Genomic DNA, 72,089 nt, shown 5'->3' on the forward strand with positions numbered 1-72,089 from the left:
CCCTTCTTTATTCACTAAAATGCAATTTAAAGCAGTACAATTTCCAAAGCTTACTAGCAATACTCTTAGTGAATTTACCATCTGTAAGCAAAATATATAGAATTGTTTTTCTTTAAATTACTAACCTTACATTTTCTCTAAATTAACGAGCATAAGTTTGGCAATCCTATAGGATGTACAGACGCAAAAAAAGTACGAGACATGCTGCTAGCTTTCCAGTAGCTTAACAATTTTTTCATCTTTCACTTCTACTTTTGTCCAAGAGGCGTATTAATATTTTAAGAAGAGCTACAAGAAGCAATAGGGCATTCTATTAAAGCACCTTTGGGATTCTTACCTTTGGAATTCAAAGAGAATTTTCACAAAAGTGGGTAATGATAACTTTGAGATTAGCGAATGTGAAAAACTAGGGAAAGGAGACACATTGTGCTACTCTTTTAGAAGTATTAAAATATAGCAACACGTTTTTCATCCCCTTTTAGATGAAATGCCCTTCCATTAAGATTTTTTAATAATAATAACCCTAAATCTGTGACTTTTATTTCTACAAGGAGAAACTTGGGCTCAGAGAATTTCACCAATTGCCTGAGATACACACTGGGCCAGGCGCTCAGGGAGGTAGTCCTAGTTCCTTCCACTAGCTCGAGTTGCCTTCCTGTTTTCTCTGGTTATGATTTTAATCCTATTTCTGTAGTAATTGAGTTCTATATCACTTCTCATTGGATCTATAACACTTTTTACTTCTAATTTTATGTTAAAATTTATCTTAGCCTGTAATACTCTATCTGATATGAAAATCTTTATCTTCTTAAATGACAAGGACAATTTGAGCCAGATAGGTGGAAGTTACTAATACCAAGTAGCTGTCAAAGAACTGTGATCTCCCAAAGCACCTCTGAGGTACTGCATTATGGTGGCATGTACACCACTGTTAAAGAGAACATAGAAATTCCAGTAGGAATAGGATAGGAGGAGAAAACCCATGAATTATCCTCTTTAAAGATCAGAAGCTAAACAAACCATACTCTACTTCAAGCAAGTGGGCATGCAGGAAACAGATACATAGAAATATTTTTAAAATTATTTGGAGAGTCGCAGAAAGCATGATATAACTTACTAAACACAAATTTTCTCTAAGACCAGATTATTTTTCCCGCTTCTCTCTGAGGTATGAGATAACATCCATTGTTGGGTGGAGACAGTCTCTGTGGAAGAACTTTCTTTCAGACTGATATATATTCAGCACTGGAAAGATCCCCTTGGGTGAAATTTTTCTATTCTATGTTCTGGGCAGAACAAGAATCATGAAAATTGTTTACACTGGACATCTCTTGGGGACTTTTTTGTCAAGGGTGATAACTTTTGCACATTTCAGAAATAAGAACAGGGAGACAAGAAAAATCACATATACAGCAGCTATGGATTACACATTAGTGAAGTTTTAAATTATTTTTCATTTAACCTGTAAGTAGTAAGTAGATGTCTTACGCAATCTTTTTTGTTTTTGTTTTTGAGGAAGATTAGCCCTGAGCTAACTACTGCCAGTCCTCCTCTTTTTGCTAAGGAAGCCTGGCCCTGAGCTAACATCCAGGCCCATCTTCCTCTACTTTATACGTGGGACACCTTCCACAACATGGCTTTTGCCAAGTGGTGCCATGTCCGCATCCAGGATCCGAACCGGTGAACCCCGGGCCGCCAAGAAGCGGAACGCGCGAACTTAACCGCTGCACCACCTGGCCAGCCCTGTCTTATGCAATCTTAATCTATAACTAGCTATATATCCTCAAATTCAATTAGATTTTATTTTCAGTTGCATGAGAAATCATATCCTGACCCATGTGATACAGGACGACCAACAGAAAACTCTGATATGGATGGAGTGCCCTACTGCATGCCTAATGCTATCTAAATAGCTAGGTAATCTTGGTCGCCTGACTGATCTGTTTCAGTGTTATCTATGATTACTCTGAGTTCCTGACAGTTCTGAACTGGCTGTCAAATTATTAAGATATCTTCAGTTTTTTTAAAAAAAGATATCGATGTTAGTTTAAAATACATTTATTTTGACATTTTAGATTTTCAAAATAATTTTCCTGTGGTGTAATTAACATACAACAAACTGCACATATTTAAAGTGTAGAATTTGATAAATTTTTACATATGTATTCAACCATGAAAACATCATCACAATAAAAATAGTGAACTTATCTGTTATCCATTAGTCCCCAAAAGATCCCTTGTGTTCCTCGATAATCCTCCTTTCCCTTCCCTCCACACATCCTCCCTCCCCAGATGTCTGCTAATCTGCTTTCTGTCTCTATACAATAGTTTGCATTTTTTAGAGTTTTGTATAAGTTGAATCATGTAGTATCTGGTCTTTTTTTGTCTGATTTCCTTCACTCAGCATACTTACTTTGATAGTTATAATTTTGTGTCAATAGTGCATTCCTTCTTATTGCTGAATTGTATTTCATTGACGTGTATGCCACGATTTATTAATCAATTCATCTGCTGAGGGGCATGTGAGCTGTTTCCAGTTTTGGGCTATCATAAATAAAGCTGTTATGACCATTTGTGTAGAAATCTCTGTATGGCGTGAACCCTTTAAAATTTATTAGGACTTATTTTATGGCTCAGAATATGGCCTAACTTAGTAAACGTTCTGTGTGCATTTCAAAAGAATGAGTATGCTGATGTTTTTGGTCAAAATGGTCTGTAAATGTCAGTTATGGCAAATTGGTCCACCGCGTTCTTCAGTACATCTCTGGTGAATTTTTGTCTACGTGTTCTATCAATTATCGAAAGAGAGGCATTTAAGTCTCTAATTATAATTTTTGTTTATTTCTTCTAGCAGCTCTATCAATTTTTGCTTCATATATTTTAAACCTCTGTTATTAGGGACGTAAGTACTTAAATTTCTATGTTCTGATAATTGACGTCGTTCTCAACATGAAACGGTATTCTATTTTTTTTTTTTAAATATTGGCACCTGAACTAGCATCTGTTGCCAATCTTCTTTTTTTCTTCTTCTTCTTCTCCTCGAAGCCACCCAGTACATAGTTGTATATTCTAGTTGTAGATCCTTCTGTTGTGCAATGTGAGCCTCAGCATGGCCTGATGAGCAGTGCCATGTTTGCGCCCAGGATCGCGGACTGGTGAAACCCCGGACCACTGAAGCGGAGCCTGCAAACTTAACCACTTGGCCTTGAGGCTGGGCCCTGAAATGGCATTCTTTATCCCTGGTAAGATTCTTTGCTCTGAAATATATTTCATCTGATATTAAAATAGCCACTGAAGATTTCTTTCTGATTTATGTTAGTATGGTATATATTTTCCATTCTTCTATTTGTTTAATTAAAAAAAGAGACTTTATTTTTAGAGTAGTTTTAGGTTCACAGTAAAACTGATTGGAATGTATGGAGAGTTCCCGTTTACCTCCTGCTGCCCACTACACACAACTTCCTCCACAATCCACATCTCACACAGCAGAGGAGGATTTCTTACCATCAGTGAACCTGCATTGGCACATCATTATAATTCAAAGTCCATAGTTTACATTAGGGTTCTCTCTTGGTGTTGTACATTCTATGGCTTTAGATAAATATATGATAACATTATAGTAACATACAGAGACACTGCCCTAATACCGTCTCTGCTCCACATGTGCATCCCTCCCATGCCCCTAGCCCCTAGCAATCACTGATCTTTTTACTGTCTCCATAGTTTTGCCTTTTCCAGAATGTTGGATAGTTGGAATCATACAGTTTGCAGCCTTATCAGATTGGCCTCTTTCACTTATTAATATGCATTTGTTTTCTCCATGCCTTTTCATGGCTTGAAAGCTTATTCCTTTCTAACACTGAATAATATTTCATTTTCTGGATGTACCACAGTTTATTTATCCTCTACTGAAGGTCATCTTAGTTGCTGCCAAGTTTTGGCAGTTACGAATAAAATTACTGTAAAACATCTGTGTGCAGGTTTTTGTGTGAACATAGGTTTTCAATGCATTTGAGTAAATATCAAGGAACATAGTTGCTGGATTATATGATAAGAGTTTGTTTAGTTTTGTAAGAAAATGCCAAACTGTCTTCCAAAGTGTCTGTACCATTTTGCATTCCCGTCAGCAATGAACCAGAGTTCCCATTGCTCCACATCTTTGTCAGCATTTGATGTTGTCAATGTTCTAGATTTAGTCACTCTAATAGGTGTATAATGATATCTCATTGTTTTAATTTTAATTCCCTATTGATGTATGATGTTAAACATCTTTCAATTTTAATTCCCTATTGATGTATGATGTTAAACATCTTTCATAAGCTTATTTGCCATCTGTACATATTTTTAGTGAGGTTTTTGTTCTGGTCCTTTTGCCTGTTTTTTAATCAGGTTGTTTGTTTTCTTTGTGTTGAATTTTAAGAGTTCTTTGTGTTTATTGGATAGCAGTCCTTTATTGGATATGTCTTTTGCAAATATTTTCTCCAAGTGTGGCTAGTCTTCTTATTCTCTTGCCTTTGTCTTTCACAGAGCAAAGGTTTTTAATTTTCATGAATTCTAGCTTATCAATAATTTCTTTCATGGATTGTGCCTTTGGAGTTGTATCTAAAAAGTCATTGCCATATTAAGATCATCTAGACTTTCTCCTACACTGTATTCAAGGATATTTATAGTTTTGTAATTTACATTAAGTCTATGATACATTTTGAGTTGGTTTTGAGAAAGGTGTAAGTTCTATGTATAAATTCATTTTTTTTTGCATATGGATGTCCAGTTGTTCCAGCACCACTTGTTAAAAAGCCTATTTTTATTCTATTGTATTGTCTTTGCTCCTTTTTCAAAGATCATTTACCTATACTTATGTCAGTCTATTTTTGGATTTTCTATTCTGTTCCACTGATATTTGCCTATTCTTTTGCTGGTATCACACTGTCGATTATTGTAGCTTTATAATGTCTTAAAATTAAGTAACGTCAATCATCCAAATTTATTCTTCTCCTTCATCCTTTCATTTTTAAACAATCTATGTCTTTATATTTAAAGTGAGTTTCTGGTAGGTAGTATATAGTTGGGTCCGTATCCACAAGTAATATTTGTTTGTAGTTTTCTTATTTTGTGCTGTGTTTTTCTGGCTTTGGCATCACAGTAAAATTGCACCCATAGAATGAGTTGTGAAGTGTTCCCTACTCCTCTATTTTCTGGAAGAGTTTGTGAAGAATTGGTGTTATTTCTTCTTAAATATTTGATAGAATCCGCCAGTGAAGCCATCAAGGCCTGGACTTTCTTCTTCTTCTTCTTTCTTCTTTTCCTTCTTCTCCCCAAGTCACCCCCAGTACATACATAGTTGTATACCCTAGCTGTGGATCCCTCCAATTGTGCTATGTGGGATGTCGCCTCAGCACGGCCTGACGAGTGGTGCCATGTCCACGCCCAGGATCCAAACCAGTGAAACCCTGGGCTGCTGAAGTGCAACATGTGAACTTAACCACTCGGCCACAGCACCGGCCCTGACTTTTTTTTTCGAGAAGTTTTAAAATTACTAATTTAATATCTTTATTTCTTATATGTCTGTTGAGATTTTCTGTTTCTTCTTGTATGTTTTTAGGTATTTGTCCATTCTGTGTAAGTTATCTGATTTGTTGACATATAGTTTGTCATAGTATTCTTTTATAATACTTATTTTTTTAGGGTTGTCATTGATGCTCCCAGGATAATCTCAATTGGTTTAAACAATAGGCCCTGGACATGGACTTTCCATGTTGTTCTCCAAATAAAGTGAGTTTCCTCAGTCAGGACCGTAGAGCTTCTAAGCACTCCTGTCTCCATACTCACCCTGGGAGCACCTCCATAACATGGAGCTAGAGCCAAGAGGGGAGATTGTAGTCACCGGTTATTAAGGCCTGCCTTGGTCCACCTGGAATAGAATCTCTTTGTCTCGGGTCTTGAGATTTGAGGGACAATGGGAGTTGCCTGTCCCTGTAAAATGTCCCACCTGCGCAGTACAGAACTTTCACAACACAGAGCTGGGAGAAATAGGAGCAGACTCTAGCTTAAATGTCACAGACTCCTCTTGTTCTTATCAAGATCCAGTAGATTTTCTTGAATAAATATTTCTTAATTTGTCCTACTCTGGTCATTTTCCAGAGAATTTAAAGGGCTTATTTTTTTATTTGAAAATTTTGTCCAGTTTTATTGCTGTTTTTCTGAGAAGATAATTTTTCCAAACTGTTCGCACAGCCATTCTGGACGTCCTGGTTTATTCCTTTTTATTGCTTAACGTATAGATAGATCACAATTTGCTTATCCATTTAGATTGTTTCAAGTGTTGGTGATTATGAATTGGACTGCTATGAACGTTTTCAAAGTCTTTGTGTGGAATGGAGGTAATAATTGGTTCCTTTCAGAATGTGGATAGCAGTGCCTAAAGATCCTGGCACTCCAGCTAGAACCCAAAATCTCCAGGTGCAGTGTCTTATAATTAGAACTATTTACCCGTTACACAAATGGAACTTTGTTCAAAGTTGTTCTCTCCTGTTGACCAATGCTCTGAAATCTCATTACGGTATGATCAAAGTATGTCTAAAAAAATTACACAATGTGTACCTTTTATGAGTCTCTCGGGCCATTTCTCTGTCCTTTTCCACTTTTATCTTTATCTATTCCTGGTCTCAATACCCATCAGGACATCATGTCCCCAGGGCTCTGAACTCAGTGGGTTGTCATAGAAGACGGGAGTTAATAAATCACTCATAGTCTGATACACATAACTGAAAACAAGCAAATATGTTACTGTTTGTATTTTTCTATATTTAAATAATGCATTTTTTAAAAGGAAATGGTTTTATCACTAAAAGAATGACAAAAAGTAGTGGAATTTCAGGTCATGTGGCAAACTATACTGAGTGAAGATTTTGGGGAAGGGACTCTTCTGGGCACTATTGAACATCACCAACTATGTGTACATTTGTATGTGGTCTATGTATAAAGCTATCCCTGTGCTTCCTCTTTTGGCAGTGGGTAAGAATATATGTCACAGACATGTCAAATAGAACTCTGACCATTCTGGGACACAAAGGAATTCTCCAAATGCCATGGCTTCTTTCCTACTCTCTAGTAGTTGTTGTGGCTGACTCAGAAAATCCATTACAGTTACCTAGCTACTCTTCAGTATATTAATCTTTTGACTTGGAAGATAGTAGCCAAGGAATGGAGGTGTGTGCATTTATTGTAGAATAAATGTGTGTGTTTGTCTCTTATGCTGCTTCTGTTTTCATTATTATTCATATTCCAAAACTTTTGATTTGCTTTGTAGATTGGGAACATTATTTTCTTCAATGGAACATAGGAAAATAATTCCTAAGAAATTTGGAGTCTATCAGAAATGCATTCTGAGATAGCTTGATCATGGGATAAGAGACTTACCTGCTATAAAAGTTGAGTTTAGTTCTCAGCTTTTGCCATTCATTTTCACGTATTGTTGTGTAATTCAGATTATTTTCTTTCATTGAGTGCATACACAGGATTATTTTCCTACCACCTTTTGTATCTGTAACTATAGTTGTTGCCACTACCTGAAATTTCTTCCCTAAAATTTCAAGTTCTTCGATTATTATTAAATTCTAGTTTCATAACTGTGGTCAAATGATATGTAAAAGTAGAGAAAATAACCTACCAAAAATGTGTATTAATCATCTTTTGCTATCAGGACTCCATTTTGCCTACAATTAGACTCATTAAACAGATAAAATACAACTTGTAAAGCTACTGATTTTTATCTCATCTATCAATGCCATGTATTATAGAGAGGGATAGATAAGTTGTGAATGAATTTATTCAAGTTCACAGCTATAGAAAGACCACTGAATTTTGTTTTACTAATGGGAATTAGTAGCGATGTGATGGTATCCAAATGTCATTACATTAATTCCCTAGAAAAGAATAATATGTATAATGGAATTGATTACCAAACATCATATTTTAAATTCAAACTACTCAAGCTAAAAATCAGTGTCTTTCTGAATTTTATAATTTAGAGTCAGGATCATAGTTTCTGAAATTGAGATATGTAGGGGTATAAAGATGGGACTAAGATTTGATAATATTAGCAGCCTTAAAGTCTTTTTGGAGGCAACAAGAAAAATGTGTGTACTTTGATAGTGTAGGTAGATACTGAAACTCAGAATTACTGTTTTCTTAGGAGGCACCACATGTGAGTGCTGACTCAGACATTAATATTGTTGAGAAGACAGAGCCAAGTCTGAGCCCATAATAAGCAACAAATCATTCTCACTACAGAAAAATGTGATAGATTTTCGGAGGATTCACTTTATTTTCCCTTTCAACCAACAACATTTTGATACCCAGTAAAGCATATATTTACCAACTCTTCTTAAATATGGGTGAGGTTTTTTGTGGGGTTTTTTGAGGAAGACTAGCCCTGAGCTAACATCTGTACCAATCTTCCTATATTTTGTAGGTGGCTCACTGCCACAACAACGGCCTCTGATAAGTGGTGTATTTCCACACCCAGGAACTGAACCCAGGCCACCAAGCGGATCACACTGAACTTAACCACTAGGGTTAACCACTAGGGAACTTAACCATGGGGCCAACTCCTACAAGTGAGTTTTTTTACTTGACAGTTTTTATAGTTCAGTCAGCATTGTTTAAAAAAATAAAACCATTTTTTTGTTGTTGGCACTATATTCAAAATACCATTGAATGTCTGATTTTTATAATTTTGCTGTTTTACTTGACTTTGTAATTTGTAATAACAATTTTTAAAAGAAAACCTTAAAAACCTTTAAAAATACCCTATTTCTATCTAAATTATATCTTTAATCTAAGTATCCTCTCTAGAACTTAGAAAAGCACCCCACAGTGTCTTCACGGCTGTCTTCATTTCTTTGTTTCGCAGAGTATAGATAATTGGGTTCAAGATAGGAGTGACAATGGTGTAAAATACAGCAAGGAACTTATCCACAGAGTGGTTGCTGAAGGGCCAGATGTAGATGAAGATGCATGGGCCAAAGAAGAGAATCACCACCGTGATGTGAGCAGTCAAGGTGGCCCGGGCTTTGGACTGCCCAGTAGAAGAGTGGTTCCTAACGGTTAGGAGGATCAGACTGTAGGAGATAAGCAAAATTACAAAACAGCTCAGAGAGATCATCCCACTGTTGGCAACAATGACTATCTGCACAATGTAGGTATGTACACAGGCAAGCTTAGCAACCAGAGGCAGATCACAGAAAATGCTGTCCACTACATTGGGACCACAGAATGGCAGATTCACAACAAAGGGTATCTGAAGTCCTGAATGAAGGAGACCTAAGAACCATGAGGTCACGACCAGCAAAACACACACCTTCTTGTTCATGATGGTCGTGTAATGTAGTGGCTTACAAATAGCCACATATCTATCGTATGCCATAGAGACCAAAAGTACCATTTCAACTCCACCCAATAAGTGAAGGAGAAAGATCTGTGTGAAGCATCCAGCAAAGGAAATGGTCTTCTGCTTTTTTATCAAGTTCACAATCACCTTAGGGGTGATAAAGGAAGCAAGGATCATATCCACAAAGGAGAGATTCCCAAGGAGAAAGTACATGGGAGTGTACAAGTTTGGGATGTAAAACACTGTGACCACAATGAGAAGGTTACCAGAAACTGTGGCCACATAGATAACTGAGAAGAGTGCAAAGAGAAGAAACTGTATATCCTGGGAGTTGGTCAGTCCCAGCAAAATGAATTCTGACACTTGGGACTGATTTAGTTGTTGCATGGACTCCATTGTATGGTTTGGTCTGGGATGACCTGTAGAGAGAAAGAAGAAAGCACTAATACTATGGAGGTTGCCAAGCTTTTTCATTCCTTTAAGTCCTTTAATAATCTCATTTGACTTTGAAATTTACTGTTATGCCCTGTTCCTCTAAGAAGGAGGACATATAGTCTAAACTGTCTACTTCTAACCCTAGCTTATAAGCAGTATCCTATTCATTTCTCTTGGTTCCTGTAAGCAATCCATGAGTTCAGAGGCATGTGCTTTGTCTTCATAGGTCAAAGGAGATACTACCATCTTCTGAAGCTTTGTGTCTTTGTAGGAGATGAGATACCTTAGACTGAATTCTTGGGAGGATAGAGGAGCTCAGCACAACCTTTTTAAAGTTCAAATTTCAAGTGAATCTGAGAGTTATTTTCCTCCCACAACCACCTTAAGAAGTTCTTGTTTAGTTCTGAATCAGCCCTAGAGTTTTGAAGGGCCTGTGATCCAGCAGATATAAAGCTGCTCTGAATAAATGAGTTAGTGAGGTTTGGAGTGAACCAGATGCCTGTCTTTCCCACCAACCTATAAGTGGGTCCTCATCTCTTCACACTTTTAGAAAGCCTTTCTTATAGAGACTATTTTTTCCTAATGTGACTGTCACTACTTATGTGCTGCTATTGCTAAAACCATTCCTAGAGAGGTCTTATAGAGTCCATAAATTGCAAGCACCTATGGTTAGTCAGCAGGAATGAATATTTTGAGTCTCTGAGTTGCCCAGCAGCATTTTAAGAAGCGCCACATATTACAGAGGGAGCAAGAAAGACACTAAGAGAACAAGTGACATTACTTGTGACATCTAAATGTCTTGCTTCCTACTTCTAACTCTCATGCCATATCCCACCTGACTTTATAAAATTGCATACTTTTAGTGAACCAAGTTTTACAATTCATATATTAGCTTTTTTCACTAGACCTCCATTCACATCCATGCAAAGCAATACTGACCTGGTGATGGGTGGGGCACAGCCGCCATACTAAAGCCTCAGTCTGGGGATGTCACTGCAATTACTGAATACAAATAAAATTGATAGACCATTATGGCTCAATCTGGAGGTGGAGGCTGCTGCTCCTGCTGCTGTGGTGTGTGTGTTTATGTCTGTGATATTGCAAAAAACTCTGCCTGAGTAAAAAGTGGAACAATTAATTACACAGAAGAGAGGCATAAGATTGAAAGCTGTGGTTTCTGTGCTTTCATAAATTAAGATGTGAGAAGAATAAGTATGATTTTTGGCAAGGACACTGAAATAAAGACAGAAGACTGGGACAGAGAACCAGCTGTGCCTCCAACAGCTGGATTACCGTTCTCTCTGGGTCTGTTTTCCAATCAATAAAACAATGTGGTTCAGCTCAGTCTCTGACTTCCTTTCAGGCCCAAAACTTAATGTGTCTACTATTAATGCATCTATTACTATCCTTATGGATCTCTTATTCTAGCCCCATTTCAGACTTTTATTACTTAGTAGCTAACTTGACTTTTGATGAACTCAAATATAAATATCAGATTGTTTGTCTAGCAGTTTCTCTGTGACAGATCTTTTATCTCTTCTCAGGTAGTATTTTCCTTGATTGTGACATTTTCTTTACTCTAGGTGCATATTGCACTGTTTTGCTCCAAAATGCTCATGCTTCTGGTCATCTCTCTGTGGTTATCCCCCTCTAAAAGTATCTTAGGGTCCAAAACATTTGTCCATTGTCTATATTTCAAAACTTTAATATGTGCAGAACCTTTGAGACAGATCTTCCACTTCTAAGATCTATCATAAGGCAGTGATTATGTGTATGTGAAAAATCTTCATGGTAACATTATTGTATAAGAAAAGAAAATTGGAGCAATCTAAATGTCTTGCAATTGGGGCTTGTTTCTTAAATGAAATATAAAACTGTTAGGATACAATGTTATGCTAATAATGAAATAATGTTTTAGAAAACTGTTAAAGAACATGGAAAATATTCACGATTTGAGTGAAAAAAGGAAAGTTACGATACACTTTGTATACTATGATCTCATTTTATAAACATTAACTGTGTATATAAACATACACATATAAAATTTATATATTTTATACAATATTGAACAATGCAACAACTATTTACAAGGAGATATTTTGGTTGTTGTGATGTGAACAGAAACTAAAGAAGTTCAAGACCTAAATATCCCTTCGTAGGATTCCCATGAGCTGAAAACGTTTGTGCTCAGGTTGATGTCTTTGGAATAAAAGAGCGTTCAGTAGAGATCTAGAAATGAAGGATAATGAAACAGAATAGGGAGGTTTGTGGGGGTTTTTTCCTTAGCGTAGTTCAGTTCCAAGTTGTTGTAATCACTTATCATTTTTAACGTGCCTGAGGGTTTCCAAGGAAGTCTGCAAGCAGTCACTTGTTTGGCTAAAGAAATATAAGATTGAGACCTTGGAACTTCTTGTCAAAGTTTGACAGTGACTTGCTTAGGAAGATTAATTTAAGAAAAAGTTTTTTTTTAGTCCTACCCTATTCTATCCTCAAAGATCAAATATATCTTTTATGTGTAAACATATAAAGTAACTTATAATTAGATATTGTATTTTAATAGAAAGATAGACAAGATGTTACTTAAAGATGGTTGTGACAGGTGTGGGCAGTGGAAACAGCTCTCTCTAGCATTAAGGTGGGGTCATACCTTGGACTTTATCACTAACTCACACTTTGCCCTTAGGCAGATCACTTCACCTTGAAAACTTGAGAAACTAATATAAAAATTCAATGACCAGGAAATGAGATAAAGTATGAATATGTTTTGTGAGATTAAAATCCTATACGAATCAGAGGCAAGATTACTATTTAGTGTATTTCTCGTGGTAATTTCTGTACATGTAGGTTATAGCTTATTCTATGACTTGAAGGCAGGAAAGTGATTGAAGAGTGATCACAAAAAGTAACAGCACAGAGAGGGGGACAGTGACACATGGATTTTAGTACTTTGATAGCAGTATTAGTAACCACAGTAGGACCAGGGGATGCACAGTAGAAATAGTGTGAGAGATTGTTGCAGCTAAGGATCAATCCCAGAGACACAGATGGTGGGTGGTAGTCAGGGGGACTGTGGGAATGTGAGAGGGAGGTATAGGATGCTTTTGTAGAAACAGAAGATTACATTACCAGAATGCAGAGTCTGCACCTGGAAAGAGGACATGCAGCGCACACATAACCGTTACAACACTACAGCAGCTTTAGAACATGCAAAGCCTCCCTCCCGGTAAAGCGTTATTTGTTTAAGCAGCAAAATAATCAACTATTTTTTGTGTTTTTTCTGCCAGGAGACCAAAGGCTCAGAAGATCAGGAGCAATTGAATGCCTTCCTGCCTTTGCTTCCAAAGTGGAGATGCCGTAACTACCAAATACTTTTAAATGTTCCACATTTTGTTTGTACTCAAAATTTCTTGACTCTTGGCTGAAATGTAGTATAATTCCACAGTTAAAATATTTCTAAGAATTAAATGATTTGGCGAACAAGGACACAGGGGGACTATGCTGAGAATACAAACCTCCAGGTTAGCAAGAGATAGAAGGAGTGAAAAAGAAGTGTCTACTACACCTGTCTGGTTGTAGTAACACAATCATTGCCTGCTGTTCAAGGAAAGGGAAGCTCTATTTTAGAAGAGATATGGAAGCTGTTGATTCAAAGAACTTTCTTTACACTATGTGAGAGAGTGGGAGAGTGTGGTGAATGAAAAAATGGGTTACAATCTTCAGCCCTAATCAGCACAACAGACTGACTGAGGAAATATAGCTTGTACTTAATGACCAATCATAGAGCAACTGCAGAAAGTGTCCAGTCCTATAGACTACAGTTCAGAGAAGGGATGTATCCTCCTCACTGATAAAGTCTCATTCTGACAACTTAGTTTTACTGGCCAGAAACCCGTAAACTGATGGAAATAAAACGTTTATAAGATTGAAAATAAAGTACATATTTGATAAAAAGTTACAGTGTACTAGTCCTTTGTTAAAATGTTAGCTATGATAGAGCTTTAAGAGATGTGCATGTCTGATTGCCTGCCTCCTGACAGGTTCCCCCGCAAACCCTTCTTCCTTTCCCCTGCCACTTCTTCCCCAGCTTCAGTTCATATCTCCTAGTTGACTTACATGATCCCCAGACTTCTGATTGTCAGACCCATAGTCACTCCCATTATTCAAGTCTTCGGATTAAAGCATTCCTTGAATATGAGTTTCTATGGTCAAGGTTATGGTATCTAAACTATTGCTTCCTGACATTGGATTAGGAAAACCCTGACTTAAATTTTAATTTACATTCCACCTAGAACATCTCGATATACTGAAATTTTTATGACTCACTATTACATTTCTTTACTGCAGCGTTTCTCAGCACCATTAACATTTTGGGCTGCATAATTCTCGGTTTCAGGGGCTGTCCTATGCATTGTAGGATATTTAGTAGCATCCCTTGTCTCTACTTGCTAGTTGTCAGTAGCATCTCTTCAGTTGTGACAACCAAAAATATCTCCAGATGTTGCCAAATGCCCCAAGGGGGACAAAATCATCCCTGGTTGAAAACCACTGCTTTATCCTTTTCACCCTCCATAGTAATTCTAGTACTATTGATATTGGTCACATTTCTACATCTAGAATCTGTATCATTTATAGGTTCTTATGAAATGAAAAAATGTGACAAACACATTGAGCATCAAAATATTCTCCGTATCATCCTCAGGCCTTTCACTTACCTTTTTCAGATTATTCAGCACAGAATCCAGGAGAGGACTGAGGGAATGGTGAATTAGGTTTGGGAATGTCAATCTTTTCAGGATTGTCAGAGGTTCCGGGCACATAGATTTATTTATAAGCTTCTGCCAGAGATTTTATTTCCTAAAATTCTTTGACTATACTCTTATATCTTATGGGAAATTTTGGTGACCTGATGTTGAGATTCTTTCTGGGAATCTTGTCACTAAATTATATTGTAGCTTTGGAAAGTATTTTCTGCCATATTTATCTTAGTAAACACAATCACAGCTCAATTGTGACAGAAGAAGCTGTTTACCTGGATGAAAACAAAGTTTCTCCTTACTTCACTCTACATGAAAAAAATTCCAAGTAGACTAAATATAAAAATAAAAAAGTATAATTATTATCAGTCAAGAAGAAAATTTAGAAAAAAATATTTAGGGTTTGGAAGATTTTAAAAAGGAAAATAGAAAACCTAGAAACTATAAAAGAAAATGTGGATATACTTGGCAATCTACTTAAAAGTGGTAAATGATATAATAGTAAGAAGGCAAAAACTTGAATGAGTAAATGATTTCAAAATATACACGAGATAAAATATTAATATCCACAATCTGGAAAGAATTCCTCTTAATTGTTTTTTTTAAAAGTAACCATCAAAAATTTAGAAAAACAATATGAATAGGAATTTCATGGAACAGTTATTCTAAATAACCAATGGACCTGTGGGTAAAACGCATGATCTCATTAGCAGTGACAAAAAAAATGTAAAATAAAATAACAAGATATCATTTCTCTTCTAAGTGATAAACACTGAAAGAGATGTAACACTCACATTTGATGAGGATGTGATGAAAAAGACATTCATGTTACTACAGATTTTTTTCTTCTTTTGGAAATAAATTTGGTACACTTCATTAAAGGGAGAAACACACTTTCACTACTTTTTGGTAGTCTAGCCCGTGGAAATAAAAGTAACAGCATATAAAGATATGTCTGTGGACACTCATTTTACCACTCTTTAGGTGTCAATAAAGAGTAAGAGGGGAAAAGTAAAGGCTCCTCTATAAGGGAATAGTTGAATATGTATTCAACTATTTGGAACCAAAAGACCACAAATAACCAAAATGATCTTGAGAAAAAAGAAGAAAACTGGAGGTACCATGCTCCCTGATTTCAAACTATACTACAAGGTTATAGTAATCAAAACAGAATGGTATTGGCATTAAAAGCAGACACATAGATCAATGGAACAAAATATAGAGCCCAGAACTAAACCCACACATATATAGTCAAGTAATTTACGACAAAGGAGCCAAGAATATAAAATGGGGAAAAGACAATCTCTTTAATCAGTGGTGTTGGGAAAACTAGATAGCTACATGCAAAAGAATGAAACCAGACCACTGTCTTACACCATACACAAAAATTAACTCAAAATGGATTAAAGACTTGAACATAAGGCCTAAAACCATAAAATTCCTAGAAGAAAATATAGGTAGTAAGCTCCTTGACATTAGCTTTTTTGGATCTGACTCCAAAGTCAAGAGAAACAAAGGCAAAAATAAACAAATGGAACCACATCAAACTAAAAAGCTTCTGCCCAACAAAGGAAACTATGAGCAAAACAAAAAGACAACCTAACAATTGGGAAAAGATATTTGCAAGTCACATATCTGATAAAAAGTTAATATCTAAAATATATATAGAACTCACACAAGTCGTCAACAAAAAACGTCTTATTAAAAAATGGACGGGGCGGGGGGAGCTGGCCCCTTGGCCGAGTGGTGAAGTTTGCGCACTCCGTTGCAGGCGGCCCAGTGTTTCGTTGGTTCGAATCCTGGGTGCGGACATGGCACTGCTCATCAAACTGTGCTGAGGCAGCGTCCCACATGCCACAACTACAAGGACCCACAACGAAGAATATACAACTATGTACCAGGGGGCTTTGGGTAGAAAAAGGAAAAAGAAAATAGACAGAGGATCTAAATAGATATTTTTCCAAAGACAAATAGATGGCAAACAGGCGTGTGAAAAGATGTTTAACAATACTAATTATGAGGAAAACATAAATCAAAACCACAATGAGATATCATCTCACACCTATTAGAATGGCTATTATCTAAAAAATAAGAAATAACAAGTGTTGGAAAAGATGTAGAGTAAAGGGAACCCCTGTACACTGTTGGTGGGAATGTAAATTGGTGCAGCCACTACAGAAAACAGTATAGAGTTGCCTCAGAAAATTAAAAGTAGAAATACCATATGTCTCAGCTCTTCCACTTCTGAGTATTTATCCAAAGAATACAAAAACACTAATTCAAAAAGACATGTGCACTCCCACGTTCATTGCAGCATTGTTTACAATAGCCAAGATATGGAAACAACCTAAGTGTCCGTTGATAGATGGATGGATAAAGAAGATGTTATATATACACAAAAGATGTAATATATCTATACATATACACAATGGAATACTACTCAGCCATAAAATAGAATGAAATCTTACCATTTGTGACAACATGGATAGACCTTGAGGATATTATGCTAAGTGAAATAAATGGATGGAAAAAGACAAATACTGCATGATTTCACTTGTATATGGAATCTAAAAAGGAAAACAAATGAACAAAGAAAACAAAACAAAAGTGAACCTATAGTTAGAGAGAACAGATTGGTGGTTATCAGAGGGGAAGTTGTTGGGGGGGGTAAAATGAATGAAGGGGCTCAGTTGCATGGTGATGGATGATAACTAGACTTATGGTAATAATCACTTTGTAGAGTATACAAATATCGAATTATAATGTTGTACACTTGAAACTTACACTGGCATGGAATTAATATTATGCCATGATTCTCTTCCCCTTACTCACAACAACTTATATTGTACTCTAAGGCATAGTACCTTAGACTTCACGAAGACAGTGTATCAATAGTGACAAAAAATAAACTTTTAACATTTATCTGAATTTGATGGTTTACCAGAGTGCCATTGGACAACAACTGAAAATCCCTGCATGCTTAGAGCAATTTTGCATAACAGAAACTTAAGAATTTTTTCATCATTATATCATAGGATTCATATTTTCAGACATGAAGTTGGAAGTTTTCATACATTTGTTTCTTATCTGAAAAACTTTGAAACTAAGGGAAAACACTAATAAATCTTCCCTCTCACTTTCCCCATACTTCCCACGTCAGAACAACAAACTCACCTACTCCAGCCTGCTGTGTCTTGCCACAGCAGAAATATTTTATAAATATTCTCTAGGGAAATATATTATTTCAAATTGAATGACTGATGCTCCGATCTTCTCTGAATTTAGAAGACCAGTTTACTTCAGTTGCTGGTCTGGGTGCTAAAGCTTCAGTTAACTAGCTGGTCTTACTTTAGGATACTGGTGCTTTCTTGGTTTCTGACCCGATGGGCTCCCCCATGACTCTGAACACAATGCTTGGGCTGATCAGTAACATGTGTGGAGCCCTGGCTCCATTCTACTCACCTGCCTTTTGAATGTGGTTCAGTCCTCTGTAAACTCTGGGACAGAAACTACAGATTTCCAGAGCAGAGAGCCTAACAGATGTGTGCTTTCCTGCTTTCCTTGTTAAAAAGGAGTCTACTTTCCTGAGCAAACATCCTTCCTGGATAGCTTTATGAAGTGAGGGCATTGACTCTGTCACTTGATTCTGGTCAATTTATGTGACCCTGCTCAGTCCCTCAAGTGTATGTGTTCTATAATGTATTAAAAAAAAAAAAAAAAAGGCAGGAACTAACACTTGATTTCTGAAGTCATAATTGCATAAGAAGGAACTAACACTTGTCAGCTTTCAGGATTCCTCAATCCCTTTCCTCCCTATAGCTTCTCCACTCCGGATAACGGCCCCCCACCTCCTACCGCCCACTACAAACATTGTGGCACTGTTTTGTTGACTCCTTACCTCGCATTGTTTTCCTCATTCCTGTGATAAACGGTAAAATTATTTTCCTTACTTTGACTTAGCCAGTCTTTCCAGAGTTCCATTTCTTTCCAGCCTGATTTACAGTGAAAAGAAAGTGGGTATTGAATTTTGGCTCTTCCCACTGGGGAGAGGAATTGGACAGGGCTGCGGAGCAGATCACACAGTAAAAGGGAGCCTAGGCACGGGGAAGCAGAGGTAATTATAGGTGGGGTCACTGGAGCACAGCTGAACCCAAGTGATCTCATTTCTGAGGTTTATGCAGGATGTAAGAGTAGTGCAGGACAGGTCTATATTTTTTGTCTAACACACACTTATATTTTCTAAGTTATTTTTTATGCTTCCCAGCCTCCCAAACAGAGCTCAAAGATGAGCAACTCCAGTAACGTATTTCCTGGAACTGATTGGAGCCCAAGAAACAACACCAAAACCAAACTCCAAATACAGTTACCTGTTTAGGCATAAACATGCTTGGATTTTCTTAAATTAGCATGGGTTATTGAGAGCTGGCAGTTTGTTTTAACGATTTTAATTTAGCAGCAGCCTCGCTTCTTTACAAAGTCTTCTAGAAAGGATGGTTTCAGGAAATGTAACTCTCTGCTAAGAAGAAATGCAAACATCTACATAAATGAATCCTCTTGACTTTCTAACTCCTTCTGTTCACCCTTATTGCCTAAATCAAGAAATTCATTCTCGGTGGATCTTCTCCTAAAAACTGCATCAGAATTGGTGCTTCTCTTTTCCTGTGCCCCCACTATACTGCCCTTGTAACTTGTGTTATTTGTGTGTACTTCTGTCTTCTTTCCAAGATTATGCATTCTTTGATTTATTCATTGTAATCTTAGCACCTACCAGTACGTGGCATACAATGGAGGCTCAAAATTTTTTCCTCAATGACAATAAATGTAATCATTCATTGAGGTTCTGCTTATTTTCCAGATTCTGTATTAGGAGCTTCACATAAATCATCTTACTTAATTTTCATAATTCTGAGTTTAATTCTCTTCCTGGCCCATTTTCCAGAACGTCTGACACAATTTCTCAAACCTGAGATTGTGCCTTTTCAGGACAGATTATAACAAATTTAGTTAACATTTGCTACTTTGTGTGAGCTCTACAGGCAAATACATTGACTTTATTATGTTTGCAATGTCTCTTTTGCTTACCAGTTCAGAAGCAGTTATAGGCAATGAGTTCAGATGGGAAAATATCTAGACGGCCAGGAGCCTTCTGAATTTATAGTTCCTTAAGAAGGAACAGGTCACTAAGACATATATACTCCAATCTTGGGACTTCCTAATATAGTTTCTGTTAAGATTAGGTAGTGGCCAATAAGTGCTGAAAAATTCTGGGAATCCCCACTAGGTGATTCTAATGAGTATTCTATCTTTTGAGGGAACAATGCTTCACACAAAAAGTGTTTTGTGACGTTTTGGTATTTTAGAAACAATAATAGTTTGAACAGGACAAATGAAGTTAGACCTACTAGGGAAGTTAGATTTTTAGAGCTTTTTTCTCTTGTCTCCAGCTGGCTGTGAGGCCATTAATTTTTTTTTTCTGGTTGTGAAATAATCAGATTAAGCAAACTTTGTTGCTACTGGTACCAGCAAAATGAATTATCATTTCCAGTCTTATTATTTATTTGACTCATTTTCAAATAAAAGTCTCCCACAGATAGATATATATCAGACAGGTGGAAGCTAAGTCATATACCTGCATCTTCTCTGTGAGAGTGGTTGGGAAATGCAGTCCTTTCAAAAAAATTATTCAGTGGTGAGGTCTGGTTACTGTAATAGGAGTATCAAAATGTGAAGGTGTTCAAAGCTTTTAAAGAGCTACAAAACATAGAGGTTTGTACATGTATAATAATTTCCAATGACCTCGGATAAAAAATCACAAACATGTTACCTCTTACCCAACATTTCCCCCCAGGAGGAAATGATCAGATTATGTCCAAAGAATTTAAATGTGCCTCAATTCCTCTTTGTCTGATCATCCTAAAAGTGAATGGGAAAGGTGGGGAGCAGATTTTAGTGTTTATATTTTGAATTAATTACGGAATAAAACCTCACCAGCAGAAGAATGAGGATTTAACTCATATAAAATTTTTAATTCATAAAGTTTAATTCATAAATAAAGTTAGGTCCCTACCTTCCATATATACAAAGGTAGACTCCAGAAATATTTAACAGCAAAATGTGAAACATATGATATGATAGTAATGAAGAAAATGTGAGGAATATCTTTGCACCTTATGTTTGAAGAAAGATATCTTATAAACAAACTTTTTTATTTATTTTTATTTATTTATTTTTTGTTGAGGAAGATTCACCCTGAGCTAACATCTGTGCCAATCTTCCTCTATTTTTTATATGTGGGACACCACCACAGCATGGCTGGTGAGTGGAGTAGGTCTACACCTGGGATCCGAACCTGCGAACTCGGACTGCTAAAGCAGAGTGAGTGGAACTGTAAACCACTAGGCTGCTGGGCCAAGTCAAGAACAAACCTCTTAAAAATGAATGAAAAGGGAGGCCTGGATAGCAGGACTTCAGCTACCCAGGGTTCACCGGTTCAGATCCTGGGTGCAAACATATGCACTGCTTGTCAAGCCATGCTGTGGCAGGCATCCCACATATAGAGTAGAGGAAGATGGGCACAGATGTTAACTCAGGGCCAGTCTTCTTCAGCAAAAAGAGGAAGATTAGCAGCAGATGTTAGCTCAGGGCTAATCTTCCTCAAAAAGAAAAAATGAATGAAAAGGCAACCTTTTAATAAATACCAGAATACAAATAGTAAAAATTTTGTCCAGTGAAGGAAACTAGAAACAAAGTAACAAATGATGAATTCAAACGAAATATTTGTAGTATATTAAATTGACAAGGATTAATGTCTAGATCACTACTGTCCAATAGAACTTTCTATGATGATAGAAATGTTTTATATCTGCCTTTTCCCATATAGTAGCCACTATTTATGTATAGCTATTGAACATGTGAAATAAGGCTAATGTGACTGAAGAGCTAAAATTTCAATTTTATTTATTTTGGTTCATTTAAATATGCATGTATGGTAATAGCTACTGTACTAGATAGTGCAAATCAACAAGAAAAAAAGCAAATTAAAGCAACAAGTATTATTTTATATGAAAACAAAAATTTAGAAAGGCTAATAATGCTAAATTCTGTAGCAGGGACATGAGTGATGAGAATTCTTGCTCTGCAGGTGGAATTAGACAGGTAAAGTCATTCTAGAAAGCAATCTGTAATATTTAGTGAAATTAAGTGAGTAAATACTTTAGTATTCAGTTATTTCCTCTTCTGGAGTTTATATTATAGAAATTCTCACACAGGTCTACATAGGGCTATTGGACAAAGATAATCATGAAATTGTTTATGGTAAGAAGAAATTGGAAGCAGTTTAGCTATCCATCATTTGGGGGAATAGGTAGTAAAGTGAATTTGTTCATTCTACGGAATAATAGCAGCACTTTTAAGTAATGAACTCTCTCTAAGTAAAACAATATGAATTATATTCAGAGGAAAAGAAAATAGAATGGCATTTATGTAAATTAAATCACATACATTCATAAAACTAAAATTCATATTGTATAAGGAAATTGGCATTTTTTAAGGGAAAATAAACACATTTACAGTGAGTGACTATTTAAAGGCAATTGCAATTAACAATTGATTTAGGAACACACAAAAAAATAAATAGACATCCTAAAATCATTTGGAAGAATTAATTGACAAGAACTGAGATATACTTAAAGTAGAATATTTTGAGAGTGCAGATTCGCTATGCTAAATAGTAACTACATTTAAGATTGTGTAGTGTTGTGACTGAGAGACAAAATGACCAATAGAAGGGATGGGGGGCCAGAAGCAAACCCAAGCATACATGGATACTTGATAAATATATGGCAAAGGTGATGTTACAATCACAGGGAAAAGCTACTCAGTAAATATTATTTGGATGATAATTTGTATCTATATAAAAATAAGTTAGATTCCTGTCAGAATATAAAATTTAAGTTCCAGTTGGATTAAATAACTAAATGTGAAAAAGAGATGTTTAAAGCTATAAAAAAGGAAAAAACTGAATTTTGTACACTATCATTCATAAAGGAGGCAAAAATCACAAGCCTAAAGGAATTACATAAGAGACAAAATCACAAGCATAAAGGAAAAGATTGATAAATGTAACTATATTAAATTCTGTGTGTTTATAAACACCAGAAAATGTTAATATAATCAACAGGAGCGAAGATATTTTCAATTCCTATAACTTGTGTGTGTATACATATAGATAGATAGATAGATATAATTATAAAAATCAACTTAAAAAGATAGCAACTCAAAAGAGAAATCAGCAAAAGTATGCACTGGAAAGACAAAAGAGAATGTTTTACTTAATGCCCAAATTTATTATTAACAAAGTAAATGCAGTAAAAATATTTCTATACACATCTAAATGGTAAAAAACAAAAAAAGCTCACAAAATCCTGTGTTGACAAAGTCATGAAGAAAATAGAATTCATCATAGAGTATAAATATCTACAACTTTGGAAGAAATTTGATAATTTCTAGTAAAGTTAGAATGTTTATACCCTACAACTCAGCATTTTCAGTTCTAAGTACACATCCTAGACAAATTATTACATGTGCACAGAGAAACATATATACGTATGTTCAATTGAGCCATTATTTATAACAGTAAATAAGTTGAAAATCCTAAATGTCTCCCAAGAAGAAAAGACTTGAATAAATTTCAGTATATCCATTAAATAAAAGATGCTGTAGCCATTAAAATGAATGAACCAGATTCAACAAATGGTGTTTGGAAAGCTAGATATCCACATGTAAAAGATGATGTTGGGGGGCTGGCCCCGTGGCCGAGTGGTTAAGTTCGCGCGCTCCACTGCAGGCGGCCCAGTGTTTCGTTGGTTCGAATCCTGGGCGCGGACACGGCACTGCTCATTAAACCACGCTGAGGCAGCGTCCCACATGCCACAACTAGAAGAACCCACAACGAAGAATACACAACTATGTACCGGGGGGCTTTGGGGAGAAAAAGGAAAAAATAAAATCTTTAAAAAAAAAAAAAAAGATGATGTTGGATACTTACCTTACATCATATACACAAATTAACTCAAAATGAATTAAATACCTAAATGTAAGACCTGGTACTATAAAGCTCCTAGAAGAAAACATGGGCAAAATTCTTCAAGACATTGGATTTGACAGTTATTTGTTGGATATGTTACCAAAAGCACAGGCATCAAAAGCCAAAACAGACAAATAGGAAAACATCAAACTTTAAAACTTCTGTGTAGTATAAGTGAGCAGAATTTGCCACTCCAAAATGTGTCTCTTTTGCTTGATTATTTTTAAGAACGGAAGACTCAGAAAGAGACTTTCACCTTTCCCCTAACTGCCTAAAAAAATTCAAGATGGAAGATCTAATTCAAGAAGGAGCTAACACCATAGATAACCATAGTATAATATGAACTGGGTGTGGTAGACAGGGAGGAACCTAGCAAGACCCATGCAATGGAAGTCTTCTCCATGTCTCATTGCCTTCGCAAGACATGGCAAACATTTGTTTACCAAACATTTTCTTTCCCATCTCTATGTGAATTGCCTTCCTCCCTTTTGAAGTCCCAAAGCACTACACCCAACATCCTCTTTTGCTTTGGCTGAAAATAGTGCTGAAGGTGGCAGCTTCAGCCATTTTACCATTACTCAGTTTTCCTGTGTTTCTCACAGGTATACATGTTCTTAAACTTGTTTGATTTTCTCCTGTTATTCTGTCTCATGTCAACTTAATCCTTAGACCAGGCAGAAGAACTTAGAACCTAGAAGGGTAGAGAACTATTTCTTCCTCCCTTACAGCAGCAAAGGAAATAATCAACACAGTGAAAAGTCAACATACAGAATGGGAGAAAATATTTGCAAGTCATCTGGTAAAATATCTGATAAGGAGTTAATATCCTGAATATCTTACAACTTAGCAACAGCAAAAACAAATAACTCAATGAAAAAATGGGCAAAGGATGTGAATAGATTGTTATCCAAAGAAAATATACAAATAGCCAACAAGCATATGAAAAAATGCTCAATATCATTAATCATCAGGGAAATGCAAATCAAAACCACGATGAGATATGACCTCATACTTGTTAGGATGGCCACTATCAAAACAAAAACACAGGTAATAACAAGTTCTGGTGAGGAAGCGGAGATGTGGAGAAATTGGAAAACTTTGCACTGTTAGTGGGAGTGTAAAATGGTGCCCTGGAAAACAGCATGGAGTTTCCTAAAAAATTAAAAACAGAATTACCATGTTATAGTGGCCAGCACAGTGGTGCAGAGTTTAGTTTCACAAGTTCCACTTCAGCAGCCCGGAATTCACTGGTTCAGATCCTGGGTGCAGATCTATGCACCTATTGTCAAGCTATGCTTTAGGGGGGTGTCCCACATATAAGGTAGCGGAAGATGGGCATGAATGTTAGCTCAGGGCCAGTCTTCCTCAGCAAAAAGAGGATGATTGGTGGCAGATGTCATCTCAGGGGTAATCTCCCTCAAAAAAAATGAAAAAGAATTGCCATATTCTACAACAGTCTGACTTTTGGGTAAACTGAAAACAGGATGTCGAAGAGATATTTACACATACCTGTTCCTTGCAGCATTATTCATAATAGCCAAGGAGTGGAAGCAACCTCAATGGATGAGTGGATAAAAAAAAATGTGGCATATACATACAATTAAATAGTACTGCTTTAAAAAAGAAGGAAATCCTGCCATATGTTACAACATGGTTGAACTTTGAGGACATTATGCTAAGTGCAATAAGCCCATCACAAAAAAAAAGACAAATACTGCATGATCTATTCATACAAAGTAACTAAAGCAGTCAAACCTTTAGAAATATAAAGTAGAATGGTGATTGCTAGGGACTAGGAAGAGACAGAAAAGGGAGTTGTACAAGGAGTAAAATGTTTCACTTCTGCAAGATGAAAAAGTTCTAGACATCTGTTGCACAACAAGTGCATCTCGTTAACACTACTGCACTCTTAAAAATGGTTATGATGTCATGTTTTTTTACCACAATCAAAAAAAGAATGGGGGCCAGCCCTCTGGCGTACTACTTAAGTTTGGTACACTCCATTTCAGTGGCTCAGGCTTGTGGGTTCAGATCTTGGGCAGGGATCTAAGCCTCTCATCAAGCCATGCTGTGGCTGTGACCCACATACAAAATAGAGGAAGACTGGGACAGATGTTAGCTCAGGGCTAATCTTCAAGCAAAAAAAGAGGAAGATTGGCAACGGATGTTTTCACAAAGTGAATCTTCCACAACAAATAATAATAATAATATTAATAATGATAATATTAAAATATTATATTATATATATTATACTATGTATTATTAAAATATTATAAAATAATAATAATAATGAACTATAGCAGCACATATTTGAACAGGTAGATCATTAAAGTATTAAACTGAGTGCAAAACAAATTTTAGAATAATAGCATTTAAAAAGAACAAAGCTGGAGGTATCACACTCCCTGATTTCAAATTATACTACAAAGCCATAGTAACCAAAACAGCATGGTACTGGCACAAAAACAGACACATAGATCAATGGAATAGAATTGAGAGCCCAGAAATAAACCCACACATTTATGGACAGCTAATATTTGACAAGGGAGCCAAGAGCATACGATGGAGAAAGGAGAGTCTCTTCAATAAATGGGGTTGGGAAAACTGGACAGCCACAAGCAAAAGAATGAAAGTAGACCATTCCCTTACACCATGCACAAAAATCAACTCAAAATGGATTAAAGACTTGAATGGAAGACCCGAAACCATGAAACTTCCAGAAGAAAACATAGGCTGTATGCTCTTTGACATCGGTCTTAGCAGAATATTTTCAAGTACAATGTCTGACCGGGCAAGGGAAACAGAAGAAAAAATGAACAAACGGGACTGCATCAAACTGAAAAGCTTCTGCACAGCAAAAGAAACCATCAACAAAACAAAAAGACAACCTAACAATTGGGAGAAGTTATTTGCAAACCATATATCAGATAAGATCCAAAATATACAAAGAACTAATACAGCTCAACAACAAAAAAACCAACAGCCCAATTAAAAAATGGGCAGAGGATCTGAACAGAGATTTCTCCAAAGAAGATATACGGATGGCCAACAGGCACATGAAAAGATGTTCAACATCATTAGCTATCAGGGAAATGCAAATCAAAACTGCAATGAGGTATCACCTCACTCCGGTCAGAATGGCTATAATTAACAAGACAGGAAACAACAAATGTTGGAGAGGATGTGGAGAGAAGGAAACCCTTGTACACTGCTGGTAGGAGTGCAAACTGGTGCAGCCACTATGGAAAGCAGTATGGAGTATCCTCAGAAAATTAAGAATAGATCTACCATATGATCCAGCTATCCCACTGCTGGGTATTTATCCAAAGAACTTGAATACGCAAAGGCATAAAGATGCTTGCACCCCTATGTTCATTGTGGCATTATACACAACAGCCAAGACTTGGAAGCAACCTAGGTGCCCATCAAGGGATGAATGGATAAAGAAGATGTGGTATTTATACACAGTGGAATAGTACTCAGTCCTCAGAAATGATGAAATCTGGCCATTTGTGACAACATGGAGGGTCCTTGAGGGTATTATGCTCAGTGAAATAAGTCAGAGGGAGAAAGTCAGATACCGTATGATCTCACTCATAAGTAGAATATAAAAACAAGGATAAACAAACACATAACAATGGAGACTGGATTGGTGGTTACCATAGGGAAACGAGGGAGGAGTGCAAAAGGGGTGATTAGGCTCAGATGTGAGGGGATGGACTATAATTAGTTTTTGGGTGGTGAACATGATGTAATCTACACAGAATTCGAAATATATTATGATGTACACCTGAAAGCTATATAATGTTATAATCCAATGTTACTGCAATTAAAAAAATAAAAAAACATAAAATAAAAAAAAAAAACTCATCAAAAGATCAAAAGTCGATCTACACAGAAAGTACATTGGTAGTTACCAGGGGCTGGGGAGTGAGGAAAATGGATCATTGTTGGTCAAAGAGTACAAACTTTCATTTATAAGATGAACAAGTTCTGGGGATCTTATATACAGCATGGTGGCTATAGTTAACAATACTGTGTTGCATTGAAATTTGCTAAGACAGCAGATCTTATATGTTCTCACTACACCAAAATAGATAAATAAAAGGCAACTATGTGAGATGATGAATATGTTAAACAGCTTGAGTGTGCTAATCATTTCACAATGAATTTGCATATCATACCATTATGTTGTACACCGTAAATGCATACAGTTTTTGTTTGTTAATTATGCCTCAATAAAACTGGAATAAATAAAAATAATTTAATCTATAAAAAAACCCAAACAAACCTTGCCTCACTCAGACTTCACTTCAAATTCCAGTTCAGCCTCTTGCTAGTTATGTGATCTGGCTTACTTACCCTCATCAAGCCTCCTTTTCATCTTTCAATAAATGGAGTTTAAAAAATGAAAAAGAATTAAAAAAAGAATAATAGCATTTATGTAGATTCCATTTATATCAGGTTAAACACATGCAAAATGTATTTTATGCACAGTGTAAAAAATGAGAAAAATAATTTTAAGAACACACAAAGGAATGATACTTATGGAGTTGATGATAGTGATTATCTTTGCTGTAATAAAATAACCAGATGTTGAGCGTTGCTTAGGGGTCTTTATTACCTCTAATAATCCACTTTTGTAGTAAAAGAGCCTGAAATAAATGTGGAAAAATGTTAGAAATTTGATAAAACTACATGTTCTAACAATGTCTACATTTGACTCTATAACTTAAATAGTTCATAAGAAATAGATACGAATATCCCCAATGATCCTCAGAGACACAGTTTCTATTCTCCTCAACACATCCTGAGAACCTGAAATCAGCAATCCCAAGAGTCCCACGCACCCCTATGTTCATCGCAGCATTATTTACAATAGCCAAGACGTGGAACCAACCTAAATGCCCAGAAACTGATGATTGGATAAAGAAGATATGGTATATATACACAATGGAATACTACTCAGCCATAAAAAGGACAAAATTGTTCCATTCGCATCAACATGGATGGACCTTGAGGGTATTATGTTAAGCAAGACAGAGAAAGATGAACTCTATATGACTCCACTTATAGGTGGAAGTTAACACATAGACAAGGAGAACTGATCTGTGGTTACCAGGGAAAAGGGGGGTTAGGCGGAGGGCACAAAGGGTGAAGTGGTGTACCCACAACATGACTAACAATAATGTACAACTGAAATCTCACAAGGTTGTAATCTATCATAATCTTAATTTTTTTAAAAAAGGGAAAAAAATAAAAATTTAGTTTAAAATATGTCATGCACATATGGCTAGGAATACATCTTTAAAGCAGTCTTTAGCTTAAAGTTAGTATATTACACATATTTCTTAAGAGGCAATGAAGAAAAAATATTGGACAGAAGTCTGTGAAAGGGCTACCAAGTGTTTGGGAAAAAGCAGAGCATTTGAATTTGATATCAAGGAGGTCATAGAATGTTTTTATTCTAATGTCCATGGACGATAGATGAAAATTTATAATTTAGTACACTTTGCAACTTAAGCAGCTTGAATACTTCCTGTTTTGTTGTAAAGTAAATGACTGGCATATATAAGGGCTTCTTCATTTATTCCTTGTCCATGAGGATTAGCATAATAATGATGCTTTTACTTGATTCTTGAGAGATACATAAGAACAAGTGTGAACACAAACATGAATGAAGGAATAAGGTAAAATGAGCTGTGTGTAACCTCACAGACAGGTGGGATTTCTATTTTCTCAGGAAATAAATAAATATGTGTTTCTTGTCAGTGGATGATAGCTACTGTTTAGATAGACCTACTCAAGGAAAGTAGTCTGCCTTGTTGAAAAGTAATATTTCTTATTCATGTTAGGAAAAAAATGTGAGTTCATGTATGTGTGCTTGTGAGTTTAGAAGAGTTCATACAATTTTTATGCACATTTAGTCAACCGGACAGTTCAGCTGAAAGATCCCTAATTCTGATTTAAAAATAGACAAGTTTGTATTTGAATTCTCTTTATTTAATAAACTTTAGTCTTGGACATTTCTGGGTTTCTAACTATAGTTAGTGAGCCATTTTTTTCTATTTAATTCTACATTACACTTTTAAAAATTATTAACCACAACTGAATTGAATTTTAATTGAAATAATTATTCTTCCAATAAAAACAAACATCATACAAATGTAATGATGCAACATTTGATAATTTCAACATACATCATGAGTATTTCTAAAAATCTACAAATAAAACAAATTAATATCAACTTATTCTGAGATGTAACATATACAGGTTTTTTCCACTAAAAGCCTTCATCACCCTGATTGTTGCCTAGAACGTCTGTCTGGAGCTGATGTATTGAGTCCTCAGTCTACTCACGGCTGCTTTCATCTCCTGATTCCTCAGAGTATAAATAATGGGGTTCAGTAAGGGTGTGATAACTGAATAAAACACAGAAAGAAATTTATCCACTGAAAAGCTGCTAAACGGCCAAGCATAAATGAAGATACATGGCCCAAAGAACAGAGTGACCACAGTAATATGGGCAGACAGTGTGGACAAAGCCTTGGAGAGTCCTCCAGAGAATCGACGTCGGACAGTTACTAGAATGACAGTGTAGGAAATGAGCAAGAGTATGAAGCAGAGGAAAGATAACAGTCCACTGTCAGCAATTACCAGCAACTCCAGAACATAGGTCTCAGTGCAGGCAAGCTTTAGAACCAGGGGAAGGTCACAAAAAATGTTGTCCACTATATTGGGGCCACAGAAGGGCAAGGTGATAGTAAAGGCCATCTGGCTTGTCGTGTGCAGAAAACCAACAGCCCATGACAGTAGCACGGAACCCATGAGTACCCGGCCGTTCATGATGGTTGTGTAGTGAAGAGGTTTGCATATTGCAATGTACCGATCAACAGCCATAACTGTGAGAAGAGTCATCTCACTGCCCCCTAAAAAGTGGAGGAAGAACATCTGAGCCATACAGCCCCACAAGGAAATAGTTTTATTTTCCCTAAGAAAATCTGTGATCATCTTAGGGGTCGTGATTGAGGAAATAGACATATCAAGAAAGGAGAGATTTCCAAGGAGGAAGTACATTGGTGTGGAGTGCAGGTGAGATTCAAAGGTTACGATGACCACAATGAGAAGGTTTCCTGCCATAATCGCTGCATAGGCCAACAAAAATATGAAAAAAAAGAAAATTTCAAGTTCCCAAGTGTTGGTGAGTCCTAACAAAACAAACTCAGATATCATTGAGCCATTCATCATATCCACCTAGTCTAGGTAGGAGTTTTCAGAAAGTCTTTAACATGAAGATAACCTGGAAAAAGTGATAAACTGTGATAGTTTTGAAGGCATGGACATGTAGAAAGTAGTATTTGATTCCTATAGAAAGAGAGAAGATGTTCATTTCTGAAAAATATATTTCAACTGATTATTAGAAGAGACATTCACATTACTGCATTTTTTCAGCCAAAAAGTCACAAAAGATGAGAAATTTATTGTAAAATTTTGTAAATTTTACATAGTTTGCACCTCCACGTTGATGTGCTGTTTCTATCAAGAGTTCATGAGCTGTAAGTTCAGTGGGTTAATAAGTAAAAGAGTCAAATGGCTACTAGTCAAATGAGTTAGTTCAAATGGATAGGAACATAGTTGTGTAACTTTTTGATGCCTAGTATTCGATCTTTTACTCCTTTCTCACTCTCTCATTTAAAATATTCAGATACCTGCATGTGAGTTAAATCATATACCCACTCAGCAGATTACTTTACGAACCTTTCTTCTAACTGCTATGCTATGTTCTCACCTCACCCTTTTATCCCAAAGAGATATACCAATGATTTCACTATCCCTGAAGCTTTAAACTGTCTACAATCTGTCATACATTGTTACTCCCTCCCCAAATTATAGTAAACTTTCTAGCAAGTTTCTGAACAAGAACATAAATGTTTCTCAGTGTCGAGGTTTCTTTCTCTGCCATCCTTCCTTCCTTCTTTCTTTTATCCTTTCTTATTTTTTTTTTCGAGTAGTGCTTTGTATCTCATACTTTGATTCCTAAACAAAACTCCTGACCTCCACCATTTAGCCTTTTTGCATGTTTTCCTGATTCTGTTGTTGCTGGGTTCCTGGCTGGAGTTTTCTTTCTTGTTCCTTTGCATTCTATGTATAGATGTTCTCTGAACGACCACCAAATCTTTTACAAGTAGTGTTTATATTTCCTTGGCTCTAAATGCCTATCTTCTTGTACCCAGTGCTTTCCTCTGACATTTTTCACTTGTGTGCAGACTGACTATTGGCTATCATCCTGGTTCATACATCCTTGACACTTGCACTTTATATGTTTTCCCACATTGAACTGACACACAATCCGTCTCACTTTTACCTACTTTTTAGTCTGATTTAGTTCTTTTACTCCCAACTTTCTTTTTCTTTTCTTCTTTAAAAACAAAAATTATTAATGATGCACACGAAACACACAGGCACTCTTGCATCACATTTGGCCCTATCCAAAATGTTCGTGGAGACATGTGGTCCTCATCAAATATTTGGTCCCGTCTAAACCCATTTGGCATGGACCAAACATGCTCATGGACATTTTGAACAGGACCAAATGTCAAGGACCTTCTGGCATGGACCAAATGTCTTACAGACGTTTTGGACAGGACCAAATGCCTGCTAATCACAGACACAGATATAAGAACACACATACACACACAAACACAAATGCACATACTTATATCACGTTTTAGTTCTGGAGCACCAGAACAGAGTGTGGAAAATATACTCTGAATTTTCTCTTTTTTTGGCTTAATAGTTCATGAAATACTCAGAAGTTATTGTTTAGCCCAACTATCAGAATATTTTAAAAGATTGAACCAATAATCAATATTTAATTACTTCTGGCCTCAACATTTACGAAGCAAATGTACTCTTAACTCTTTGAACATTCATTTATTTTTCTATGAAAATAAAACAATGCTTATTTTTCAACCTCACAGATTATTATGAGACTATAAAGAGTAACATATATGGAATATATTTGCATATTTCATTGTATACACATAGGTGCTATGTATGCACATTCACAAAATTCTATCTTTATCAATATCTCATTTTCAGATGATTATAAGGATACTCAAACCAAGAAGGACCACAGAAAAATTTTATTGTGGAAAACTTCATAAAAAACACTTAATGTTAATGGAAGTATTTTTCTCTATTAAATATAAATGATTTAATTACCTGGTTGTCTTCTTTATAAAGAATTTATTGTCATCATCATTGATATTCTATTTCATGCAGTAATTGGGTCTACATGCTAGTTATGAAATTGTTTTGAAAACTATGCTTTCCTCAGTCTCAAAATACTAACAGGACAGAATCTTAAGGAGAATCATAAAAGTGATTTTTATAGTTTCATATGTAAAATAGGAAAATTAAAAGTAAAATAATTATTAATTTAAGCTTTAAAAAAATTTACAAGCATATTTATAAAATAAATCCAGCTAAGTGTATATGTAGATGGATTCAAATCTGTCATGAGAGATGAAATCATTCATTACGACAATTTGTACATATGATCAAAGATGAAATAGCCTTAAAATATATTTTTTTCTGCTCAGACACAGGTAAAAATAAGTTAGACTTACAAAAAGAAAAAGAGTTCTTCCTAACTTAAGCCACAGCTAAACCTCAAATGGAAGATTTAAATTTTTGAGTGGTATGTATTATATAAATAATAGTGAACTGAAAAGGAATGAAAAATGATTGAATAAAACTGGATCAGGCAGGGTTTGGTTTCTTTCCAGCAGAAACTTTATCTGAGAATGGGATGGATGGCCTGTGACTGGGAAGCCTAGCTCTTTCTATACCATTCATGTGACTAAAAGATGAAAAATTACCCCACTCTTTTCAACTGTGGTTGCTTGCTAGAGGAAAAAATATACAAGATGTTCAATACTTTACATCTATATTCAGTAACAAAGTTATTTCCGTACATTTCCACAAAGGCACTTAAATAGTGTATGTGGAAATGTGTAACTGATGGGTTTTTTAATAAGAATAAAGGCTGTACAGTTTCTATTTATCTTGAGGGGATTTGTGTGTGTGTGTGTGTGTGTGTGTGTGTGTGTGTGTGTGATTCCTTTTCATGAGCGTGTTAAGCCATGTTTGGATTACATAACCCACAGGTAATATTCACATCACAAAAAGATGTTTGGAACATGAAAAATCAGCTTTGCTGCTAAAATAACCATTATAAATATTTTTCTAATTAAAAGATAAACTTCTACATTTAAGAGAAAAACCTCAGCATTATAAATGCACAAAGGGCTTTGTTTTCATATATTGATCAAGTTTAAAATATTAAAGTAATTGTTTTAAATGTAGGTAGAAAAAGGCTGGTGGGTTTAGAAAAATAGGACATAGTCCTTGAGGTGCAAAATTCCCTAAATGAATATATTTGCAATACAATTAGACAATTGTATTGATTAAAAGGTTATATGACTTCAAGCAAGAAAATAAGTGTAGACTTGGGAAAATTTTTAAAAATTAAAAAACTGATTTAAATTAATCGTTTACTCAGCATTCTGTAAGTGTTTTCTGTGTTGAAATAAATACTCAATATAGGAAAGTAAAAACATAGATAAGTAAATTAATATAAGATTAAATGTCAGCTTCCCATTTTCTTGATCTGAGGTTTTGTGAAATTAAATTTCAGACTTATCGCAGATGCTAAACTTAGCCAAGGAAGAGCCTAATTTTTCCATTATTTTACCGTATTATTTTTTTTTATTTCATAGAGATTAAACTGAGCCAAGTGTATATGCCAAAACACAAACTCGAACTATAAAACTGACCCCTCACATAAGGAACAAGAATGGTATTTATTTATCCATCACAGACTGGCTCTTCTTCTTACTGAAACTAGACACATTTGTCCAGATACTACTTGACCAAAATTATCTTTTACTGTTGCCCTCGTGATCAAAATAATATGGTTTTCGTTCAGGTCCAAGTTTCTAGTAAAATGTCTCCTCTTTTATTAAAATATATAATTTTAATATGTTGTTAGCACTGCTATTTAAACCTACCAGTTTTCACTGAGGAGTGGCCTCTTCAAAGACATGCAGACACAGTGAGATTCTGAATATATATATATTTTTTTACCTCCGTGAATAAACATGACAATCATTTGCAGGGGGGAAAAAAAAGGACAAGAAACATACATAAGGTGCAAACTAGTATCAATCCCCAGAGGGAGTTATTAAAATAAACATGCTAGTGCTCCCTAGAGTCCAGAGGAGGGACTTATTCTCTCATTATTTAAATGTATTGTGTATTCACCGAGTGTCAACCATGTGAACCTCTTCTAGTAAGTGCTCTCCGGAGAAAGCACTAACTCAAGTGTTTTGATTGGCGGCATGTGGGCACATTTATAGAAAATGGATATAACATAGATGACAGACTTGAGGAAATTATAATTCAGTTAATTTTATTTATTAATCTGAGTATTTATAAATTTGATAATTGAATGCATTAATTCAAGTAAAATTAAAATAAATCATGTCCACACTGAGCAAGGCTTATAAAGAAATAATACGAAGACTATAGACGAGTTGTTAACATAGAGAACAATCTCCTTTTACCATGTAAGTGGGGAGACAGAGAGAGAGAGAGAAAGACAGTGAGAGAGAGAGAGCAAGCAAGGGAGGCTTTCACCACGGTAATTAATGAATGACTAATGGTAATCAATAAATGATGAATTAGTGGAGTTTAGCGATGAACCACTGAAGACTTAGAATTTCACTAAGTCCTTTACAATTACGTAGAACTTCATGATGACTCAACAGTATTAAAAGAAGTTCTTGGAGACAATTCTAGTAAAACTTTTATGGTAAAACAATGTAATTAAGCATATAAAATTCTTAAGGCTAACTGAGTAACAATAGATGATTACAGATGAGTTCATTTTCCAGAGGAATTTTTCTGTGATTATTCTTATATGTAACTATTCCATGTTTCTCCAACTATAATTATATTGAAAAGATTACGAGGACGGGAGGGTAATAAATATATGATAAACATGGTGCCACATTCATTTCCAAAGCCCATGGTAGACATTGCAGGTAGATTTCTCACTCTTGCTGACTGAGCCTCTAATTTTTTTTTTTTAATTTAGTACCCCATGCAGCCACTAGCAGTTAGAATTCCCATGAAAAAGAAACTTTTAAAAATATTTCTTCTGAGGAGATAAACATATGCCATGGCTTAGAGTGGCATTGGAAGAGATTTGTTCAAGAAAGGAAAGGATTCCTAAATATGGAAATTAGAAAGATAATATGAACACAATATTGAATGCCCAGACTAGATTACCCAAGCCAGGTGATAAGGATAGTAAAGGTTGACGTTTTCAGAATAAAGCTAAAATGTTGGGGGCACACGGTCTAGGGCCAAACTAAAGCTAGGCAAGTTACATAGAAAGGAAGAAAGGGATAAAGAGGGAATATTCAAGGGTCACTGTTACGTAAAACAAAAGGCGTCAAAGGGCGGTCTCCAAGATGTTTGCATCAAATTTTAGGTTTTGTATTTGCCTTTGGAAGGCCTCTTTGCAATGTTTTCATAAACTCATTGTTTGTATCATTTAAAAAATTGGACTTAAACCTGAAACAGCCCACTAACTGTTCCCTCTGCTTTCACTTTGCTACATTGTATTCTCCCTTTAAGAAGACAGAAGTATACCAAACTTTAAATGTATATAGGATCCCATCACTCGCAATCTCAAAAGGCTTTAATGGCTTTATAATGCCAATAAAAAAGGATCTACTAAGCCTGGATACTCTGGTCTCTTCCTTTCTATAAAATCTCATCACAGATCTTTCTTTCTTTTTTTCATCAACCTCCTACATAAACTTCTGCCTTAGGTACCTACTAGCTCTGTCTCAGTTCACAGTGTCTGCATACACTGACACTTCTGCCTGGAATGCTCTTTTCCCTGCTCAATTGTCTAATTCTTTAGCTTTTTTACTGTATTGGTATAAATGTCTCCTCTTTACAGTGGTCCTCTGAGTCCACATTTTCCATTAGTAGTAGCTATCTTTGGATGGATTGCTCTATGTATATCTATTAAGTCCATCTAATCAAGTGCTTTCTTTGAATCTGCTATTTCTTTGTTGACTTTTCATCTGGATGATCTGTCCATTGTTATAAGTGGGGTGTTAAGGTCTCCTGCTATTATTGTGTTGCTGTTAATTTCTCCCTTTAAGTCTGTTAATAATTGCTTTACGTACTTTGGTGCCCCTGTGTTAGGTGCATATATATTAAAAAGCCCAAGTGAGATTATTCACTGTACATGAATAAGATGACTTACCTCTGTGATATAAATCAGTCTCTTTTCCAAGCTCTCCTGGTAGTGATTCATTGCTACCAATTAATTGGTACCACATACTAATTACATAAGTTGTTTTCATTCTAAAATTCTAAAGCACATAAGTGAGCAGGAGAGCTAATTTGATCTCCTGGTAGTTTTCATTTTGTTTTTAAATTTTCCACACTGTATTTTAGACGATATTTACATTGGAAATAATTATTCAGCTTTGGGTCTTTGGGTGTCTTCTTACATTCAGGTATCCAAAAGACTCTTTTCCATTTTGAAAAGTTTAAAAGTACTTAATAAATGCTTGCCTTTTCACAGAGGATAATCAGTTTATACTTCATCTCTTTGAAATTTTGACAGACTCATCTCATCATTTGGCAGATGTGTCTTACCAAGGCATTTATGGTACTTACTACTTCCAGCTCATAAAGTCTAATGAGCATGATATCATTAGAGTAACAGACCAACATAATATTACATATGATATCTAAGCCTTCAAGTACCATCTCTGACAATAGTATGAGAAGGATCAAGAAAATTGCATCAAAGGTTGGGTTCCGGGAGAAGAAAATTCTTACATGAAGATCAGTGCACAGGAAGTTTGTTAGGGAGCACTTTCAGGATCAATTATATTTAGAGGTAAGAAACAAAGAAAGATGTGGCAGAGGCAGAAGTGGGATGATAGCTGAGTTACAACAAGGCCTCAGTCAACCTTTTAGGGAGCTCTGGACCTGGCATGACCTTTAAAAACTGTCCCAAGTGGACTGATACTAACTAATGTTGGATGCAAACTAACACAGAAAGAGAGCATTGCCTTGAGTATGTCAGCCTTCTTTAGCCAAGGACATTCCAAAGAGAGAAAAATGATGAGAGATGTGAGACAACAAAACTCCCAACAAATGGGGGCGTAAATTTATGTGTCCTGAAGAGGGGATCTGGGTGACAGAGTACAGTCTAGATAACATCCACTCCTAACACTTGTATCTCCTTCATTCATTTGAGTTCTAGGAGCACCTCCTTCAGCAATTGGGTGAACCTCTTATCCTGTAGATATCTTATCAGAGGAAAATTAATGGAATGAATTACAATACCTGCTCCTGAAGTGCGTGGTGAGACCGCAACTGATACTCATATCCTTCTTCTACTATACTGTCTAGATTCCTTAGTTGGAAACTCTGCTGACAGAGATGGCTCATCTGATAAGTAACCTAAGCCCTGACGTGCACTCCAAGCCCCTGCTTACTATGCTCTTCTCAAACCATGGCTGCTGCATTTGTCCATTTACCATCAAAATTGGTTAAGAGGGTTCTAAAAGTCCCCTATGTGGATCAACAGGTGCCAAGCTGCATCCACTCAACTCTCACTCGTTAACAGTCGACTCATATCTTCTTAGTGATCAATTACCCCTGCCGGGATGGTGATTCTTTTTCTTCCCTATTTTCTCTTGGTGCAAGAAGCCTGAATTTCCTTGGCAATAGCCATAGACCAAATTTAATGAGACTTTTGTTGTGTCCCTAATGGAAATGTTTCCTTTTGATATTGAAACCAGGACTTCTAAACCCATAGTGGCCAGAGTTCATAGGATGGAAAGATCAAATTTCCCAACTATGCTCTGGTTCCTGGGCTCATGTATGTGACCTAAGGGGGACACGGCACCAAACAAAAATCGTTTATTGTATACACGTATATACAGTATTCTAGAGAATGCCACCGTATTCTCAAAATATCATCTCCAAGCTAGTGGTTCAACTGCAAATGCAGTAAGTGATTTCATTGCTCTTTTATGGCAACATATTCTGGGTGGTGCTGTATGATGGAGACACTAGATCCAATAGTCATAAGCCAACTCCACCAAATCTCTTTTTTTCATGTAGATCCTTGGTATTCTATGATATTTGTGGGATGATGTCTGCATAAATTACTTTGTAATTTTAGAGAAATGGTTGTTATAAAGCCATAGCAGTTGACGTTGTGATTATCCCATTCATACTTGCTATGATCTTTACATTTTATCTCTTCTTGCCAACAATTTTTCTAATTCCATTGTAGTCCAGGTGGTATGGCCCAGGCAGTAAGGCCTGTTGCACAGAGCCTGGAACTGCTGAGGAAGAACCTTTTCCAGAACTGGACTCTACTTAAAGCTGACAGAATTTTATGTCATCTGGTGTATGGGTTGGAGTGGTATACCTGGATATACACTGTTTCCTCCAGAAAGAAGACATACCATTCAACATAGTAGCTGTACCGTTTTACATTCACTTCAAAAGTGTGCAAGAATTCCAATTTCTCCACATTTTTTCCAATGCTTGTTAACTTTCGTTTTTTCCTAATAGCCTTCCTAAGAGATGTGAGGTGATACTTCATTTTGCTTTTGATTTGCATTTCCCTTATGATTAGTGAATTGATCATCTTTTCATATACCTGTTAGCCATTTGTATGTCTTCTTTCAAGAAATGTCTTTTCAAATACTCTGCCCATTTTTTAATTCAGTTGCTTTTTGCTTTAGTGTTGTTTGAGTTCCTTATTTATTTTGGATATTAACCCTTTATTAGATATATGGTTTGTAAATATTTTCTCCAATTCTATAGTTTTGCTTTTGATTCTGTGATTGGTTTCTTTTCTGTGAAGAATACTTTTTGTTTGATATAGACCCACTTTTCTAATTTTTTTTGTGCTGCCTGTACTTTCAGTGTCATATCAGAGAAATCATTGCCAAACCCAATGGCATGAAGGTGTCTTCTATGTTTCTTCTATGAATTTTACAGTTTCAGCTCTTTTCTAAGTATTTAATCCATTTTGAGTTGATTTTTATATATAGTGTAAGATAAACATCCAATTTAACTCCTTTGCATGTTGATATCCAGTTTTCTCAACACCATTTGTTGAAGAGACTATCCTTTCCCCCTTGTTTATTCTTGGCACCCTTGTTAAACATCAGTTGATATATATGTGTGGCTTTATTACTAGGCTCTGTAGTATATGCCATTGGTATATATGTCTGGTTTTATGCCAATACCACACTGTTTTATCTAGTATAGATTTGTAAATTATCTTGAAGTCAGGAAATATGATGCTTCTACCTTTGTTCTTCTTTTTCAATATTGCTTTGGCTACCAGTGTCATTTGTGGTTCCATATGAATTTTAGGATAGTCTTTTCTATTTCTGTAAAAAATGCCACTGGAATTTTGAGAGGGATTCCATTGAATCCGTGGTTTGCATTAGGTAATATGGACAATATAACAATATTATCTCCAATCCATGTTCGTGGTATGTCTTTCCATTTATTTGTGTCTGCTTTAATTTCTTTCATCAATAATTTGTAGTTTTCAGTGTGCAATTCTTTCACCTCCTTGGATAAATTTATCTCTAAGTTTTCTATTCTTTTTGATGTGATTATAACTGTGACTGTTTTCTTAATTTCAATTTCAGAAAGTTCACTGCTAATGTATAGAGACACACTAGAATTACCATATGATCCAGAAATCCTAGTTTATGGAATACATGCAAAAGAATTGAAATCAGAATCTCCAAAAGATATATACACTTCCATGTTCTTCACAGCATTATTGACAATAGTCAAGATATGGAAATAATCTAAATATCCGTCAACAGATGAATGAATAAAGAACATGTGGTATATACATACAATGAAATATTATTCAGCCTTTAAAAAATGGAAATTTTGGGGGGCCGGCCTGTTGGCACAGTGGTTAAGTTCACATGTTCTGCTTTGGTGGCCTGGGGTTCACCGGTTCGGATCCCAGGTGTGGACATGGCACTGCTTGGCAAGCCATACTGTGGCAGGCGTCCCACATATGAAGTAGAGGATGATTGGCAGCAGATGTTAGCTCAGGGCTAATCTGCCTCAAAAAAAAAAAAAAAAGAAATTTTGTCATAGCAGCAAGATGGATGAACCTTGAGGACATTGTGCTAAGTGAAATACGCCAGTTACAGAAAATCAAATACTGCATGATTCCTATTATATGAGGTATGTAAAATAGTCAAACTCATAGGAACAGAAAGTTGAATGGTGGTTTCTAGAGGCTGAGCGGTAGGGGAGAATGGGGCGTTATTAGTCAATGGGTACAAAGTTTCAGGTCTACGCGATAAGTACTAGTGATCTAATGTACAGAATAGTCTCTATAGTTAAAAATATTATACTGTATACTTAAAATTTGCCAGGAGAGTAGTTTTCTTAAGTGTTTTTATCACATAAATAATAATAATAATAACAAAGGGGGCGCGAGGAAACTTTTGGAAGTGATGGCTATTTTTATAGTATAGATTGTGGTGATAGTTTCACAAGGCTATGCTTAACTCCAAACTCATCAAGTTGTATATATTAAATATGTTCAGCTTTTTATATGTCAGTCATACCTTAATAAAGTAGTTTAAAACTATATAGAGTAAACAAAGCTTACTCTTGGAAATGATGAGTTAGAGTGACCATGGCTTTAGTCATTTAGTTTCTTATATAAGCACGGTTTGCAGAATGATATTACAATTCAGTTTTTGTGAATGAGAAGATAAGGCAACAGATAAATGTTTGGGGTAATTTAGGTAAAATTTGTAATCCTCTACTTCTTAACCTTGGTCTGAAATTACTGAAAAATGATGAGTTTAACTTGAAGTTACTGGGACATCATGAAATTTGCAGAGAAGTATCTTAATCTGATAATCTTAGAAGTTTTTCCAGAGGTTTGCACTTCCTGAGATAAGTAGAAAGAGCTCAGGACATTATTCGGAATAGCGGAAAGATGTACAGGAATGGGCACTGTGGATGGATGCTCCTAAAATGATTATTTTTACTGCCGTCAATGCAACAAGCCTTATAGAAAGCTTCTGTTGCTAGAATCTGAATGAAACTTTGCTATTGACTGTAAAACTCTTTTCTTTTAAAGTTAAGGAAACCAAGGTACAGAGAGGAAAAATAGCTTTGCTGAAGCTAAGGAACAAGTTGGTGGCAAATCCACAATTAATAGGTTTGACCCTTTCTTCCAGGCAATCCAGGTGATTGCCACTACACCACGCTTCTTTTGTTGTAATAGTCCAACATTTGCATCCAGTCTGTGGCCCAGGAAATCATAAAATGGTAAAGCTACTTTCTTCAGCATTATCCAGAATTCTTCACATTTTATTCCCACTGGACTCAAATCTTCTGCTCCTACTTAATTTTCTGCATGGAGACCAACACTCAAGACATCTGTGCAAATGTCACTAGAATAATTTCTTCCATATGGAACATGAAGTCATGATTTGACCCCATTCGTCTTGCTGTCTTCTATATTTTGGCTGTGAGTTTATATGCTTCAATCTCCCTATCAAGTACCAGAACTGCTTTATTTCTGGTTTGATTAGAATTCTCTCTCTTTGCTTTATTTCTCCATCAAAGACAGTTTCCATCCATCTAGCCTACCTGGGCCAATATCCAAATAATGATGTAGTCAAATGACCACAGAATTCAGTCCTCTTAATTTTAGAATATTATTATCATCTGTATAAAAAATACTTAGAAATCCTGCATAGTAGGAAAGGCAACTGATTAGCAGAACTAAATTACTGTATGCACAGTTTCACTTTTAACATACCCTGCTAAATAGTCCTACATGGAAGTCTTATGATCACATCAGTTTAATTGAAAGAATACATTCAGATATTTATTCATACGAGATACTTACTGATTATAACAAAGGATAAGTTATATCACTAAGTGGACACAGCTTACTGATGCCTTATTTTCTGCTGGGTTGGTGGACTTATGACCAGTAAAAGTGGAACTACCCGTAATAGAGGAACACGGGGTGTATCGTTCTAGGACTCATACCCCTTATCAATCCAGGAAGATCTCATCAACATCTTAGCCAATAAACCTACACCCTAACTGCCACATAACTTGGTCCATTTTTCCAAGTTCCAAAATGAAATCTTTCACTATGCCACAGAGTTGAGGAACTTTCCAAAGCAGAAAACAAGATATTTTCCACTCAGCTTATGGAATTTTCAGCCTAGAGATAGGTTTTAATTTGGATTTCCCTTATAAATAGTAAAGCCTAGCTTTATTCATACTGATTGTTTATTTTAAACTTCTTAGGTGTCTTAAAATGTAGCAACTTCCGTATTTTAAAAGTCTCAAAAATACTTAATGAATATGTCTTCATTTAATTCTAAAATCTCTTGGCCCTTAGATAAGTGGGGAAGCATTTTTGTAAATAAGATAATCTGACTAGTGTTTTTCCCCTTGGGTTTGACTCTTAAAATACTAAAGAAGTCACTATCCTCAGCCCAATTATGGCACAGGTCGGAATAATGGAACTGGTGAAATCAGGAGATATGAAGAGCATTACAGGAGGATTCATTCAGACTTAGAAATTGATTCCATCAAAACTTGATTGAAACCAGTTTACATCTTGCTTGTTCTCTCACGTAGTGAGTTAAATAAATACTTTACATGTGATCATATATGAGTCATGTTTTTAACTTTTTAAAATTATCCTTTAACCATTTTGGGGTTATCCAAGTGGGCTCACCTTCTGGAGCCCACAAACTATGTTTCCTAAGCAATGTACTTCATGGTACATTTAAGCCCAGGAATGTCTCTTCTTCGTTCCCATAATGAATTCCAAGAAACAGTAAAACTTTTCCTTCACTGACATTGTGATTTCTCTTTTGTTTTTCTGATTTGGTGGGATTTTGTTGGTTGGTTGGTTGGTTGGTTTCTGATTCTTGGCCAAGTTTGGTTCCAGTGCTGGTTTTCTGATAGGTTATACCTCATTGGTGGCAACAGAGATTGTGAATTTGGTTCTGTTGAGATGATTAGGATCTGTCATGAGTTGAATTGTGCCCCCCGAATATTCATCTGCTGAAGTTCTTACCCCCAGTACTTTAGAATGTGACTTTATTTGGAAATAAGTTCATTGCAGATGTAAAATGAGGTAAGTTAAGATGAGATCATTAGAGTGAGTCCTAATCTGATGACTGGTGTTTTTTTAAAAAGGCAGAAATTTGAGCACAGAGCCAGACATGCATAGAGGAAAGACAATGTGAAGAGACACGGGGAGAAGACAGCAATCTACAAGTCAAAGGTAGAGACCTGGACCTGATCCTTCCTTCACAGCCCTGAGAAGGAACCAACCCTGCCAAAACCTTGATTTTGAATTTCTAGACTCCAGAATTGTGAGATAGTAATTTCTATTGTTTAAGCCACCCAGTTTTGGGTGCTTTGTTATACCAGACCGAGAAAACTAGACTCTATCAGATGAGAAATAATGGAGAATATGGTTTGTTAGTTTTGTTTTGCTTATTTGGGGGGGGGGGGTGGTCTATTTGCCTGTTTGTGTAGGAATATGCCTAGTTTCCACTGAAAGTAGAAATATTCTTTGAGATCCAGTGTCTGCATGTGTCTCCACTTTGGATGTCTTGGCAAATCTGATTCTACTTTTGATCTGTAGCTGAGGTTGTAAAACTGAACCTCGCAGCTTTATGTGTGGCTGTGTTTCTGTAATTGAGAAACATTTGACTCTCATTGGGTGAATACAAAGTATTTTCCTACCTCAAGGAGATATTAATAACTTTTATACAAACTCTCTAAAAATAAAAATGCTCTGTAAAAATTGGTTTATAGAGGTTAATAAGTGCTGATGAATCTGAAATACCCTGTACTTCAAAAATATTTAAAATCTGAACTTCTACTATGTTAAGTGTGCTACTTTTTCAGGAAAAAAAATTCTCATATAAATTACTAACTCCAAAACATTTTTATATGAGAATCCAAACTCACATAACCAAAGGAAATTCTTGGACAATTCAGACTTGATCTGATAATATTTTTTATCGAACAGTTATAAGTGTTCTCCCTGAGTTTACCAGTATGGTATATAAAACAAACATTTAAAATTAGAAAAAATGTAAAATTATGTGTTCAATCAGTTTGAGTTATACTTCTGAGAGTTCTGTAGTGTACCCACTTAAACATAATGCTTAATGTCCTTAGCGGTTTTAAGACCATGGTTTATTGTTAAGTACAGTAATTAGTGGATATTCTTTGGATACTTTTAAAATAAGTTTGAATATTGAAATACTGGTTACCACGTATGTGCACACGTGTGTGTGTGACTTTTCTTATATCTTTATAAAGTACATTTATCTTTTGATCAAGGTTTTGAACATCTTCATTTTTGCTACTTTAAGGATAACATTTGCTGCCGGTAAGAAGTGGGCAGTAGGATGTGTGTGGCTGTTGGGGGTTATATTTAGGGTGTTCATGAGCTCTGCTGGTTTACTAAAATGATTGTATGTGACAGGCAATTCTCAATTACCTTCAAGAACTCTCAGTGAAATAGAAATTAGCTATGTTGGTTAAAAATCATAATTAATATGATGACTGGGACTATACTAGAAGTAACATGACCAAAAAATATTACTAACTATGCAAGTAACAGGATCTGATTTTTTTTATCAAAGGAAAAATAGGTACACCTATCTGAAGATAAAATGTTATTCCAGAATGTGAAAGAGGATAGTAAAAGACAAAACTGAATGGAGATAGAAAGTTGTAGAAGGTTTTCAGAAGGTGTATTCTATTTGCTTTGGTGAGATATTTAACTTCAAATAATGAGTCTGAAAAGAAGCAATGATATATATTAAAATTTTGGCAAAGTTTGCACAGCTCAACTTTGATGGGCTTATTTAAATAAACTTAGAACTGCTTTACTATTGAATAGTATATTAAAGCAAGTCTAGAATTTGGCTTTCTCTGTAGGAATGATATAACAAATTCATCTTGGTGTCTTCATTTTCTTCTTAACTAGAAGCAATACATGTAATTCTCTGGCTTCTGTGTAATTTTCTTAGTAAACAGAGATTCTATAGCTCACAAAATGGATTGTAAACAGACTTTTGTTTTGTCTTGTTTGTGAGGAAGACTGGCTGTGGGCTAAAGTCCATTGCCAATCTTCCTCTTTTTGCTTGAGGAAGATTGCTGCTGAGCTAATATCTGTGCGAATCTTCATCTACTTTATGTGGGACGCCGCCTCAGCATGGCTTGAAGAGTGGTGCTAGGTCTGCACCCAGGATCTGAACCAGCAAACCCCAGGCAGTGGAAGTGGCGTGGGCAAACTTAACCACTATTCCACTGGGCAAGCTCCTGTAAACAGACATTTTTAATAGAAAAGAAGAGACAAGGAAAGGAAAGAAAAAAAGAAAAGTTTGTAAAAATAGGTGTCATTATGTAAAACTTTGATTCAGTTCTTTATGGGGATGGCAATTTATCTTCTATTCCTTACTGGGGGTCACTGTCAAAAAGTGTGAAAGCCACGGCTCTAAGTGACACTATCCTTGCTATTTAGCTATTCTCCCCTCACTCACACTCCACTGGTGAGCTCTTTTGGCCAAAACAGCAAGTTCTTCAAGACATGAAACCTGTCAAGGAGGCAAATTATAATAATTATAATAGAGCAATTTAAAGGGGACAGCAGTATTGTATGGTGACGGATGTTAATTAGACATATTGTAGTGATTATTTTGCAATTTATACAAATATCAAATCATCATGCTGTACACCTGAACCTAATGTAATATTATATGTCAATTATATCTCAATTAAAAAACAGAGAATAAAAATAAATGAGAAAAAGGGACAGCAATAAGATAAGTTAGAAGCAGACAGAGCAACAAGTGAGGCAGAGTGTGAAAAAAAGGAAGTATGATGGGATAGAAGAAGGAGAAGGATGGAAGCCTGAAAAAGGAAAGGGAAAGGAGGAAAGCCAAGAGACCATAAGTGGCTGAGGAAAAATGGGGAAGAAGAAATAGGAAGAAAAGGAATATAAAAATCTAGTGGATTTGTGTAGCATAATGATAAACAAGGAGAAAATTCCCACTATTTTCCCAGTTCTTTGTGTTCCAAGAGCAGGTCACATGCCTTCTACAGAGAAACATGCACCCACTGGGGTCTCGTATGTGTGTTCCCAAAGATTCTATGTGTGTCCTTTCAAAGATTCTTCCCTAGTTACATAGTCCTGGCAGAGACCCAAAGAGGGGATAGAATGTGAGCAAGCTGCAACACACAACATGAACGCTCAGTTCAGTCCTCCCTGAGCAAACCCCACTGAACACTGAATTCTTGTCTGTGAGACAGATGCCTGTTAAAAAAAGAGAGCGAGTTCTCCCTGTTCTGAAGGTCCTAGAAAAGCCTGCCCTCTTTCGTATTTCTAATAATTACATCATATACATATTATTCCTTAGGAATTGGTACTCAACATTGTTATAATCTTTGATTATAAATATGTCATATGCAAATCTTTCTCTCTTTTCAGAAATGAATGTCCCTCCCTCCTGAGTGAAACACAGAATAGATTCAATATCAGTGTGCATAATCAAATCAAGGTGGGGCAAAGAAAAGTTTCTGTCTGAGTTTGGCCATCAATAATGAACATCAATAATCAGCAAAGGCTCCTCACAATAGAGGCATCATTTAAGAGATCTTCCAGTAATTCACTAGCTGTCTGCATACTCTCCTTACTGCCACCTTCATTTCTTGATTCCTGAATGTGTAAATGAGAGGATTCAGGAAAGGAGTGAAAACTACATCAAAGAAACCCAGAAACTTATCCAGGTGTAGAGAGGGAGATGACTGTGTAGAGACAAATATTAAAGGACCAAAGAACAGCACTACCACAGTGATGTGAGCTGACAGCGTAGACAGAGCCTTGGATGAACCAGCTGAAGAGTGTTTCTGAACAGTGAGAATGATGATGATATAGGAAATGATCAGTATGATGAAGGAGCCAACAGAGATGAGCCCACTGTTGGCTGTGACCACGGACTCTAGTCAATCAGTGTCTGTGCAGGCAAGTTTGAGGAACCGAGGAAGATCACAGTAAAAGCTGTCCAACACATTAGGACCACAGAAGGGTAAGTTTACCACCAAAGCCAATTGAACAAAGGAGTGGATAAGGCCAGTCATCCAGGCAACCACTAAAAAGAAGATGCACATTCTTGGGCTCATAATGGTCAGATAGTGGAGAGGCTTACATATGGCAACATATCTGTCAATGGCCATGGCTATGAGCAGCACCATCTCCACACTACCAATGACATGGATGAAAAAGAGTTGAGTGATGCAGCCACTAAAGGAAATGACTTTATGTTTTCTGAAAAGGTCATAAATCATCTTGGGAGAAGTGACAGAAGAAACTCCCAGGTCAATGAAGGAGAGATTGGCCAACAGAAAGTACATGGGGGAGTGTAAGTGAGGGTCAGAGGTCACAGTGAGCATAACGAGGGAGTTTCCCATCATGCTTGCCACATAAAAGGTGGAGGAGAACACAAAGAGGAGAAGTTGGATCTCCCAGGAATTGGTGAGTCCCAGGAACACAAACTCTGACACCACAGAGTGATTGTCTCCATCCATTATCTTGGTCAGTATTGCTACCTGAAAATGTAAATTATGATATTTGTTAATGTTATAGAAGAGTAAAGGTCAAGGCTGTGAAAGTCTACTTCTACTTTAGCATTAACACTGTCCAAATATGCTCACGGCCTCCAAAACGGGATCACAGAGAAATTAGTGGCTGTCATGTGGCGCTGTTGTCTATCACCAAGTGGTCTCTGCATTTAATAACCTCTGCTTCCTCCCAGGATTGATGCCATGATACTACTTATGAGATACAAGGTGGTTAACATGAGTAACAGAAATTCAACCTGAAATCTTTTGATGTTTCATTCAAACTAATACGACCTGGCCCTAGTCTCGTAGAACTCATCACTATTGCGAACCCTTCTAAGCCTATAAGCCTTCATCTGGCACACAGACCCTTCTTCTCTTCCTCCCAGACCACACTTCTGGGAACATATTCATCTTAAATATTTCTTAAATATTTACCACATCTATGAAGTCTTACTTTATTATTACTAGCATAACCACCATGTTTTCTCTGCGTTTAATACCCCTCTGCTTCCTCCCAGGATAGATGATATGATATTCTTCGTGAGACACCAGATTGGTCAACATGGGTAATAGGAATTCAGCCCAAAATTCTTTTGATTTTTGATTTGAGACTAATATAGCCTGGCTTCAGTAACGCAAAACTCTTTTACCACTTCTCAACTATTCCATCCAGTTCCAAGACTACATGCCGTGTTCTGGCAAACAGACACTTCCTCCTGACTCCCTATCCTTTGAACATGTTTATCTTCAAGGTTTACTAAGTTTCAATCATTTTTGTGATGTCTTTCTTTATATTACTAGCATTTATTTTACTAGCTCTTGTATTTTAGTAAACTGAGTACAGTTCTAACTCACCAAGCAAACTGTAAGCTTCTCAAAGGCAGGGCTTATGACATATTCATATGTGGATTCCCTGAAGCAACAAAAAAGTGGTCCACACAGAGGTGCAAGTCCACAAATTCTCTGTTCCAAGTTTCTATCATGTTACGTGCAGATACTGAGAGCTAGTGTTTAGAAACTTCTCTAGCAATTTTACACCACAGCAAGACCCAGGTATGCGAGTTTGCATTTACTAAGGTATCAGTCTATGAAGGACTGGAAAATAAGCCCTGTTTTTTCACCAAAAATAATTTCAGAAGCACTGCCCTAATGTACTTACCACATGATCTGAGAAGCATTTTGTTCAAACCTCTGTTGTAGGACTTATCACCTTATCTTGTAATTTTAGCTTTATTTAGATATGATTCAGCCACTGACAAGTTGCTATTAATTAAGCTACTTAAATTCTTGAGCCTCAATTTATTTATGAAATTGCAGTTAATAACACTACCTTTTCAGAGTCCGTAGCAGGGATATAATAAAGTTTTGTAATCATGTATTAAATGTGTAGGTATTAATATATAAATATTCAGTAAGTGTTAATTTTCTTCCCTCCCTCTCACCTGTTAGTAGTAGTTGTCAACAATGAGATAAGTGAATGAATAACAACAATAGAACATGGTATTGGCTAAGAGAAAGCATCAAATTTTGGTGTCTAAAAGATATTTCAATAACATATTATGACTACCTCCTTGTACATAATAATAGTAGATTGTAATATTCATGTTCTTTTAGTGGTTAAAATAAAAACCATTTAGTGTAGATTGAATACATTTACTCTCAAGAAACACTGTATTTCTTGGTAGTACTTACTACAGTTGTAATTCATTGAATGTTTGTTACTTCTCCTTCCTGATGGGACTCCGACTCTCATAAAGCTAAGGACAACATCTGTCTTGTTATCCAATGTATCCCACAACTTAGACATACACCAGGTACATAATAAAAATATGTTAACATTTCAGGAATTAATATTTGCTGGAACATAGGAGAAAGTGTATTTGGATGATTAAACATATGCATAATTATATAATTAAGGAAGATGGGTAAAGAGACTGTGCATTGTTCCTAAACAAAGAAATATAAAAAATGCAGCATTATAAAAGTGAAAAAGGATTAGACAAAAATAAGAAATAAATAAGATTAAAGGGAAAATCTAAAAAGAAAAATGAGTTTAGGAAAGTATGTGTATAATAACAGAAAAAGAAGAATAAAACTTACTTTAAGTAAATGTAGTTTACGAGGTATGAATTGCATGACTTTTGGGAGCCATTCTTCAGAAATTCTACAATTGTGAACAAATTATAGTACTATATCTCCAGGTGTCTTTTAGTACTAAGGCTTTTGGGAGAGTTTCTCCATAAGCCTTTATAAACTATGAACACAAGTTGTGAATTTATTTGCCTTTTGGCTCTCCAATCCCCATCAACTAGGTAAGAACTTGGAATTTTAGGAAAAGTGATTTAAGGCAGAAGATATAAACATGGAAACTAGATGTACTAAAATGATGACAACATAGCCATTCAGTATCAGGGAATATAGAAACTTGAAAAGTTTGGGTCATCACAGTTTTAAAGTCCCTTGAGACAGACTCAGCATTCAAATCTTAGTCCAGAGCAAAATCGTAGATATGTTCCTAAATGAATACACAAGGATATGATGTTTATTCACCTAAAAATCATGAAATACTCATAGGGGAACTCTCCTAACTGACAGTGTTCTGAAATCTTCTTCTCTTGTACATTGGCTGTGCTTTGACATAACTTTTCCTAAACATGTTAATTATACCTGTAATTTTTTAACTAATTAAGTAAACAAGATGCGAAAAACAAGGCCAACTCTTTGCCTCCTGTTGTGATTAATCTTTTTTCTTGATCCATATAGAAGTGATTAACCTTCCAAATAGATTCCCACACATTTACTCCTTTATAGATGAAGGAAATACTGGCAACTGAGGTTCCAGATAATAAAGCCAAGATGTTCAAAGGGATTTACAGACAGCTGTCAGATTTGAACAAGGTACTAATCAAACTCATCATCCAAATAAATGTCCTCCTCAATTTAAAAATATTGTGAGTTTAACATCTCCCTCAGCTCAAACTTTCTTCATTTTTATTTTTTAAATTACCACAAAACTTTCTTTATGCCCCCCAAAAATTCTACCTCCTCTAATTTAAGACCACCTCTACTTTTACTTTTTTTACAACTGAAGGAAATATAGAAAGTTCTGTGCCCTTTTCAAATAACCTTTTATGTACGTAAATGCAACAAATTAAGTCACCCCTTAGCTTTTTATTTGCAGCATTCAACAAACTTCATAGTTTTTTTTGTTTTTTTAAAGATTTTATTTTTTCCTTTTTCTCCCCAAAGCCCCCCAGTACACAGTTGTATATTCTTCGTTGTGGGTCCTTCTAGTTGTAGCATGTGGGACGCTGCCTCAGCGTGGTTTGATGAGCAGTGCCATGTCCGTGCCCAGGATTCGAACCAACGAAACACTGGGCCGCCTGCAGCGGAGCGCACAGACTTAACCACTCGGCCACGGGGCCAGCCCCCAAACTTCATAGTTTTTATATTTCCTCTTAGGATCTCTTTCTCACTTCCTCCCTTCTATGCAAAAAAATTTCTCATTTATCAGCCTTCTCTAAACATTTATTTCTTCTACTTATGGCTTACAGATAAAATTAACACAAAACACTCTAATTCTAAACCACATAGAGACCAGGAAAATTAATTCAATCTCATGGTAGTTTTAAGTTTTTTTGTTTTTATTTTTCACACCAGATTTTAAAATGACATTATACACTGGAAATTAGCTATTCAGCTTTGGAGTTTTTGGTCTCCATGCCTTTTATTTCTATTGGGATATCTATGAAATCCTTATCCAACTTATAAACTTGGCAAGTTCCTAATAAATGTGCTTCCCTTTTCACAGCAGATGGTCAGTTTATATTCATCTCTTTTAAAAAGCTAATGGATAGAAAAATACAGTTGCCCTTGCTTTTTAAAATATTTTCATGTGTCATCATTTTTCTTGCCTGTTTATCAAATGGCATAGGGTGAGAATCATTCAATTAATCAGTGTTGGGAGCAGAGGGATTACTTGCAACCTATGCTGAATCCAAAATATTACAAAGCCATTTGGCTTTTTCTATTATCTTTCACATTACCCTAGGCACAATGTGATTCTAGCTAATACTCAGGTCAGTTAAACTTTTCTAATATGTCAATAATCTTTTTCATGATTATTCTGTACTATTCCTTTCCTTATCCTGAAGGCTATCTAATCTGCTTTAAGAAAACACTCAGGCACGTGAGGATATGACTCATATTCATAGCAATTCCAACAACAAAATCATGTCCGAAACTAAACCTGGTCTTTGCATTGTTAAATTTATTTTCATCTTTCCATTTTACCCGTAAAAGAGAGAACAGCATCTTCAGGGAGTCTGTGATTTTGCTGTCTTCTCCAACACAAAGAGCTATATAAAATCCTGCCATAAGAAGAAAAAATGCTAATTAAAGCTAAAGAGCACAGTTACCAAGTGATTCTGCAAAAACATAACAAATGAGAAGAAGCTCATGGATCAGGAGACTTTGCCCCTAGAGAGCTATTTGGTTTGATCAGAGCAAACAAAGGATCTAAAAACTCATAATAAGACACTGGAGAAGAAGAGGAACACAAGAGTAGAAGATTTTTAATATCTTTGTGCTATTTTATTGGAAATTTTATAAATATTGGTAATTACACATAAGAATTAATTTCTGAAAACATCAATATTAACTCAAAAAAGTTACTATAATCATCTTGATCATCTCCAAAAAAGCCAATGTGCTTGATTTTTTAGTCTAATTTAAATAGTAAAAGAACGTACACGAGACTTCATTTTTATATTTTGATAGTCTGATTAATTATGGATGTGTACAAAGATTTAGCTATGTGAAAGATCATTCTGGTGAATAGACCTTAAAAGTGAATGAAACAACTGAAACAGGTATCAACAGATCATAAATTAAAGAAGGTATGATACTTCCATACAGTCGAATTCTCTTAAGCCACTGAAAATTAAGTTCAAACTCTATGTAGTTAAAGATGATGATAACACACTGTTCAATGAAACTCTGGGTGGAAAAACAGCATGTATAGTGTGTTTCTTTGGCATACACTAGTCCTCCCTTATCTGTGGGGGGATATATTCCAAGATCTCCAGTGTGTCCATGAAACTGCGGACAGTATCGAATTCTATATACACTATATTTTTTCCATGTGTACATACCTATGATAAAGTTAAATTTATAAACTAGGCACAGTAAGGGATTAAAAACAATAACTATAAAATAGAACAATTATAACAATATACTGTAATAAAAGTTATCTTAGATCTTAGGAACCTCAGGTTCAGATTTTTTTCTATCCTTAATAAGTGAGAATTTTTCATTTACAGGAAGCACTTTAGGACTTATTTTTAGCATATCCGAATTGCCAGTATCACCACTTTTGCCCTTTGGGGCCGTTATTAAGAAAACAAAGGTTACTTGAAAACCAGCACTGTGTTACAGCCACAGTCGATATGATAACCAAGTCAGCTACTAAGTAACTAATGGGGGAATAGCTTATACATCGTGGATATGAAAGGACTAAGGGATGATTCACATCTTGGGTGGGGCAAAGTGAGATGGTGTGAGATTTCATCAGGCTACTCAGAATGGTGTCCATTTTAAATCTTATGAGTTCTTTACTTCTGGAATTTTCCAGTTAATACTTTCAGACCATGCTTTACAGCAGGTAACTAAAACTATGGCCAGGAAAACCGTGGATAAGGGGAAACTACTGTATAAATATCTCTATGTAACCGAACACACAAACAATAAACTTTTTTGATAAATACTTCAGGACAGTGGGATAGTTAGGTGAGAAAACAAGGATTTTGACCTTCAATTTGGTATACTTGTATCAGTCAAGACTTGTGAGAACAAAAAGTGGCACACTCAAACTAGGTAACTGGCAAAGAGCTTAACAAAGGCACAAAGACAGCTAGAGAATGGTTGAGTGGAACTGGAGGGGCAAATGGAAGCTATTCTTTTTCTTTCTGCATCCACTCTTTTCTTTTATCCAGGGGACAAACAGGGCAGGAAAGATAACAGCAAGATAGAAGAAAGTGATCATCATAGAAGAATAATTAGTTGTTATATTGTTGCAGAGTCATCTAAACCCAAAATATTAGCCTCTGACAGTGTAATTCATAAGAACTATCTAAGGGAAACAGGGGAAAGAAAAAGACAATTAATATAAAACATAGCTATCAAAAGCCCCATTTGTATGGCTGGTCATGAGGTCTATTTTTATAACAGAATTTCCCTTGTTTCACCTCATCTTCCATCAGTACGTAGTCTGGACAGTGTACTCTACCTGGTGGGAAGAAAAAACTTCATTCTTCTAGGATATTTGTCTTGAGATGATCCTTTGTTTAATGGGATGTCATTATTTTCCATTGATGGGAAGTAATGGGCACAGGAGCACTAAGCACTCCCATAATGACTCTGAGTTCTGGACTTAATACTTATTGTTCCCATTGTGGAATAGGAACCAAATTTCCCCCTAGTAATTGGAGCCTGTCAACCCGACAAGCAGTACTATTCTTAGACCCAAATAAGAGAATCCCCTACCCTGGTCCCCATCTTACAGAAGACCCGAAAATGTCCCCTTCCCATTCATGTCCTTCACCATGATGTGAAGATTTCAAGGAAACAAAGAGATATGTTTACCTAAAGCTTATGCCCATCCTTCTAGTACCTAAAGCCCAAGAATTTCTTTTCAAACTTCCCCAAGTCCACAAGCCTGGTTTCCCAGCATTTAGTGGAGATGTATATACATAGTTATCACATACATGTTTATCAACATAGATGGACAGAACATACTGTACTCTCGATTTTGTTACCTTGATTTATAACTTTCAAATATTTCCATGTATACTTTATGGACTTCAATTTTTACTCTTGCCTCCATGCCCACAAATGTCAGAGGAAGTCCTTTTCTGTCTGATGGTTCAGTGACATGAGGAGCTCCAAGGGATCAAAGGCTAGTCTCAGCTGTGTCCTCTTTGGAAATATTCCTGTCTGGGGAGCTAGAACCTACAAACCTACTAAACCAAAGTTCACAAAGTTCAAAGTTCAAAGAATAGGAAGCGTTGATTTCCTCAGTAACTTATTGAGTCTTACTGCTAGAGTGACTTTTTCCACCTTGGGTTTACACATTCCAACTTTAAGACAGGTAGCAATTTGTATATTGGCCACTGGTTTAAAATATGTACTGGATCAAATAGACGGCATCCTAAACTTGTAAGATGTTCACCTCCAGTTGGTACAAAAGCTAGGCATTCTCTGGGCCATTCCACTAGTCCATCGAGTGAATTGTTTCTGAGTGTTTGAGCATGAGTAAGTCCAGTGAGTGCTCTGAATGTAAGCTCATGGTCACATTTAACTTCCCATAAAACTATGTCCAGATGCAATATTGTATGTGACACCACAGCAACAGATAAGACAGTAAAGGTATTCTATGAATCAATAAATTGTAGTGCTGGCAGCAGCACCATGGCTGGGAAAGACAAAGCAGTGCCTAAAATAAATAAATAGATACAGAGATGGACAGAAAAATTATATTATATAAATATATTCTATATTATCACATATATTATGTATGTGTTATAAATATATATATTTACTGTTTATTTTATATATTTATAATATAACATATTTATCTATTTACTTAAAATTTATAAATAATATATACATATTTATAATTAATAATTTCTAAGTATTTATATTTATCAGTAAAATGTACATTTACAAGGTGTATGTATATATATATAATTGTTATTCTATCAAGTGAGATTAGAAATGGAGAGACAGAGATAAATGTCCCTATGAAGATAAACATCTCCCTATTCCATAAAAGAAAGCTTTAACTCTATTCAAGCTGCCACAAAGTAGACAGCTAGTCTTCCCAGAGTAGGGTGAAATATGGTACTATACGGGGTGCCGACCATTTACTCTTGAATTTGCAACTTCAGCACTCAGCAGTGATGATAGGCAAATGAGCCTTAGCGAGGGGAAATTCATGTTGCTCATTAAATGCAGCAACGTCAACTATGCTACTGTGGTCACCTTTAGTGCCAATTAAGCAGTTCTAGAACAGTGAGGGAAAGAGGATGACTGGTATCCACAGGGGCCGGTCATCTTTTTCCCACTCAGGGAAAAACCTCCAACAGGCTTTTACATGAGCATGAATACTGTCATTCTCTGTGCTTTTCTGAGAAGTCCAGCTACATACCTCTCCCCAGAACTCCCTGCCAATAATGTTATAAGCTTATTTTTCTTAGGCCCTGAACAACCAAAAAACCATTAGGCCTGTCTTAATTTAGTAAGATCTGTACCACAAGCTATCTTTTCTTCCAAGGAAAGTGTGCAACCAAAGGTATTCCCTAAAGTTCTTCTCATTAGAAGAGTTTACCTTCACCACTATCCTTCAAGGCAATCTCTTAATAGAGTTTAATGCAATAGCCATTTGCTTAGTTCTGATGCCAGCATAACATGCATAACTATTTATAAACTAGGCTGTGCAGATGGATAGTTGCATAGAACATAATGTACTCAAGATTTTGTTACCTTGATTTAGAACTTTCTAATATTTTGTCATATAGCTAATGGACTTCAATTTTTACCACTCTCAATTAGTCATACAGAATTTCCAACGTCCAAAGAGAGAAGGGTAATGAAAGAGAAGACGGCCATGGGAGTCTGAGCCTCCTACTCACACAGACAACTTTCCCCTTCCAGAGTGTCTACAACGCCGTTTCTTGCTCCAGCCACATTTTGAAACTGGCAGCCTTATGAATTACTCAATAAACAGATTGAAGCAACACACTCAAGGACGGTATATGTTGCCTCTGAAATACAAAGAAATTCACCAAGGATTGGACTTATTTATCTGATGGGTATTGCAGAGTGCAGAAACTTTAGAGGAGATGCCTTGGAATGCCCCAAACTACTTGGAGATGTCACTGATGTGGAAGGTCCCTGAAATTTTGATGCATTTCTCTCATCATCTGGCACACACATGTTGTACTATGGTATCTATGGTACTTATTACTTCTAGCTCATGAGGTCTGATTAGGATGATTTCAGTAGAATAATGGACAAACATAATATTCCATAAGATAGCAAAACCTTCAAGTACACCCTCTGAAAGTAAGAGGAGAAGGATCAGGACAATTGTGTCAAAGTTTGAGTTCCCAGAGAAGCAGATTCTGAGACGAAGATCAGCACACAAGAGGCTTGTTGGGGGGTGCTACCAGGATTGATTCTATTTGGAGGTAAGGAATTAAGCAGGATGCAGAAGAAGAACTTGGATGACAGTACAGTTACAATCAGGCCTCAGCCAAACACACAGGGAGCTCTGAACCTGGAATGAGATTCAAGAATTGTCCCAAGTGGACTGATAACCAACCATTGGATAGAAACTAACATAGAAAGTGAGTATGGCCTTGGGTATGTCAGCTCTCTTTAGCCAAGGACATGCCAAAAGGGTCAAACTGATGAGAAATGTCAGACAACAACACTCTCAACAGTTTGGGGAACAAAATTTCTCATCTGAATAAATCTTTCTGCCCTGAAGAGGGGATATGGTTAGCAGACATAGCATATGTGACATCCACCCACAAGCCATTTGCATCTCCTTATTCATTTGAGTTCTAGGAGCAGCTCCTTTAGGACTTTGGTGAACCTCTTATCCTGTCAGCATCTTATCAGAGGAAAGTTAATGGCATGAGTTACAACATCTGCTAATGAAATGGGTAGTGAGATCACAACTGGTACTCATATCCCTCCTCTACTGTATGGTCTAGATCCCTTAGCTGACAACTCTGTTGGCCTAGTTGGCTCAGTTGATAAGGTGACCTACACCTTCATCATGAGCCCTCCAATTCCCCGTTTACTATGCTATCTCAAGCTGTGGCTGATGCATTTGTGCATCTACCATCAAAATCAGCTAAGGGGGTTCTAAATGTCACCCATGTGGATCAACTGGTACCAACCTGTATCTTCCTTACTCTCACTGTGTAACAGTAGCCTTACATCTTCTTAATGATCAGTTACACCTGCCAGGATCGTGATTCCTTTTTTCTGTTTGATCTTGGTACAAGAAGCCTGAATTTCCTGGGCAATAGCCATAAATCAAAATTTAATGGCATTTTTATTGTGTCCCTGATGGCGATGTTTCCTCTTGTTATTGAAACCAGGACTTCTAAACCCATAGTGCCCAGAGTTCCGAGGATGGGAAACTCAAACTTCCTAACCACATCCTGGTTCTAGACCCATTTATGCTACCCCATGGGGACTAAGCATCAAGTCATATATATTTCATATATATATAATCAAAATTTCCAAGCTGGTGCTTCAGCTACACCTGCAATAAGTCATTCCATTGCTCTATTAGACCAGCAGATTCTGGTTGGTGCAGTATGTGATAGGGCCAGTAGATCCAAGGTGCTAATTTTCACACCTCCTTTTCTTTAATGTGGGTCCACAGTTTGTTGTGATGTTTTGTGGCATCTCATGGCTGCACATTAATTACTCTATAATCCTTAGGAAATGGTTGATCCAGAACTTAAAACTTTGTGTTGTGTTTATCCAATTGGTGGTTCTTACTATAAGTCTCAGATCTTTTCTCTTCTCACTACCAATTTTTCTAATACCAGCAGGTATGCTGTGTAGAATGGTGCAAGAGGAGGGGCTACTTGCACAAAATCTGGAACTGTAAAAAAAAGCTTTTTCAGATCTGCACCCCACTCAAAGCTGACAGGCTTCCATGTCTTTCAGTATATGGTTTAGAGTGACATTCCTGGTATAGAATATGCTCCCTCCAGAAATACAAGAAATCTACCAGTCATTGTGCTTCCTTGTTAATGATAGGAGGTGCAAGAGGCAATAATTTTTCCTTTGCTTTGAAGAGGACATCCTGGTATGCCCCAGAACATTGAACTTGTAAAAACGTTTTCCATTTTATTGAGAAATAATTGACAAATACGATTGTATATCTTTGAATTTACAATGTGATGATTTGTTGTTGTGGCGTGATTACCAAGGTCAAGAAATTTAACACATCCATCACTTCACATAGTTAACAGGGTATGTGTGTGTGTGTTTGAGTGTGGTGAGACTATGTAAAATCTACTCGCAGCATCTTTCAAGTATACAATAGCGTATTATTAACTATAGTTGCCACACTACACATTAGATTCTCTGAATTCGTTATTCTCATAACTGAAAGTTTGTACCTTTTGACCTACATTATATCATCCCCCATCCCCCACCTCCAGCCCGTGACCATCACTATTCTATTCTTTGTTTCTATAAAATTGGCTTTTTTTCCCTAGATTCCACATGCAAGTGATACCATATGGCATTTTCTTTCTCTGTCTGGCTTATTTCACTTAGCATAATGCACTCCAGGCTCATCCATGTTGTAAATGGTAGGATTTCCTTTTTATGGCTGAATAACATTCTATTGTGTGTATATATACACATTGTTTTTTTATCCATTCATCTGTTGAAGGGCTTTTACATTGTATCCATTCCTTAGCTACTGTGAATAATGCTGCGATGAAGATGGGTGTGTAGATAACTCTTCAAGATACTGATTTCATTCCTTCAGATATATACCCAGATGTGGGATTGCTAGATCATATGGTACGTCTAGTTTTAATTTTTTGAGGAACCCCATGCTGTTTTCCATAGTCACTGTACCAGCTTATATTCCCACCAACAGTGCAGAAGGACTCTTTCTTCTCCATATCCTTTCTAGCATTAATCTCTTTTCATTTTGACAAAAGCCATTCGAACAAGTATTAGGTGACCCATCTTCTGTGCCTCAGACCCACCTCCTGTAAAGTATTTAAGCATGTTAAATAATAGACTGCACAATTTCAGGAAAAGAGCCTTCAAACATAGTTTACAAATGGTTAATTTTCTATTTGCTGTAATATTTTCTTTCTGGGAGAGGCACAATGATGTTAGTGTGACTTACTGAAGGAGTACATAATTCACCAAACACATTTGTTTTCCACAAAAGAGAGAACATCATTAATTGTAAGTATTTGGGGGATTTCAGCTCTACAAAATACAATTTAATCAAACATCTCTCTGACCTCCACTGTAGACCAAGGGATATAGTTGAATAATAAATTTTATGCATTTTTTTCATGATTAAAAGCATTTGAAATTTGGTTTTGATAGGACTTGAACAGGGAAATGTATGGTAGTGGTAGAAATTAGGAAAATATTGAGAAATGGTAAAGATATGCTAAATACTAATGAAAATTTACTAAGAAGAAGAATACAAAAGAGAGGTGCAAATCTCCGTCTTCAAATTGTCCTACAGGAAAAATCTGGAAGAGTGGAATATGAGCAGAAATTCAAATACAAAATTTATTTGAAAGTGAAAGGCACTGACCCGGCTACCAGAGGCATGGTTTCTGATGCCTGGCTCACTCTGGTAATTTCTGGCTTTGGACCCTCGGGGAAATTACAGTCACTTCACAATTCCTAGGTTTTATCACATACAACTGAGGAGATTAGAACTAATAGCTATGGCAATCCATTCTAACTTTAAATTCTAAAATTCTCACATAGGAGTAACAATTTCCCAGACTGCCAGACAGACAAACATGATAAGAAGGCAAAATATGAAGGAACTGGGGAAATTAGAAGCAAACAAAGTTGGAACAAAGAGAATTAAAATCAAGATAGGTAATAAGCAGATGAAAGATAATATGAATGCATGGTTTGTCTATCAATAGAATAATCAGTCCACTCTAGGAAGAAGATTAAATATTATTATTTCCTCATTTACATGGCACTCTCCTAGACCATGTAGATTACAAAGGACATATAATTTGGTTTTAAACACTTTGATGTACAGAGTGTCAAAGAATAACATCACTTCTAATTTAATGGTGAAGTGGATACCATAATTTAATAAAAAGTAGATTTCTGGGTATATAACATACCTAAGTCTTGAGTATTTATCTGAAATTTCGTAATGTCTTTTAGGCAACCAGCAAGAGGGAGAACCTATAGTTCCATATCTTCACAGCCATCCATTCATGAAATCTTCCCGTAATGCACAAGATGACTACACAGTCTCCTCACTGTAATTTTCTTCTCTTGGTTCCTGAATATGTAGGTAACTAGATTCAGAAAAGGAGTGATAAATGCATCAAAAATGGCAAGATATTTATCCAGGTGTGATGTGGGAGTAGGCCATGTGTAGAAAAACATCAGTAACCTGAAGAACAAAACCACCACAGTAATATTAGCTGACAAAGTGGAGAGGGTCTCAGACGAACCTCCAGAAGAATATTTCCAAATGATGAACAGAATGAAGAGGCAGGAAATAACCAGCGAGACAAAGGATCTCACAAAAATAAGCCCACTATTGACAGTGACCATGAACTCCAGTTCTTGGGTGTTTGTGCAGGCAAGTCTGAGGAGCCGGGGAAGGTCACAGTAAAAACTGTCACATTAGGGCCACAAAAAGGCAACTTAACCACAAACTAACAAACAATGAATGGATAAGGCCAATGGCCCAGGAAGTGACAAAAAAGTATAGACACATTCTTGGACTCATGATGGTCAGGTAGTGGAGAGGCTTACATATGGCCACATGTCTGTCAAAGGCCATGGCTATGAGCAGCACCATCTCAGCCCCCCCCAACGACATAACTAAAGAAGATCTTGGTAATACAGCCACAAAAGGAGATGGCTTTGTGCTTCTTGAAAATATCACAAATCATTTTAGGGGCTGTGATTGAGCAAAATATCATGTCAATGACTGAGAGTTTGGCCAGGAAGAAATACATGAGGGAGGGCAGAGGAGCATCCAAGATTACAGTGAACACAGTGACAAAGTTTCCCATCATGTTTACAAAGTAGAACAAAAAGGAGAAGACAAAAAGGAGAAGCTGGTATTATGAATCGCTGAGTCCCAGGAACACAAACTCTGATACTGTGGAATGATTCCTTCCATCCATTGCTTCACACACCAGGATCAGTTTTCATGTTACCTAAAGGACAAAGAAAATGCATAAGAATTGCCTAGGCAAATATTCATATTCAAGAAAGAAAGCCTCCAGTCCATGAAAAAATTATTATATTAACATCTCACACAGCCAAATAATCTTCATCACATTCATACCTGACTTCTACCTATAGGAGTCAGCTAGTTTCCATATGGCACTATGGTTTTCAAAACTAATACTACCAGGGTAATTCTATCTCTGGACCTATTTGCCTTCTGCTTTCTTGTACTATTACATGAGTATCTCCTATTTACTCCTGCCCAATGTATTCAACTTCAATAACATATAAGGTCATCTTCAAACACTTCTGACTGATTTCTTGTGAATGGATATGATTTCAACAGTTACTTTGAAGGACCTAACAATTTCTCAGGCACAGCATACAGCTTTCAAAGTCTCTGTTCTGTTATTCATATTAGTCAATTAAACATTCAAATCTTCTTTCTTTCAACTTTCAAAATTTCTGTCATTCTATTCCTCAACTCGGAAATTTCAATTTTCAATGTCCCAGCTCAAATGCTCCCTCATACGTGAAAATTTCCAAATCCACCTAAGTCTCGATGCTCCCTCTGCACTGTTAGCATTTATTTCATTCTGCCTCTCATGGTTATGTAAATTTCCAGGTCTTCAATTAAACTGTAGCTTCTTGAGCACGGGAGTCATGTTCAGTTCGTATGAGTAGTCCCCACTGTCATCACCATCACAAATAGTTGCTAACACAGCCAGTTATTTAATGAATACTTCACACTTGAGTCAAGGAAGAGATTAATGAGACTGAAGAGTGGTCCTGGAGTCAGGACAGTATATCATAATTCAGTAAGTTTCATATTAGAAGTATATTTTGTGTTGCCAATCAGGAGTATCAGAGTATCCCAAGCCTCATTCCTGCAGTTGTTTAACTACACAAAGTAAGCTCTGCACAAGAAAATTCTGCATCAAAAGAAATATGGGGTATCAATTATTAATTAAAAATAGTCAATAAATGAACTTTGATATGTTTCATAATGGAAAAACATCATTTTGTTTTATAAATGATGTTCACTTCCCCCAAAGTATCAATTTCTAACATAAAATATGTGATAAGCTGAGACAAATAATGTCCTAGTTTGTATATGTACATGTGTACACACACACACCCTCACATTCATTGGATCCCCAAAGATAAACTCTGCCACTTAAAGGCAGTCTCTTTTCTTTTTCAAACTACACTTGGAACGGTTAAAATAGTGATAGAAATAAAATACTGGGTGAAAAGAGCCAGACAACGTCTGTGTCTGTAACTGAGATAGGATGATGATTGAGTTATAAAGTCCAGAAAAAGAATGGAAGGACAGTAGTCAGATCCCAGCGCAGTGAGGTAAAGACAGAATTACAATTCTTCAAGATTAAAAATTTGCCAGATATAAACCATCAGAGGTACTCTTTCACTGGATGTTCCTAATTTAGCATAACATTCATACTTTACCAGTGAAATAATTTATATAGAAAGAGATATAGGAAGTGACCTGCTCATCATAAAAGTAATTGGTGGGAGAGTTTATACTAGAATCAAGAACACCTGACTCCATTTGAAAATTCTTTGTCTTAAATAGCCTTTGTATTAGTATCCTATTTCTACCATAACAAATTACCAGAAATTTAGTGCCTTAAAAACACACAAATGTGTTATCTCATGGTTCTAGAGATGAGAAGGCAAAAATGTATCTTCTGAGCTAAAATCAAAGCATCAGCAAAGGTGCATACCTTCTGGGGAGTCTAGGAGATAACCTCTTTTGTTGCGTTTTCCAAGGTTGCCTGCCTTCTTTGGTTCATGACCCCTTCTTCCCTCTTCAAAGTACATCAGTCCAAACTCTGCCTCTGTCATCACAAGTCCTCTCTGATTCTGACCTTCTTGGCTTCCTCTTATAAGTACCCTTCTGACTACACTGGGTTCACCCAGATGATCCAGGATAATTTCCCATCTCACAATTCTTAATTATGTCAGCAAAGTCCCTTTTGCCATGTAAGGTAACATAGTCACAGGTCCAGCGACTAAGACATGGACATCTTTGGGGGCCATTATTCTGTGTACCACAACTTTCTTATGTGTGAACAAACATTTTAGGAGAAAAAGGTTTAGGTTGCTGCAGAGGACAGGTAAAGAACAGATGAGCTCAGCAGGGGAGGGGCTGACCTCATGATTGAGAGCTAAAGCTGAGCAAAGACAAAATGTACTTACTTTAAAATCCACTGAAGAGCAAAGAAGACAAAATAATACAAAAAGCAAATATCAGAAGATCTGGATACATACCCAGCTCCTGCCTTCAAGTCTTCAAATTTCTTGATTATCCATTTAAGGCTCCGAGTTATAGTTTCTGAATGGCTTCTAGAAGGATATGCTACGTTCTCAATGCTTGATCACTTTGAGTCATTCCAGACCTCCATGGAAAAGGTTCTGCTCTCCTGTGACCATTGCCATTAGAAGATATTCCACTTCGAGTTCTTTAGTTCTGGTCTGGCTATTACTCTAAAGAATTATAATGACATGAATTAGAGCCATCATTTATTTAGACTACTTAAATGATCGATATGTGACAAACCCAGATTCCACAGCATGATAGAATCATCATTTAAATGTCTTGATCTATATGGAATTAGTATTGGGCAATCTCTTGGAATAGATGCATGGTAATTTTACATTTTAAAATTTTGAACAAAAGAAAAAGAGATTATCCTTATCCCTAATTAATTAAATTATTCAGTTGGAAGAGATCTAAAAGTATGGTTTCACCTAGTTCCTTTCTTTTGTTTCTCCATCCAAGACTTGTCAGTTATTCCTCAGTTTACAAAGCTTGAAAACTCATGTTCTTCCTTGCTATAATGGCTTTTATAAACATATTAGTCCACAAAATAAAATCTCTCATCCTTTCACTTAAGCCGATGTCCACTTAATTCTTTCTCTGTGAATTTAAAGATGTTGTCAGCAACTCTCTCAGAGAAATGTTTAATATCCTTGAACTTGATAAAAGCAAGTAAAGATCACTCATCTGCACCTTCTAGCTTTAATCACCTCAATTCCTTTAGCCTTTCCTCATAGGATTTCAATCCATCTTCTATCCCTTTATTTTTGTCACTCTTTCCATCCACCCCATTTCACCACCAAATATCTCACTGCTGTGACCTAGGAAAAAATTTTAATAAGTTGAGTGTTGTTAAACAGGAGTGTTTAATAGGAGTTGTTAAACAGGAGTGTTGTAATAACAGGAGTGTTGTTAAACAGTATATCTTTAGTTTCTTACCTTTTTTCTTTATTTTTCCATCACCTTTTTTTAACTGACACGACGTTATTTTAGTTTAGGGTGAGTTTGATCCCTGGCCATTCTTTTCCTGAGCAAGTAGTCAATCATCCTTTCTCCACTTTGATTCTATGAAATTGGGGTTTTATTTTTTAAAACTTCACTTATCACTTGTACCTAATGTACTTTCTCATCTTTATATCTTAGTTCTCTAAAGGTGGAAGTAAAGCGGACAGCAAGCTTTTTATGAGGACAGCACAGATATTTGTCTTTACTGTCAGTGCTAACATATTTCCCTAAAACTCCCTAGGTACAGTATACAAGGGAACTGCCTCCTAGTTCTGACCAGACTGCAATGTATCTTCAGTTGCACCTTTGAATATCCAAGTCATTTCCAAGTCCCAGCTAAAAATTAAGGTTAATTCTTGTTCTTCCTACCCGCAACCACTCATGTTTATTCTCCTGTGTACTCATCATCTCACTGCACCACCACCTGTTTCTTCCTGCCCCCAGGGCAAAGCTCAATTTATATATACAAAAAGCAAAAAATTCCCTGAGTTTTCCTTGTTGCAGAAATTCATCTGTTTTAATATTTTCCCCCTTTGTCAACTTACCTCATCCTCCCCTTATAGCTATTCACAGACTATTATCTCAAGCACTTAGAGGTATATAAAATGTTTCTATAAATAGAAAAAGTATCTAATTAACTGCCCCAGAGGATAATGACCAAATAATGCTACGGTGACCTGGGGCTGATAAACTAAAGTCAATTAGTCAAGGAAAAGGTCTCCTAAAAATATGTTCATTATGATCAGAGCAACACAGGGGAAATGTTGATAATGAGTACAGGAGGGAGGAATGACACTGGAATCTAGAGAACGTCAGTATCTGTCATTTTCTTTGTCAAGTTAAACTGTACCATAATGAATGAAAGTGTGCCTGGGTAATTTGATAATATTCACTTTCCAAGAGATTCATACAAATTTTATGGAATAGCCTTATAAATATCATTTTCACTATACATAAATAAACTAAGTGAAAGAATAAACTATAAAAAATAATTTAAAAAATAGCATATATTCTGACTTTTATAAATAATAAATCTACCACATTGTAAAAAGTGCTTTGAAGACAGAGACTTTGTATAACTTATATTTATTTCTTCCAAAATGACTTGTACAGTTTCCTGCAATCAAGCAAGCCTAATATTTATTTGTTGATCTCAACAAAAGAGTTCAGTCGTTGAAATAATTCCATTGTCCCTCACCGTGCCTGTCATTCAGAGGTTGGAATAATATGAATGAATAATTTCACTACAAAATATTAAGTGGACTTATTTCTCTTTCTTTTTCAGCCTCAGGTGCAGAAGATTGAGGTGCTCATATTCCTTGGTTCATGATACATTAACAGCATTGGCTTACAGAGGGCCCCTCTCTTGTTTACTGGTTTATTCCCTTTAATCTCCAATGTCTATTTCCAGTCCCTTTCCCTCAAAGGCAATCAATCTAATGTTTTAAAATGTATCCTGCTGTTGTCTATGTTATCATAAAACACGTATATTGTTTTATATGCATATACATTTAAAATATTATTAACATATCATTCCAATTCTCATTTTTTTCACTTACCCCATGTTCCTCTGTGTACATCTAGTCTATGATTTCCAAATGCTACATAGTAACCCATAGTGGGTATGCACTACTTTTTGCCTGTCTGATCACCTAAGGCCAGATTATCTCCAAATTTTTCATGACCATTGCATATGATCATATAAGTATTGGATGATCCTCCAACTTCAACCCCCACAACCCAATTACATTAACATTCAGTTGGAACGCAGTTGTGTGATAAAACTGGTTGTTAAAATTCTAAACTATGTGCCCATGGGTTAGAATATAACCATGGCCACAAGTCCCTTGAGGTTCCATTTGCCAGGCAATTTCTTTCCCCAGGATTCTTTATGAATCAGTTACTAAAAGTTAATGCCTGGAAAAGCAGGGGTCTCCAGGACCCTGCTCCAACTCTGTGGCAAGCATCTGTTCTAATGGGTTAGTGCCTATGCCATACACTGATTGCATATTTAGAATACTTCCCTGAACTAAAAGCAACACTAAATGAACACCCTAATACGTGTCTCCCTGAAGATTAGCAGTGACTATGATCATGCCCAAGGATGTGTAAACATTGACTTTTGAACTAGTAATCATTATTTTATTAATCACTTTTTTATGGCATAGAAAAAATAATACAAATAAATCAAATTGCTGATCTAAATGAGGAGTAAATTCCAGTACCAGAAATAATATCTGGGTGGGGTGGGCAGGGCACGGAGACAATTTTCCTTTCTGCTTTTCTGTCCTGAACCTCAGGCAAAAGTTACAGAGAGGAGTCATTAATTCACCTGTGTTGCTACGGTAACAGCAATGTTTCAAATATTCATGACAAAATATTCAAATGCCCACTCAAGTAGAATTAGACTAGAGAGCCTGGATAAAATGTTGGGGCACTGGGAGTTGGCTAAGGGGATTACACTACTAAAGACACTCCAATGAGAACTGCTGAGGAAAACTAAGTATTGATAGACAGAGATTCAAGATAAAAACATCAGTTCTAAAGGTGTAAGATCTGGAAACTCAAAATGAGAGTGATCATAAGTTCCATATGGATAGAAGCGAAAAGTAACTGAATCAAAGAGGGAACAACGGAAGAGGACCATAAGCAATCATGTACACAGCTTGCCTTTATAGTCCAACCAAGCTGGGATGGAGTTAAAATTAATTCTTGTTTAGACCTCCAAGAAATATATGTTACATATGCAAAAATCATAATAAACCATCATCTAGTCCTTAGATAGCTTGGGGTAAGGGATTGACTACTCAAGTAGGAAGAAAGAATGGAAATTGAAGAAGTAGCATCCAATAAGTAACTTTTCATTAATTAGGAACAGATAATAAACCAACAGAGCAAGTATAACATCTCTAGTGATGACATGTGAATATTACATACCCCATGATAAGATGTAATAAAAAAAAAAATTCTTCACCTCTGTAGTATTCTTTTCAAAAACCCAGAACACCAGTCTAACTGTGAGGAAAACTCTAGACAAATCCAAATTGAGGGACATTCTACAAAATACCCAACCAATAATCCTCAAAACCATCACAGCCATGACAAACAAGGTAAGACTGAGAAAGTCACAAACCAGAGGAGACTAAGCAGACATGATAACTAAATGTCATGTGGTGTCCTGGATCCACTCTAAAACAGAAAAAGGATATTCATGGAAAAGCTGGTGAAATCTGGGTAAAGTCTAGTGTTTAGTGAATAGTTTCGCACCAGTGTTGATTTCTCAGTTTTGGAAACATAAGATAAAAATACTAGAGGAAACTCAAACTAAAACTGGAGAAGAGGTATATAGGAACTCTCTGGACTATCTTTGCAACTTCACTGTTAACATAAAATTATTCCAAAACTAAAGCTTCGTTAAAAAAAATACCATAGGGGGGCTGTCCCGTGGCCGAGTGATTAAGTTCGCACGCTCCACTGCAGGCGGCCCAGTGTTTCGTCGGTTCGAATCCTGGGCACAGACATGGCACTGCTCATTGAACCACACTGAAGCAGCGTCCCACATGCCACAACTAGAAGGACCAACAACTAAGAATATACATCTATGTACCGGGGGGCTTTGGGGAGAAAAAGGAAAAGAATAAAATCTTTAAAAAAAAAAAAAAACCATAGGATCATAAAAAGACATGTAAACTAGGGCTGAATAGATTTATTAAGTGAAAATCGATCATGAACATTTGTTGAAACTCTGCTAGTTGACAAATGGTCATTCAAGTCACAAGGTGCATAATATAAAGATACATGTCAGTGAAAAATTAATAGTCCAAAGGAAACATGGGACTCAGCAACTGAGGAAATAAGATCTAAAATGACAGAAGATGGCAAAGGACAGGAGTCTGTCAACCTAGATTCTAGATTTGGATCTTCCATATATTTCTTTTATGATCTTCAGCTAAGTAGTTAATTTTGCAGTACCTGACACTTTCTAAAATAGGGAAAATCTATGAGATGATTTAAAATTTATTTTAACATTCAAAACTGTATGATCCTAATTGAATTTTAATAATTTTCTAAGTAACTCTATGTGCTGTATAAGCTATATACAAGCTATAGAATTAACTACATGTGCTATATAAACTATATAAGTACATGTGCTGTATTATCTTTCAGCTCTAAAGTACCTGTCTATACTCTGTATGATGCAGGACCTGGGGCCCTGTAAACCACATTTCTTTTTTGCCGGCTCTGCCATTAGAGGAGACTAGAGGGAGCCGCAAGCCTGGAAGAGGAAAAAGGGACTGACTGGCTCCTTCCTGTTTGCTGCTTGTGGGCTTCCTCTCTGCTCGCTGTGCCTTTGAGCATCACCCAACCACGCTCTTCACCTCAGCAATCTTGGTTTCTTTCCAAAGCAGGAGCTGAATCCAATTACAGTTTTTCCAGCACTAGAGGAACTCCTCTTCCTTTTACACTCTCCCCAGGAACACCTGTGTTACCCAGCAGCACCTCTTCCTCAGGGGTTGTGTCCCTGCCCTACAGGCCCTCCTCTGAGTCAGAGACACTAGCACCAGCCAAGCAGCATCCCTTCCCCAAATATTTGAAAGTCAACTCCATAGTTCCTTCCTCCAAGGTTTTAATCATTTTTTCTTTGTTTTTAAGATGTAATAATTCTAACTTCCTTGATTTCCTATCCAGAGGGCTGAAAGCTGCTTCCTACAAATGCTGTGTTGTGACATCTTATAGTTCATTCCTTTTCAAAAAGCTAGTTAACAATTTTATACTTAGTTAATAATTCTTTATATCAAGCTTTCTCTGTTCAAAAAAACTGACATGGTTTCTGTCTCCTTACTAGACCCTGAAAAAGCCAGATTAGCAACAAAACAATGAGGGAAACTAGCAGTTTAATGAGATAAGATAGAAATGAGAGATTCTGAGATAATGAGAAAAGATAGAAAACAAATCAGGTGTATAGTAAGACAAAGCAGATGACGTAAAACTTAACATTTAGCTTTAAAGAAAGATAGTTTACTTAACATGGTAAAAATACAATAGACAATAAGCCACAATACTGACATTCAAAAGGGATTGATTAACTTTTATACTAACCCTATTTGGCACTTTATAGAGGTAAGACCACTGGTTAGATAAGAAAGCCAAGACCTTTAGTCTTTAAGTCTCTTACATAAGCAGAGTCCAGAGATTGATATCCCAATTCAATCAGGAGAGAAACAAAAGGACAGGACACAACACACACTAGTAGGTAGTGACATTCTGGTCAAATTTAACATAACTTATTTAGTTCATATCCATCTGAAATTCTAGTATGCATATATCTTCAATATATTTAAGAGATTTTACTGTAATTCACAACCTGAGTGCATAATCTCCTCATTGTGACCTTCATGTCTTTATTCCTAAAAGTGTAGATGACTGGATTTAGAAAAGGAGTGATAACTGCATCAAAGATGGCAAAGAATTTATCTAAGCGTGATGAGGGAAATGGCCACACATAAAGAAAGATTAATGGCCCAAAGAATAAAACAACCACAGTGACATGAGCTGACAGAGTGGAGAGGGCTTTGCATATACCATCAGAAGATTTTTTCTGAACAGTCACCAAAATAAAGATGTAAGAGACTATCAGAATTAAAAATGAAGCCACAGAAATCAAGCCACTATTGGCAGTAACCATGAATTCCAATGTGTAGGTTTCTATGCCAGCAAGTTTGATAAGTCGAGGAAGGTCACAAAAAAAGCTATCTAATTCATTAGGGCCACAGAAAGGCAAGTCTCTGATAAAAACCAATTGAGTCACTGAATGAGTAAGGCCAATAATCCAGGAAGTGACTAAAAATACAATGCACCGTCGTGGGCTCATGATGGTCAGGTAGTGAAGAGGCTTACATATGGCAATGTATCTGTCAAAGGCCATGGTGATAAGCAGCACCATCTCAGTGCCCCCAATTGCATGAATGAAGAAGATCTGAACTACACAACCCCCAAAAGAGATGCTTTTACACATCCTTAAAAGATCATAAATTATCTTTGGAGTTGTGGAGGAGCAAAACATCAGGTCCATGATGGAAAGGTTGGCCAGTAGGAAGTACATGGGGGTCTGTAAACTAGTGTCAGAGGTCACAGTTAGGACAATGAGGAAGTTTCCCATCAGGCTTGCCACATAGAACACAGAGGAAAAGAGGAAGAGGAGAAGCCGAATCTCCCATGAGTTGGAGAGTCCCACGAACACAAACTCAGACACCACAGAGTGATTGG

General features: G+C 36.3%; 4 protein-coding genes and 1 pseudogene across 4 annotated transcripts in view; all 5 read right to left on the reverse strand.

Annotated features, from left to right (window-relative positions):
• Positions 1 to 8,839: 8,839 nt before the first annotated feature.
• On the reverse strand, positions 8,840 to 9,841 carry LOC124236103 (olfactory receptor 4K17). Its single transcript, XM_046654789.1, has one exon. It carries the CDS (start codon positions 9,785 to 9,787, stop codon positions 8,840 to 8,842), a length of 948 nt encoding a protein of 315 aa, XP_046510745.1. The 5' UTR covers positions 9,788 to 9,841.
• A 20,136-nt stretch (positions 9,842 to 29,977) lies between these two features.
• On the reverse strand, positions 29,978 to 30,913 carry LOC124235955 (olfactory receptor 4L1-like). Its single transcript, XM_046654526.1, has one exon. It carries the CDS (start codon positions 30,911 to 30,913, stop codon positions 29,978 to 29,980), a length of 936 nt encoding a protein of 311 aa, XP_046510482.1.
• Positions 30,914 to 47,491: 16,578 nt separating this feature from the next.
• On the reverse strand, positions 47,492 to 48,439 carry LOC124236058 (olfactory receptor 4F3/4F16/4F29-like). The gene is given in 1 exon segment (XM_046654715.1): positions 47,492 to 48,439. A coding segment is annotated over 1 exon segment (939 nt). The 5' UTR covers positions 48,431 to 48,439.
• Positions 48,440 to 61,501: 13,062 nt separating this feature from the next.
• On the reverse strand, positions 61,502 to 62,430 carry LOC124234543 (olfactory receptor 4F15-like; annotated as a pseudogene).
• An 8,730-nt stretch (positions 62,431 to 71,160) lies between these two features.
• The window catches only part of LOC124236102 (olfactory receptor 4F6-like), a 948-nt gene continuing 19 nt past the window's right edge, over positions 71,161 to 72,089 (reverse strand). The window contains exon 1 of the mRNA XM_046654787.1: positions 71,161 to 72,089. This exon is cut by the window's right edge and continues 19 nt beyond it. Within this exon, the coding sequence (XP_046510743.1) occupies positions 71,161 to 72,089 (929 nt within the window).

This window comes from Equus quagga, chromosome 2 (genome assembly GCF_021613505.1).
Source record: "Equus quagga isolate Etosha38 chromosome 2, UCLA_HA_Equagga_1.0, whole genome shotgun sequence".
Classification (NCBI taxonomy): domain Eukaryota; kingdom Metazoa; phylum Chordata; class Mammalia; order Perissodactyla; family Equidae; genus Equus; species Equus quagga.

What these genes read in the sequence shown, in the direction of transcription:
- LOC124236103 (XM_046654789.1), bottom strand. Translation starts at nt 9,787, where the DNA reads ATGGAGTCCATGCAACAACTAAATCAGTCCCAAGTGTCAGAATTCATT.
- LOC124235955 (XM_046654526.1), bottom strand. Translation starts at nt 30,913, where the DNA reads ATGATGAATGGCTCAATGATATCTGAGTTTGTTTTGTTAGGACTCACC.